Source organism: Mya arenaria, chromosome 14 (genome assembly GCF_026914265.1).
Source record: "Mya arenaria isolate MELC-2E11 chromosome 14, ASM2691426v1".
NCBI classification, from domain to species: domain Eukaryota; kingdom Metazoa; phylum Mollusca; class Bivalvia; order Myida; family Myidae; genus Mya; species Mya arenaria.
The window spans coordinates 38,406,803-38,478,891 of NC_069135.1; the positions used below are offsets into that span (position 1 = coordinate 38,406,803).

Consider the following 72,089-nt stretch of genomic DNA (forward strand, 5'->3'; position numbering starts at 1 on the left):
AATAATGCACATGTCATTTACAATACCTAAACAGAAATAACAAGTGTTGCGTATTGCACATGACACATCTGGGTGCCAGATGGAATTTTCAGCATGGCTAAATTCACCTTAAATACCTAACCGGTGTGTTATAAATTCCCATCTGGCCATGCCAGATGAGTCACGTGCATCAACGTTTGAACTCAAATTACTTCGCTTCATGGTAAAAAACGTCGCATACGTTTTATTTTTGTGAAATGAACAAAAAAACTTTTCCTACGACAATGTTCAAGAAGTTGGTAATTTTCGATATGCAAAAACAATTTCAATCATGTTTCCGTGGTTAGGATAAAACACCGACCCTCGTGCTTGCGCGACAAGTCTCGTTACCGACTTACGCGTGTGTCCTCGTGTCGGCTTTTTATAACCGGATATATATTATCAAGCTATACAGCCAAAGAGCACACACAACTTATTCACATTTTTAATAAGCGACTATGATCTTGAAAAGTTGAGCGGGAAAATACGTGAAGCATAGTGTTTTCCTCTAGTGAGAGATCTAAACCTTTCTATTCTTTGAAATCCGCCATATTGTCCTCTTAATAGTATTCCGAACAATTATTGGTTGATAGAAACATTTCTCTTAATCGGTTTCAACCCAAATCTATGTGATGATTTGATTAAAGCATCTACTTGAAGTTTTCTTCAATAAACAAAAAATATGATTGAAATGAAGTTGCTGCAAGATGATGACATACAACTGAAACAAAACGATGAATTTCAATATAATTTAATCAGTAGCATAGATAAATGCTTTCTATTATAACCATCAAGAATTAACTAAATTGTTCAACATAATTGTTCTTTCAGCAATATCATAAACAAAAGCATAAACATGATTTATACACGTAATACGCAATACACGTGGATTGTCGGTATTTTATTTTCTTTCTGGTTTGTGAAGTATGCATACGCACATACTGCAGTTTCTCAGTTCACTTAGAACTCTGTCCCTCATATATAACACGCCCCTCGAATTCTTCATAAATATTTAGCAATTTCCTTATCAGCGCAGCTTGTTGAGCGTGTGTTTTCGGATCCGGCAACCAGTTTTCTGCCGATCCAGCAATGCCAAATATACTTCTTTTAGGATCGAAGTATGACGGCATAAAATATTTTTGAATCCTTTTCTCCAAGTGGTCGATTATTCTATACGCCCATTGCATCGATATCTTTCTAGAATCATCTTGTGTAAGAAACTCCTCGTCAATTTCTTGTTTATTTTCAAGCTGATCGACCTCCAATTCAAACAGGAAGGCGGTCTTCAGCTGATAGCTTGTGATGAAACTTGGCACTCGTTTCATATCATCATGATCAACACACGTTGGGCAATACCTGGACGCTTGGAGAGATTTCAGGATCATGTAGCCCTTTCTTACACAGTTGGAAACACGTTTCAGAATGGACTGTTCTAGTAACGCAAACGATTATCTATAATACAACGTAAAGTCCTTGACGAAAACTCGGGATGGTGTTTTGAAAACAACAGAACAGGTATCCCCTTATTCTTGCAGAAGAACTCGGTCATTTTCCTGGAAACCTTCGGGTTTCCAGTCTCCTAGATCTATCGTCGTAACAATATCTACATATATTAACAAACACTTCGCGTGCCTTCCTTGATATACAAACAAAACGCTGCTGATGGAGTACGACAGTTCGTTTAAATGTTCTATACAAATCAGGGGTTCAAATATTTCGGCATTGTCAGACAATAACGCTCTGGCCCCGTCAAAACAGTGGATATGGTCAATAGTTATGGTTTCTGATCAACATCATTACTATATTACGCATGGAATGCCCATCGGCAATTTAACTGTGATGCGGTCATAGTATATGTAAGGTGTGAAGTCATATGGCGGTCTATCGTGCTTCTCCGTTTTTTTTTATTTGAGGATGGTTACATGTTAGAACAGTTTTTTCATGCATAATCTAAAATTATATTTATATATAAATGAGAAGCCCTGCAGCACTATGTGTTGTCCACCACGCTCGAGCAGATTAGGTATCTCCTGAGTAGTGTCAAGAGCATCGCTTAATGTTTTTGACTGTCACACAGCGTCACCAAAAATAGGTTTAACATGTGCATATAACAATATGCGTACATATCTCTAGGTTCTCTGTCCCTTATAGGTGTAGCAACGCATTTCTTCATCCTTTCATTCATTGATCGAACGTTCGTTCATTCAGAGTCGCCGGATCAGATTGTCATTGGAGCGGCAGAGGGAAGTTAAGGAAAGTTTTGGGGTTACCAATGCTAAATAGCGCTTTCTAGTTATTTTTTTTTCAAATACAGGCAGTATGTTATTATGTTACACATTATTTTGCCTTTAAGCATCGTATTTGGTAAGAGTTCATATTTGTACGACTTGACACAAACGTTCCTAAGCAATATGTTAGTTTGAAAACATGTATATTCTTACCGAATGTAGGGTTTTACCTGTTACCTTGACACCTTACAAATATAATTATTTCGTCTATTGATTGCCTAGTTTTCATGATCCTTAAATTCAGACATTACAATATCAAAACATATAAATCCATAAAACACAATCCTTACAATTATACCTTATACCTTATAAAACTAGAATTCCAAGATTGAGATTCAAAAAAGTAGTCAAAAGATATTGTGCGTAAACTGAAGTGTGACCCCGAAGATGAAGGACAAAGGGATCACCATAAAACATTTGGGAAAATTTTGCCTTATTAAAGTATATATAGTGGTTCAGTGGCTTATCATGCAAAATGATCAATCACCTGATCTCCCGGTATATGGGCGGGCAGTAAACAACTATTTTATTCAACATAATTATCAATACAAAGTAAATTGTACATAGAAATGGCATTGCTAAACCTGGGTTGATGTGGAAACCACTTCAAATCTAAAAAAAATGTGATTATGTCAGTTTTATGAAACAATTCATATCATACGAGTATAATCCCAATTAAGTTAACATGTTCTTGTTCCAAGATTTTTATTCAGAGCAAAAGGCTGATTTGCCATGATAATTAAATGAACATATTAACATGTTTAAAAAAATCATTACACTGTGGCAGCTATAGTTAGTTTTAAAATGAAAAATGTTGGTGATGTAAACCATTATAAATAAAACTTAAACATAATTCAGTGAATTGAATGTGGAACAAGTCAGGAGAGCTCATGTGTTCATGACATATGTTGACCTACTGGCCCCAAAATACTTAAGGGTCATCTAGTTTGAAGGCTCTGCACCAAACAAGTTATCAGAAACAAAAGTTTGACGCCGACAGTTCCGATGGCGACAATGCGTACAAAGCAATCACTATACCTGTCATATTTTTAGTTGACACAAAATGGGATGGTTTACATCAGAGTACACACCTGCTGTAAAAAAAAAAAATGAGCAACAACTGAAAATATGTTTGTAACACTACTGTCTTAGATGGTTTAATATGGATCTGGTGCAAGAAAACAAGAGGATAATTGTTTGTTTCAGAGTAAGATTTCGAAGAATTTCACAGAGTGAGCACGAAATATTTCACGGATGGCGTAGCAACGTGTGGCATCTTTACTTTTTGACATCAGAATGGACCACATAGCTTGTTGGCTAATCAATTTGCATTTGCATAGATCATTTGTTTAAATGTTATATTTGTTGTTTATCCTACATTGCTATATGCTAGTTTTCAATGCTTATCTTATACCGTATAAAAATGAACAACCTGAATTTTCGAATTGGACCAATACCATGATGTTACTTTGTACACTGAGATAACATGATACACATGAGAGGACTTAGTGTTCAGGAGGTTACCTGATGTACATGAGGTCACATGGTACACATGTGGTCACTTTGATTCCCTTGATGTTACTTGGTACACATGAGGTCACTTTGATTCCCTTGATGTTACTTGGTACATAAGAGGTTACTGCGCATATGTGTGAATGACGCTTCTTGGTGTACATGAGGTTTCTGGGTGTACATGAGGTTACTTAGTGTACATAAGATTACTTGGTACAGTTAATAAAGTTAGTTGGTGTATATGAGGTCATTAGGTTCACATGAGGTAACATAGTACAAATGTGGTTGATTGGTACACATGAGGTTACTTGGTACAGATGAGGATACTGCACATGCATGTGTATATGAGGTAACTTTTAGTACGTGATGTTTCGTGTCCATGTGGTATCTTTGTGTATAAGGAACACTTAGTACACATAAGGTTAGATATTGTATATGAGATTCCTTGTAGTACATGATGTAACTTGTAGGACATGAGGTTACTAGGTTAACATAAAGTTACTTGGTGTTTATGATTTACAGGGTGAACATGAGGTTACTTGTTTATGTGGTTATTTGGTGAATATGAGGTTACTTTGTATACACAAGGTTACTTGGTGTGCATGACGTTACTTGGTGTACATAAAGTTACTGTGTGTTTTAAAGGTTACTTGATGTTATTGATGTCACCTGGTTTAAATGAGGTAACTTGGTACACAGTCATAAGGGTATTGCTATACGTGCGGTTACCAGAGTTTACTGAGTGTGCATGAGGTAAATTGCTACACATGAGGCTACTTGGTATAAATGAAGTTACTTGGTGTACATGAGGTAACTGGCTGTACATGAGGTTACATACTATACAAGAGGTTACTTACTGTACACGAGGTTACTTGGTCTACGTAATGTTACTTGGTACACATGGGTCTACTGGGTGTACATGAGGCTACTGGGTGTACACGAAGTTACTTGGCGTACTTGAGGTTACTGGGTGTACATGAGGTAACTTGGTGTTGATGAGTTTACTTGGTGTACATGAGGTAGCTTGGTGTACATGAGGCTACTTGGTGTACATGAGGTTACTTGGTGTACATGTTACTTTGTATACATTAACTTACTTGGTAAGCATGAGGTAAATTAGTACGCTTATGTTGTTAAAGATTAGTACACACGTGGAACTAATCCGAAATACTTATGTTTGGGGTCGTGAAACCACTACAACTGAGTGTTATTTGTCGTGCAAATCGGCCAATTCACAATATAATTTATGAAACAAAAATATTGAGTGTTGTGTGACCCTAACTTCTCGGTGTCATTTTGAACATCCGGCCATTTTCTATCGAAAACAACCTCGGATGTTTATGGACGGTTTACATTGTTTAGAAATATTTTGTATTTAACAACATTTTAATATGCTGCAAGTAGATCGCGTAGTAATTTTAATTGAGCAGAAAACCTAAATGACTTAACTCTTGGAATCCAAGTTATTAATGCCACTAGCGGATCCAAGACCCCCCCCCCCTTCGGCCCTTTAAATCGTCCAAATTTACTATTTATTTCGATATAGGAGAACAAAATAATGTAATACGCTCAAAAGCACCATTCCGGGCGAGAATTTGTTAAAATGTTAGCAGCGTACCCTCAAACACCCCTCCCAACACTTAAAATCAAATAAATTTCGGTTCTGAGGGAGGGTGCAAAGTCAAAAGGTTATGCCCCTAAGTTACGCACGCTCAGACATCGAATATTGGAACCGCCCCTGAATGTCATAATACACTTTACGCCCGACAATCAATTTGAACTTACAAAATGGATATTAAAACACTACACTTGATACCATTATTTAAAACTTCACAAACTGTTCTACGGATAGACCGGCATACACCCAAGGTTGATTTCGATGGAAAATGGCCGAGGAATTCCGAATGGCTTTGGATGAGCAATCGTGACATTTCGGCAGTCTTCGGCAAGCTCGGGATATACGTATTTCGTTGCGCATTCAGAGTGTAGAAACGCCTACTAAACCCGTTGTTAACTTCTATTGAAATAGATTTGGAAAAAAAATATTGTTAATCAAGCACGGTTGTAACAAAGCTCAACATTTGGATATTGTGTAATATGTCAGTGTGATTTTGATAGTAATTTGTGGTTTCTTCGTATCAGTACAAAACAATTTACTTCCTTGTAACAAAATAAACAGACGTGGCTGAATGAACATATATTTGATTTAGTTCGTGAATTTTTTGAAACTCAAGAGAGAAAATGCAAAATATTTTTGGATCATCACTTTCTTCCCATACATGGTGTTGAGGTTCGAGAAGAACTAGAACTCAGTGCTATTGTTCGTTGAAATGGGTCAATTCGCTATAAAATATACAGGAAAAGTACTTCCTACAACTATTCGACAATCTCCGGTAAGCTCGGAATAGACAATCGTTACAACTCGGCAGTCTTCGGCAAACCTCGTTGGAAGGCCCACTGGACAGTCGATAATCGAAGAGTTTACACAGGAATAAAATACGGCATGTTTAAAATCATTTTTGTATTTAAAAAATGATTGTAAATTTAGTACGGTTGAGACTACGCTTATCATTTTGATATCGTGTTATATATCAGTGTGGATTTGATCGAAATATTGGTTTTCTTCGTATCAGCTCAGTGCAAAATAATTAACTTCCTAGTTACAAAATAAACAGAAACTGACTGTGTGAACTAGTTTGTGAGTCATTTTTAATCTCAAAAGCGAAAATGGCTTCTAAGTTTGAATCATCCATTCAGAGGGGCTGTGACTTCATCCATGATTTTTCCTGCTCTCCGTGTGAAGAGAACGGATTTAACACAGAAGCTGACCATTATTGTACTCAATGCACGAAATATTACTGCCAAAATTGTGTTCTGAAACATGACGTATTATATCAGAAGCACGCAGTTCTCGGCCGGAAGGACGTGAAGAAATGGGAGGCAGCCCCAGGGGCGGTGGACGCCCTGGAGAGATGCGGGATGCATCCCGGGGAGGCACTGAAGTTGGTATGTGCCGACCATGACCAGCTGTGCTGCCATGTGTGTGTCGCCGTGGACCACAGGTATGTAAGAAATATGACAATTTAAAAGTGCATTAAATGGGTATATGCATTATTATTATTATTATTATTATTATTATTATTATTATTATTATTATTATTATTATTATTATTTATGCATTATAAGGTTAAACTCATTTGACTTTTAAACAAAACAAAGCTAACGATTTGTGAAAATTAAAGAAATATCAGCCTTTATATATAATATATTTTATTTAATAGCTACTTGGTCACAAATTCCCAAGATAAAAAAGTACAAAATATAGTTTATATTTTTTTAATCCGTATACACATCATATGCCTTTTTTGCTAAGATCGTTTAAATATTTATTTTTTTCGCGCCAACCTATATTATGCGCAATTGCTGTTTTGTGTGTGTCGCCGTGGACCACAGGTTAGAAGGAAGAAAACGTCAATATAATGGCGCACGACATAGGTTGAGGCAAAAATAGTTTATTGTTTTTATTTATTATTATTTTTAACTTATTCTTCTGTTCATGATTAAAACAAAAAAGGCTTATTTTTGAGTACATTTTACAAAAATATAAGTCTTTGAACATGCAAATGGTGATTTCAATTAATAGCTACGTGGCCACAAATTCCCCAGTTTATAAAGAAAAACCCACTGAATCTGTACACAAATATTTCTTTTCGGTTTTGATCAATCACATCAAATCAATTAAGCATTATAATGCATTAAAAATTAAAAGAAAATCATTTTTGCATCAACCTATATGGTGCGCCTTTAAGACACAAAACGGTAACTAATCTATATGTTATTACGACAAATTTTTAATCATATTCTTCAACATTTTCCCACATAACAAGGTCATTTTCAGTTTATGCATATCTGATTACAAATGTTTCAAAACTTCTATGTTTCAGACAATGTTCCAAAATCCATCCCATTCCAGATGTAGCAAAAGGTATTCAGAGAAATATTGAGTTTCAACAAATTCCAAAGAAGATAGCTGAACTTGAAAAGCAATTCGAGCTGATGAAAGAAGCAAGAATGAAGAATACGACATCTCTAAAAAAGACGCGGGCAGCCATTTCTGATGAATTAAAAACCATACGTAAAAAGATCAACGACATCATTGACAAGATTGAGAGGGCAACTTTACAGGACGTGGACGGAATAATAGCTAAACTTGAAAAAAATATTAAGAAAGATATCGAAACTTGTGATAAAATGACTATCGAACTGCAAGACATGATTGCCGCTGTTCAAACAAAATCAAAATCAAGCGAGTCAAAATCATATATTGCGTACAGAAAGAGCCAGGATATGATTTCACGGGCAAACGATCATCTTCGTGGCATATCAGCCATTGAGTGTTACAATGTAACATTTCAAGCCAATAACCTTATAGAAGAACTTTTATCTGCAGTAAAGACGTTTGGAGCGATTGAAGAACAAACTGTAATGACCAAACAGCGAAAAGATCCCCTTTCCGATCCAAACCACGTCTTCAGTGTTGCAGAGTACAAGGAGTATAACGTGAAGATGAGTGATGACAAATATCCATGTTATATCTATGGCGTATGTGAGATGCCTAGTGGAGAGTTTGTAATAGCAGACATGAATAATCGTAAAGTGAAACTCCTGGACAAGGAGTACAGGGTGATCGACCACTGTGATGTCCGGGGGAATCCATATGACGTGTGCCACATTGACGGAAATGAAGTGGCCGTTTGTGTTGACAGTGGTTATGCTGATAGACGAGGACTTTATTTCATTAATGCTACGAAAGGGAAATTAGTATATACGAGCAAGTTAAGCTTCACCCATGAATGTTTTGCCGCAGCTCATCATGGTGGCCAACTTTACATATCCTCCGGTAACGCCCTGTACGTCTACACGATGTCGGGACAGAAGGTGAAGATGCTGTACGAGGACAAGTTTGGGGGTATGACGGTGCGGAAATGTGGTATCAGTAACGACGGGAAGACAATCTACATTACAAACTCCGGTAAACATAAACTGATCACCCTGGACAACAAGGGTAACAAGCTGGACTTACTCACTGACCCTGACATGAAACATCCTACCGGAGTACACGTGACACTTGCTGGACACGTGTTCGTCTGCTGCGAAGGCTCCAGCACAGTGCTGCAGGTTGACAAAGACGGCAAGAAGACGTTGGCCACCCTGGCAAGGAAAGAAGACGGACTGAACTTACCCCAGGAATTATTTTTCAGCAGCCGCACTTCCTCTCTGATTGTTGGTGGATGGAACGGCACACTTCTTGTTATCAAGTTAATTTAAAACTAAAAACGTTCAATGTTTGATTTGGTACTATCGAACAGGAATCTTCCCTATTGTTGTTGCAAAGTATATTGTAGTATTGTCATACATGTATATAATTGTTTTGTTTAGACCGCATGCTATAAGTAATATGATATGAATCCAAAAGCGTTTTGAGAATACTTATATTTTATCATATTTTGGACAATTTATATCCCACAAACTACAAACGAAATATTATATATATATGTTCTGTTTGATGAATGTAGACTGTTCAATTTTCGTATATATATATATATATATATATATATATATATATATATATATATATATATATATATAACACCGTCATATTGACTCTTTCAATTTAAATATAATGATGATTTACTTGCATAATATACACAGGTGAATTGCAATAAAAAATAATAAAACAATCTCTTTATTCAATGTCGGAGATATGGTTCACGTGAACGATCAGAAAATCATCTTTTGAAAAATGCATACTAGATTTTAAACGTATACTGAAATTAATGTTGATGGACATATTCTCAAGAACACAAACCAAAAGCAAAACATACATATCACGTGTAACATCTCGGTTAGATTGAGATTTACATCTCACGTAAAACATCGGCAGACAAGGTAAGATTGAGAGTTACATCTCACGTATAACATCGACAGTGTCGGTTAGATTTAGGCATACATCTCACGTATAACATCGGCAGACAAGGTTAGTTTGAGACTTACATCTCACGTAAAACATTGGCAGACAAGGTTAGAGTGACACTTACATCTCACGTATAACATCGAAAGTTTTGGTAATATTGAGACTGACATCTCACGTGTAACATCGACAGTCACGGTTAAATTGAGTCTTAAATATCTTTAATTACATCGACAGTCTCGGTTTGATTGGCACATCTCACATTTTCCATCAACAGTCTCAATTGGAATGAGACTTTCATATCAGGTTAAACATGAACAGTCTCAATTAGAATGATACCTACATCTCACATACTAGTATAATATGACCGACCGGTTTGATTGAGACTATCTAACTACAACTAACGTGTTACATCGACAGCCTCCGTTAAATTGAGACTTACATCCCAAGTTTACCATCACCAATCTCAGTTAGATTGAGACGTACACCATACGTGTTACATCGAGAGTCTCGGTCAGTTTGAGACGTATTGCCCAAGTTTAACACCGACAGTCTCGGTTAGATTGAGACTTAAATCACACATGTAGCATCGAAAATCTCGTTTAGTTTGAGACATATTGCCCGCGTTTATTATTGTAAGATTGGTTTTATTGAGACGTACATCACACGTGATACATCGACAGTCTCGTTTTGTTAAAGACTTACACCCCACGGTTAACATCGACAGTTTCGGTTAGTTTGAGACTTACATCACACGTGGTACATGGACATTCTCGGCTAGTTTAAGACTTATTGCCCACGTTTAATATCGACAATCTCGGTTAGATTGATGATTACATCCCACGGTTAACATCGACATTCTCCGTTGGATTGGGACTTAAATCACACGTATTATATCGACAGTCTCGGTTAGATTGAGACTTTCATCACATATGTAGCATCGACAGTCTCGGTAAGTTTGAGACTTACATTACACGTGGTACATGGACAGTCTCGGTTACTTATTGCCCAAGTTTAATATCGAGAGTCTCGGCTAGTTTGAGGTTTTCATCACATGTGTAGCATCGACAATCTCGGTTTGTTTGAGACTTACATCCAACGATTAACATCGACAATCTGCTGTATTGGGACTTAAATCACACGTGTTACATCGACAGTCTCGGTAAGAATGAGACTTTCATCACAATTTCTGTTAGCTTGAGACTTACATCTCACGTGTTACATCGCCTGACTCCGTTGGACTGGGACTTACATCTCACGTGTTACATCGCCAGTCTCCGTTGGACTGGGACTTACATTTCACTTGTTACATTGACAGTCTCGGTTGGACTTGGACTTACATCTCACGTGTTACATTGACAGTCTCGTTTGGACTGGGACTTACATCTCACGTGTTACATGGACAGTCTCGGTAAGATTGAGACCTTCATCCCACATATAAAGTCGTCAGTTTCAGCTGGACTGCGACTGCTGATACACTTGAATGGTAGGTGCATCTCAGTCCAGTATGAACTCCGCAGGTAGTTTTGTTTAACAAAACGAGTGAAATGGTGAGAACTCAAACATCACGATATGACAGTTACAAACATAATATGTCTAGAATAATAGTGTTGTTAAAAATGAAACTTTACTGAAGATAGATCATTCTTTTTTTAGAAGTGTAGTGTTTATTTAAAGCGAAAAGGAATTGAACAACTTACAAGAAACAATTCCTTTACAGAAGATAGATAATTTATTGTTAAATTATGTAGAGTTAATTAAAGCTTCTTGTGATTGAACAACTCAAAGAAACGATTCATTTACTGAATATAGTTACTTCAATTATGTTTTTTTTTTATTTACTTCAGCTGAAACCGTACACAAGCTTAATATAATTTTAACATATTACAACATTATATTTATCATTCTCGTTGGCGAGATGTTACACGAGAGTTTGGTCTTGTGTTGTGGGGGAAACCGGCTTACGCGGAGGAAGCCTACTTGTCCGTATTAGTGACCACACGCCAAACTCACATGCACCCAGGCTGGGAATCGAGCCCGGGTCGCTCCGATGAGAAGGGCTAACATAGGCTAACCACTGCGCTAACCGAACAACCTAAAACAGAAGCTGGCCAGTGTTTCTATAATTTATAATTATTTTTAACATCCAAAAAGCTTAGTTGTAATATTATGTTTGATACGTCTTATGCTTATATATAATTGTGTACACTGAAAAACTTCACTTGAAATGATACCTACATAATACGCGGGTACCTGGCTGTGATATCATGTAGAGAGACCTGATTTCAGGGATGGACAGATGCTTTTAGTAAGATATATCTTATTCAATAGGGGACTTATAGTTTATTGAAGGACACCTGATTTCAGGAGGAAATATTTGCTTTCAGGAAGGGGCACATGCTTTCAGGAAGGGACACCTGCTTCCAGGAACGGATATATTATTTCAGGAAAGGACATATGGTTCAAGGTAGAGACACATGATTTCGGGAAGGGACAAATGATTTTAGGAGGGGACACATGATTTCAGGAAGGGACACTTGATTACATGAAGGGACACATGATTTCAGGAAGGGACAACTGATTTCAGGAAGAGACACATGATTTCAGGAAGGGACACCTAATTCCAGGAAGGGACAATTAATTTCTGGAAAAGATAGATGATTTCAGGAAAGGACACATGATTTCAGGAAGAGCCACATGATTTTAGAAACGGACACATGATTTCAGGAAGGGACAGATGATTTCAGAAACAGAAACAAGATTTCAGGAAGAGACACATGATTTCAGAAACGTACACATAATTTCAGGAAGAGACAGATGATTTCAGAAACAGAAACAAGATTTCAGGAAGAGACACATGATTTCAGGAAGGGACACCTGCTTTCAGGAGGGGACAGATGCTTTCAGGAAGAGATACCTGCTTTCAGGAACAGACACATAATTACAGGAAGGGATACATGCTTTCAGGATAGGACACATGCTTTGAGTAAGGGAAGCATTATGACAGGAGGGAAGTCATAGTTTCTAAAAGTAACAAATGCTTTTAGGAAGAAACATTTGATTTTAGAAAGGGACACATGGGACATGATTTCAGGAAGGAACACTTGATTTCAGACAAAGAAAAATGACTTTAGGAGGGGACACATGATTTCAGGAAGGGACACATGATTTCAGGAGGAGACACATGATTTCGGGAAGAGACACATGATTTCAGTAGGGGACACATGATTTCAGGAAGAGGCACATACTTTTAGGAGAGGATACATGATTTCAGGAGGAAACTTATGATATCAGGAATGGACAGATGATTTCAGGAGGGGACACGTGGTTTCAGGAAGAGACACATGATTTCAGGAGAGGGCACATGATGATTTTAGGAGGGAACTCATGGTTTCAGGAAGGGACAAATGATTTCAGGAGGGGACACATGAATTCATGAATAGACATATGATTTCAGGAGGGGCACATGATTTCAGGAAGAGACACATGATTACAGGAGGGAATACATGATTTCAGGAAAGGACACGTGATTTCAGGAGTGAATTCATGATAACAGGAGGGGACACAGGATTTCAGTAGAGGAAACATGCTTTCAGGAGGGTACACATGCTTTCAAGAGAGGACATATGATTTCAGGAGGGGACACATGATTCCAGGAGGGGACACATGATTTCAGGAACGGATACATTATGACAGGAGGGAAGTCATAGTTTTTGAAAGTAACAAATGCTTTTAGGAAGAAACATTTGATTTTAGAAAGGGACACATGGGAGATGATTTCAGGAAAGAACACTTGATTTTGTAGGAATAGTAAAATGATTTTAGGAGAAGACACATGCTTTCAGGAATGGACACATGATTACATGAGGGGCACACGATTTCAGGAAGAGACACAGGATTTCAAGAAGAGACACATGATTTCAAGAAGAGACACATGATTTCAAGAAGAGACATATGATTTCAAGAAGAGACATATGCTTTCTGGAGGGGACACATGATTTCAGGAAGAGACACATGATTTCAAGAAGAGACACATGATTTCAAGAAGAGACACATGATTTCAAGAAGAGACATATGCTTTCTGGAGGGGACACATGATTTCAGGAAGAGACACATGATTTCAAGAAGAGACACATGATTTCAAGAAGAGACATATGCTTTCTGGAGGGGACACATGATTTCAGGAAGAGATACATGATTTCAAGAAGAGACACATGATTTCAAGAAGAGACACATGATTTCAAGAAGAGACATATGCTTTTTGGAGGGGACACATGATTTCAGGAAGAGACACATGATTTCAAGAAGAGACACATGATTTCAAGAAGAGACATATGCTTTCTGGAGGGGACACACGATTTCAGGAAGAGACACATGATTTCAGGAAGAGACACATGATTTCACGAAGAGACACATGATTTCAAGAAGAGACATATGCTTTCTGGAGGGGACACATGATTTCAGGAAGAGACACATGAGTTCAGGAGGGGACTTAAGATTTCAGGAAGAGGCACATGATTTCAGGAGGGGACACATGATTTCAGTAGGGGACTCATTATTTTAGGAAGAGACACATGATTTCAGGAGGGGACACATGACTTAAGTAGGGGACTCATTATTTCAGAAAGAGACAAATGATTTCAGGAAGAGACAGATGATTTCAGGAGGGGACACTCGATTTCAGGAAGAGACACATGATTTTAGGCAGTATGTTGGACTATACCGTTTTAATGTATAATTATTTTATTTTTATCAAGATTGATTCTTGATAAATTCAAGCTTTAATTTCATTTATGTTATTTTAACTTTATATATATATATATATATATATATATATATATATATATATATATCTACTTAGGGCATTAAGGAGACCGTATGTATTTTACGGCATTAAGGAGACAATTTGTATATTTTTTGTTTTATACTTTATTTTGCTTTTTTGTTGATAATTTAGTATTGAAATGATCATTTATTATGTGTACAAGATTTAGGCTTCTTAAATTAATTAACAAAAAATACACGTAATTTGCGGTCTCCTTAATAATTTGTAAGTATGTTGCAGGTTTTAAGGGGACCGGTATATATGTCGAAGGGTTTATGGAGACCAGTGTATATATAATATTATTTTTGAGGCATTAAGGGGACCATCCATATTTTATGGCATTAGGGGGACAAATTATATATATCTTACTTTTGACAGTGAAGGCTCCCGTAACCTTAAGAGACAACTTTGTAATAGTATTTTTATATAATTGTGTGTAATAAATCCACAAACATTGACCGGTCGAAACGGGAGGACTGCAAATTTCATAGGATATTCATCAGAAATCTTTTACAGACCATCTCATTCATTAAATGAAATTCAGCTTCAGTCACTTGGTATGTGTACCGTTTGATCAACAAAAAATATAATGGCCAGGGGCGGATCCAGGAATTGTCGTTAGAAGGAGGCGTTACTAAGGGGCGTTTGCAGGAGGATTGAGGGTTACTCAATCAAGAAATTTTTAACAATTTGTAGTCGGAAATGATGCATTATGTGCGTATTTATTTTCTTCTCATATATTGACACAAAAAGTAAACTTGGACGATTTTAAAGGCAGCGCACGCCGATTGCGCCCCATTCTCAATCCGCTAGTGAATGGTGACTTAATATTTGATATATTATGGTTAAATAGAACTTTCAGTTGAATTATATAGAAACTGTAAATTCTAAATACAAGTTTTGTGCTTGTAAAAACAATAAAAGTTTTATCTGCACAGGAATGTGTCTGTTGACGCTTGAACAGTTAGCTCATGATTAAAGAACATTGTTCATTGGGTTCATTGTGACCCATGGAAGTTTTTTTTTATTAAATTCCAACTTCCCCTTAAATTTTACTTGCCTAAAACTTTAACCTAAGTCAATCAGGGGCCATAACTTGTATTATGGAGTTATGTAACCTCATTGGCTGATGGTCCTGAACAATTGTGTGAAGTATTAAGTCAATTGAATGAAGGGTATAGAACGCCTTAACCAATAGGCTACGGAGACGGTTTTAATCCATGTACTCAATTGCAGATTCAGGGGTGGGGTCGGTCCCAGCGCGCGCGCCGTCCCCCACCCCTTTGAATCGTCCGTTTATAATACGTTCTCAGTCAATATCGGGAAAAAATACAATATTAAGATAAAAATGCACTTTTTCGGACTATAAATTAGGGGAGTCTAACCCCCACCCCGGTCCAACATTTTAATCCATTCAATTTCTGTTCTGAGGGAGGGGCGGATGTGGAAAGATTAAGCCCATGAGTTTCACGTACCCCTTCTTAAGTCAATTCCTGGATCTGCCACTGATATCTGTAATCAGATTTGTTGTTTCATAATGTTATAGTTCCTTTAAACAGTTTAAACCTTTTATGGCATCAAAATAAACAGACGCATGTTCAGTAAAAACATACTCTGTATACAACGTTCTCGTACTCCAGAGCGATGATGCTATGCATTATATTTATCATCATCTGACTGACTGAGTAACTGCCAAAACTTTTCCGTTTAAAGAGACTCTCTCATGTTTTGGCACCAAACATATTTTTCCTCGTAATGCATCTGAAAACACTTACATGTATATTTATTTTACTCCTTGGTACTGAAATTGCAGAAATAATAGTAACCAGGTTGATTTTCTTTTATACTTCAATTGCATTTTTAAAAAAACCGATTAAAGTATTAAAAATTTATCTTGTTCAAGTTGGGAGCAAGCACATGGGGGTGCAGATAACACATAGAATAAAAAACGGATCGCTTATCCACTCGCCCACAGGGACTCATACTAAGATGTTGAATATTTTAACCTTAATGGAAGTTATTGGTTTATCACGTGATTATGTCAATCAACTGATTGTGCAACAGCCTTTTGTTGAATCGGGTTAGTAACGCATGTCAAAATTTTGGACTTCAAAGACTATATTTTAGCACATATCAACATTTATTGAAGGGTTTCAGCCATCAATAGCTTGGCTTTAACACTTCGTTTGATTCGCCATACTTTATTTCGTAATAACAATCTATAAAATCCAAGTAAAAGATGCAATTTCAAAACACTTAACGCTTCGCTTATATTCACTCAGAAACTCATGTTCGAAAGATTTAAAAAAAAGTATGTCATAATCATATGCTCTTTAGCGGCTGAGTTTCTTAATATTTAAATCTCTTATAAATTTGCCAAATAAAATTCAACATGGGTAAACAATTATAACAAATAACGTATTTTATGTATTGCAACATATTTATAAAAAGATAAAGTCAATTAAATCAAATGACCATTTTCAATGTACTTTCTTTCTCGCGGAAAGTGGACATTTCATCTTACTCCAACAAGTGTGGGGTATGGTTGATTCCCTTCGTGACTGAAATCAACTTTTTTAAACACTGGTGCATTTCAAATCTAGTCCATATAAACAGCCCCTTCAGATTCTTTGACGATTGCATTTCCATGGGAGATCACTGCGTATGATAAACATACAAGTGTTGTTTAGCCACACTGTGGTTTCAATTATGTCAGGGGCGTAGCTACCCCTCTATTCATGTGAATTCATGTGCTGGGGGGTTCAGGGGCGTGCCCCCTCAGAAAATTTTGAAAACCATGGTGCAATCTAGTGCATTATTTAGTACTGGAAAATAACCAGTTTTAGATTCATGTAGTCAAGTTCGCATACTGCAACTTTGGTTGATTTTTTTGTCAGAATCATGTGGATTCAGCCGCGTATTCACGTATAGGCGGCTACACGCCTGTATGATGTGCATATGAATGTATAATTTGGTTTAAATGATGCATAATTAATGTAACACCTCCTTGCTGCTACACCAATAGAAACTTCATGGGATGTTAATAGTAAAAGAACTAGCACTGACGTTCCCATTTTTGTCTGAGTTATTTAAATAACAGATAACAAATTACGAGGTAAACAAATTTGTTTTGACTTCTTTAATGAATTATATAAACACATTGTATAAAGATATCATGACATATTTTAAACAATAAGTATGGTTGTCAATTAAACAGTATGCTAGCTTTAAAGATTTAGGCAAACCATTGGAATTTTACGGCGGTCTTAAAAGGTGTATTTAAAGCTGCAATCTCACCGAATGATCGTTTTGACTACCGGTACTCTTTTATTGTTTGTCAATAAATGGAGTATTTTTTGCAGAAATGTCTAGACCCAATTTTAAGTGATATAAGACTGCTGAAAAAAGATCAGATTGCAGTTCATCATATTTATGTTAAAAAAATGATGTTTTATGACTAAAAGCATTACAAACAATGACTAAAAGCATACAAACAATTTAATGTAAATTACTTTTTCGGCAGTTTTACCAAACATTTTTGATTGGTTCTATTGTGAATTATCTAATATGACTGAATTAAAGGAATGATAACCAAATCAGCCGATTTTGAGACAATTTTGTGTCTAAACTGACAATCTGTGAAAGTGCAGCTTTAAGTTTTGATCTAAAGCTTCATATACAAATTGTTATATTGTCAATAACTGTTTAAAAGGTCTCATGTACAAAATAAGATAATAATTTTCATAATATCTAAAATTGATTAAAATAAATAAAGTACCATTATACCTATTTCTTAATAGTGCCGTTTCTCATCTGACAATATCATTCAAAGCCATCATTTCAACTATGAATTTATTTTTAACTTTCAACTTTTCTATAGCATATGCAACAAAATATACCAAAAATACAAGCCATGAACAATATGATTGTTCAACTTGCATTATCTTTGACCTTTTGATATGACCATTTTCCAGTTTTGTTTATTTGTAAGTTGTGCCCTGAAGTATAAAGTATGACTGTATGAATCAAAAACAAGCAATAAAAACACTAAAAATATACCCCAATCCCTGTAATTTCTAATACAGTAGTAAAATCAAGCAATTAAACATTTAGAGCTGCAGCCTCACAGATATACCATTTCCACAACTTTTTTTGTGTTCGAATGAGCAAGTTTTTGCGTATTTATCTGCAAACCAATGATAAAAGATTGCTGACAAAAGATCAGATCGCAGATTTCATATTTCCGTTCGAAAATTAATGTTACTAACGGTTTAAGAAAAGTGCATAAAAATATCAATGTTTTAACTTAAATAGAAAAATCTGGGATTTAATTGTTCGCAAAAATTGGATGGTTCCAATCCAAGACATAAAATGAAAAAAGTTGTCAAAACATCCAAAGTGTGAGAGTGCAGCTTTATTGTTTGAAAGTAACTCTGTTTGCCTTGTGCCCCTAAACAGGGTTTAATTATATTATATGCCCAGTGGGCTTGTCCCTGTATATTTGATTGTATGATTGCAGTAATGGATACTGGTCTAATTATCTTCTGAAAATTTTTCACCAATTTTAAAGAATGAGAAAACATATTAACCTCATATAACGCTGTACAATTTAATCTCATTCATTAGGTTGAGAAAAATTCCCTAAAAATATTAATTGTGGAGACATATCTTATTTAAATACATACAGGAAATGGCGACATCATTTACCCTTTAGTATGAAAAAGGCAGTTTCCTGATATTTGAATAGCGGTTTTTTATTTAAGCATCTCAATTCATAGTATGTATGAAGTTTCAAAGGAAACCAAATCATTGTAACGATTGTTTTCAAAATAGATTCACACTCTTGATAAACTTCTTTTCCTAGTTTCAACTTTTGAGACTTTTTGATGAGCCTGCACCTTCCCCCTCTTATGCAGTGGCTTTAAGCAATAAAGCTACCAGCTCAAGTTGCACAGCTGGTGAACAAGACTGCTGATAGTCGGCAAACTGCACACTTGATGCCATAATAAATCATGTCCATCGACTTCCAGAATGAAGAAATGACAGCAGCACAGAATTGATTTCAATTGGACCTCTGTACTTTCATCACCTTGTTGTAGTCAAAGACTATGTTTTAGTGTGCAGTGCGGGATCTTGAGAAGCTTTCTGCTCGTCTGATGAAGTAAGTTTGGCAGAGTGTGACACTCCTATCTACTCATATGGCTAGACACCTGTGATCTATGTCTTCTTGTGTGTGCCCAACCATCACCTGAAGAGAATTTAGAGGAAGTTAGTGCTTGATTACAAGTCAATGTGACAAAACAAGGTCTTTCATTTATGCCACCAAGAACTAGTATTCCAAGTTTCATAACTCGTATGTTAACTCAAAGCAATTGAGCAGAAACTGTTTGGTAATTAATTTTAAGTCACTGCTTCCACTTATACTGCAAGTAATATTGAACGTGAACCGACTGACCCAAATGCAATTCTAAATAATTTTTATGTGCAGAAACCTTAATCCTATTGACACAAAAGTAATCCAATTGTATGTCTTCACAAAACATTCTACAACAATATTTGTCAATTTAACTCAAAGATTGATTACTGTTTATTAGTCAGACAAACACAGAGATGGCCCTATATCGCTCACTTGATTTGAGAAAGGATTCTAACTTAGTTATTGTTTGGACACTTACTGAACACTTTTGGTCTGACTTTATTATGCAGCTGGTGAAAATATTAAAAGTCCCTTAATAATGGGCTTACAAAAACATAAAAAATGTATTTGTTTAAAAAATTACAAAGGGCCATAACTCTTACAATATTTAAGTTTGTATTGAGCAGAATAAAAGGCTTTGCCTAAAATACAACCTTAAAACTATATTTACAAGTAAAACAAAAAAATCTACAAATATGTTTTTAGTATCTGGTTTTTGAGAGTGAATGATCAGAAGAAAACATCACACATTCACAATCATATTAAATAATAATTTAGTTTTTTTTAAATTATATTATATTTCAAAAACACTGCAAAAGACAAGACACTTACGTTTCAATTTCTTGATTTAATACAGTGATGATTATCAATTCTTATGAAGGCAGATGGGTCTTACACTCTAACCAGTGCAACTTGCATGTTCTTAGTCACTCAGTTATTACCTTTCTTAAAATTCTCCTCTTGATCTGAGCCACGCCAAAATGATGGGAGATGCTTTTGTTTTTCCATCAGAATGTATAGCACCTCTGTGTTTCTGTTTGTCTCCTGAAATAGTAAAAGTTTATTATTAATAATAATAACAATAATAATAATCAGTGACTTTTATTGAAATTATTTTCACCGATTGTGCCTTGCACATTGGGGAACAAAGTTGACTTCTGAGGAGAAGATTTTTCCATATAGACATATAGCAAAAAATAGCTCCGCACCCTGGAGCAATGTTTTTTATAAATCAATATCCAGTGAAGAAAATTCATACAGGATATTGAAACATATTTTGCTTCAAATGAAGACTTTTAACAAAAATAACTTAACTAGCTCTTCATCATATTAAATAAAAATTAACACAGTCTATGCCGCACACGGAGCCCCGCATTTGATCTTTTACCAAAGTTTGATTGAGAGTTTAGTTTCACATCGACAAGTCTTTACAGGTCTATTAAAGCTGCACTCTCACAGATTAAACATTTTGAAAACGGTTATATTTTTTATCTTAGAATGAACCAATGTAAATGATGAATTCTTTGAATTCCCGTCAAACATGTCCGAACCAAATTCAAACTATGGATAATCACTGTCATTCACGATGAAATTCAGCACTTCTTGCCCAGTATATATACCCTTACCTTAAGCAGAAGGCAAATTAAAACAAACACATTTGTCCGAAATTTAATCAAACTTTAAATGGTAGTAGGATTGTCATTTGTTCACGTAATTTTCAAGAATCAGGAAGTGGAGAACATTATAAAGCCATTTAACAATACAAACAAGACGATTTTCTATTGAATGTACAATAGTAGTACCGGGGTAATATGCAAATAGTTATTATCTCAAGAAAAGGACATCAAGACCAGTTCATTTACCAGTAGCATCTGACAAGTCAATAATGGTTCTGAGTTTAAAGAGCATAATTTTCATTTTACTGTTTGTTTAATCATTATATATTTAACACCAGTTGTGAAGAAGGAGTTATCATTATATAAGATTATATTATCTGGCAGTGGTTGAAAATGTAAAGTGAGACCAGTTTTTTACCTGTTATTGAACAAACTGTTATGTTGGCAGGACTGTCCTCCTCAGCAATGCAAGAACAGCAATGACTGGCTGGCACTCTGTAAAATGGCGATTAAAACATTTTGTCCAATTAAAACTGTCCCTTTCTAAACAATCCATCAGCAATATATATAAATGAGCTGCCCCATGTGGAAATGTATCTTGAGAAGTTTCCATTCCATGTAATGATGTCATAAAGATGAGCAGAAGACATTACTTACTATGCAGTAAAAGTTCTTACTTTAACAGTAAAGATATCTTTTTTTGAGAAAATTTATCAAAGTGAGCTCTTTTATGTCATGTTTCTAAGTCTTGTACACATCTATGTTACATATATAAATAATAAACAGGAATAAAATGAGGAGTTGTGTACACACTTATTCCTCCTTATGTACTGTGTAACTCAAGAAAAACAATCCATAATTCTAGTAAATCTCTAGAATTCCCTTACTTTTCTCGCTGTACAAAAATGAATGAGGAGTTGCAAACAAGCAGGGCCATAAAACTTTTGCTATTTAAACTGTACCGCAACAGCAATTTAAAGACAGTGATACTCATTGATGGAATAGGCACTTAGACAGCTACATTTTCTGAGAAATGGAGATCAGACTAAATTCTCCAGAGATAATTTATAGATTTATTTGAAATAAAGAACATGTTACAGTGTTTGTGTTAAACTTGTTACTTAACCCTGATTTAACAAAATCATTACCTTCAAACTGGTGATAAAATAAAAACAAATATACCTTATTAAACACTGTTTACTATCACATCTGTACCCCCCCCCCCTTCTTACATACTTAAGCGGCTGTTACCAAAGTAAAGAATGAAAGGTCCACAAGACCAATTATAAACCATGAACCATGAGAATCCTGTTTACTAATTTGATTTTAAATCACCCAAAAGGCTTTCTACACATAATGGTTCCTTAATTAAAATCTAGTCTCCAAAGGTGTCACAGTTGTGATTTCATTGAAAGACTTGAGATACGTTATTTAAAAAAATGACGACAGGAAAGATTATACGCAGAAGTCTGGCCGGGTATATAAGCCTGGAAATAAATACGCAAAAGCTCACCATGCTGCTAAGGAGTCTTATATAATTCCCGGCCCCAGTTCAGCTGGAGATTCCACACGGCTGGAAAACCGGCCCGGTGCACCCAAGCTTCACCATCGGCAGTATCTGCAAGAGGAGGGTGTAAATCTGGGAAAACGCATTTATAATCAATTTGCGAAAGTTCTTATCCGTCATAAGTAGTGAACATGTATGTGGCTTATAGAACATCTGAAATTAAGTTTAATGAAGGAGACAAAGTTCGGTCTGGGATCTAAACCTGGATTTTGATGCTGAAATTGTAAGGGCCGAATTCAGAACATCCACTCTCACTCACACTCCAACCACATTCCCGTAAGGGACACTCAAATGATCACTTGAGTGGAATATGGGCAGTGACACTCAAGTGATCTGTTCGTATTCACACGCCTCGCTAACACTCCACTTCATCAAGTGAGCAATACAGTATATAATTATACACGTATGTTTACATGATCATATCGGATTATCTGTTTGACTATGGTGATGTTTACATTATACATTGTAAACATATGTTTATTTGAGATTTGAGTACCTTATTGTTAGTTATGGCAACAAACAAATGATAATAAGTGTTATTCTAAAACTGATATTTTCATTTTAAAACAATTGGCTAATAAAAATAAACGTTTTGGGTTGTAAATAACTGTTGCAAAATACGTTTAAATGCATGTTTTTTGTTGTCATTGTTGTTGCTGTTTTAAATATGTAGCCGTTTTCCATTATATCACTTAATATGTATTCATATATAATCTTGTTTTTGTATTCTACATAAAGCGGTCTTGGGCGTTTGAAAATAATATATGGAAGTTGAAAAAATGGAAGTTGAAAAAATAGCAGATGGATAGAATTAGCGAATGAATCTACTTCTTATGGGGAAATAACACCTCGGAGTGAAAAACAACTCAAGAAATGTAGGGGAAAATGGATGAAGATGACGATAATAATAATAATAATGATGATGTTGATGATGATATGGTGGTGTTGGTGTTGGTGGTGCTGCTGCTGGTGTTGGTGGTGCTGCTGCTGATGATGATGAAAATAATAATAATAATAATAATCATAATAATAATAATAATAATAATAATAATAATAATAATAATAGTAATAGCAATAATAGTAATAATAATCCAGCTGAATGTAGGCTGGAAAATACATATCAATTCCCTTACCACGCTATGAAATGGCCTAGCGGCGTCAAGTTAGCGGCCTGGCGGCCTAGCCGCCTCATGTGACTAGCGGCCTAAAATTGTTTTCTATTCCAAAGCATTTTATATGCGTTCTTTTCTAAAACAATGATAAATTAAATGTCCTTTTCATAAATCAACATCCTTTAGTGAATATCAGCATTTCCCCCTTTTCATGGGCTGCTGGATGAGTTTTGGGGATTTTTAGGCCGCTAGGCCACCAGGCCGCCAAGTTCACGCCGCAAGACCGCTCAAGCGTGATGTATTTTGCATAGGAAAACAATTATTTTAGCATTGTTTTAGAAGAAAACTCATATAAAAATGCGCTGAAGTAGAAAACAATTTAAGGCCGCTAATGTACGACTAAAAACATTGATTTATCTTATTTTCCATTTAAACCATTGAACCTTGAAATAGATAACAAATTTAGGCCGCTAGTCCGTCAACCTCACGCCGCTAGGCCGCTAACTTCATGCCGCTAGAATGCTAACTTCACGTACCTTTAGCTGCCTGTCTTTGCAGCCATTGATGAATTGCAAACATCAACATTGCTGGGGGTTCAAGATCATTGCGAGACAAAACAAATATATGATAGGCGCATCCTTTTGAATTTGTTTTGTTTATAGATGGCCACATTATTGAATGAACATGTACTTCAATGGATTATCCCGGTCTCTTAAATATTGTCTGGGAACGAGCATGTCCCTTATTTGTTCCAAATATTTGATATATTTCATCTTTTCTACTTGCCATGTACTTTTTTCACATACACTCATTCAATTCCTATTCACAACCAATCCTCGAGGGCGGTTCATGTGGCCTAGCCGAGCACTCACAAATGTCCCACTCACGCAAAACACTTGAGTCTCACTCACACCTGTGAATACGGATATACCTTTCACTCGAAAATATCTCGACCGTTATGTGATTACAGAGGATTAACTCATTGAGTGTGAGTGAGAGTGATTGTTCTGAATTCGGCCCTATGTTTTGTTCAAATGAAGTATAAACTTACAGTGAGTACAGAGATATCTTGAAATCCAGATTTATCGCTTACCTTAAGTTCGTAGGGCTACAATTGAGAACTTTACTGTAAATTGCAGGAACTGTCCCCATGAGCCTATTGTCTGTTAGGGGAATGGTGGCTTAGGTGATTGGTGGTACCACTCTGCATTTCTTATCCACACAAAACACAGTGTATCTGAAAATGACATAGAATGGCCATGCACTTATGAAAGCTATGCTAGAAATACGCCGTTATGAGTGTATCAGATGACATTTCCACACAGAAATTGTGAGGCCTCCAATACAGCAGTACTGACATCAATGACGAAAACATATATATCTGTCATGGAGCTATGCTGGTTCTGTGGCGTCAAAACCACTGCAACTGGGCAATTCACTAGAAACATCTTTTCAGAAAAAAGAAACAACCAATACTGTGTAGCCTTTGTCACCCAGTGAACACCCAGAGCATCCAGTTACTTTGAGCATCTATTTACTTAGAAGTAGCCACATTAAGATCTCAAATTAACAAAAAAGTGTATCCATAAGCTTTCAAATACTGAACGAAGTGCAACTTTAAGGGGGGCTGCGAGCAAATATTGTCAAGGGCAGAAATCTTGCAGAAGTTTGAAAAAGATTATGCAAAGCTCTAGCTTGATGATTTTGGCCCAATTTCAAATTGTTACTCAGTAACACGGCGGCGTAAATTTAATCTAACATCAATATAGTTACACAGGAAAATAAGAAATAGCTTTAAACTCTCTAACATTCATGGCAGAGTGTCTGATGACGGTCCAGTATGCCAAAAGGATGGAGAATATGTGAAACATGCACATACACACCTTTACAGCCCAACATTTGGTTATGGTTTCACAGTTATTCATTTACACAAACTCACAATCAATCAATCAATCAATCAATGCACACCCACCTAGAAAGGTACGACATCCTTTGGAAGAGATGAATCTTGCAGTCTGGTAGACGGTTGCTGACTTAACTTTATTGTCCCAAGCAGCAACTGCAATTAGATAAACATGTTGATGTTCGCACTAAAACAAAGCTTAGTATTGAGTTAAATTAAACATGCAGCCTGTTGGCTGGGGTAACATATCTAAATCCCCAAATGGATGATCTGATCCCAGCCAACAGATCAGCGAAACACGAATTGTATTGCGTGTCCAGGGGGGGGGGGGTCCCAAGGATATATCTTGACGCAACTTACCATAGCCGCCTTGCGTTTTTGTTCACAAAGCCGGCACACACAGTTCATTCTCAGTTTGCATGTTGTGTACTGAAAAGTTCCAGCTTTCCATGACACTCGCAATAAACCTATCCATGAATTAAAACAAATTAACAAATAACTACCAGGTAATTATGGAAAAATAAATGTCATTTTTTACTTGATTGATAAATACAACTTATATTGCAGTCAAACTGGATAAAATATCAGAAAAATGTGTCCTGTTCCAAAAAGTGTGTTTTGAAGTTGCAGACAATAGTCCAAAGACCAAGAATTTAAGTGTTTAGACAGGGGCAGGCAAATCTTAAAAAAAATGTCAAAATTTTAAAATTTAAATAAAACTAAAATTGTACAAACCTTATATAAATCATGTGTACACTTGAAAATACATACAAGGATACAATGTACACATAATCAAACGCTACCTGAGAGAATCATTTTTTTTCAAGAACTAATTGAAGGAGTTCTATGACCCGCAAGCATTTTGTTGTGGGCGGACACCTTTAAACCTCTTTCCCGCACATTAATTAAACACATCTTATGTTTTGTCAGTGCCGGTTTTGATGACCAGTATAAATCTAAAAGCAGTTTTTCTGCCAATATTTACCCAAATGATTTGGATGAATGCTTAACAAGAAAGTGCAGTGTACACAATCAAATAAAGTATTTAGTGTTCCAGAAATAATGAGCAATCTGAAATCTGACCCCTTACATTCCTTAAATATTCACAAAGAGTTAAGTTCAAATTTAAGCAACATAAATCACATTCAAGCAGAATAATATTAAGCAAAAATGAGCATGAAAATAGAAACCAACTGAATTGTATTTTCAAATGTTCCATCCGTGTTTGTTTGTTATCTTTTTATGATTCAAATAGTAAAAAAATGGTGCAAATGTGAGAAGCTCTGAAGAAGAAAACTGATATTTTAATAGAAATAGTGATGAAATCACTGACATTATGTTTACTTAGCATCTAAAGCAACAGACCAACCAGACCTACCAGTATGCTAATCTATATTTAACTGCTAAATTTTAAAAACCCTAAACATACAGATAAGATCTGTGGCGCAGTTGTTTACATTGTGTGATTAAAATTAAATTTTTGGTGGTGATTAGTATAAATCCAAGATTTGTTTTCAGAAGATCAGCAATAGTGTTTTTTCTTTGTCTCAATGAAAAATGTAATGTTCAAGTTCATAAGCGCTGTTTAATCTGAGAATTTCCCTTGGTGTGAACCGCTTACTGTGTCCAAGTTATCCAAGCTGGATCTAAGACATTACTACAATATGGGCAATTCGCTCTGCCATTTTTATAGATATTTGTGTATTCCAAAGGTATTCTTTTGGTACATTGAACTCACAACAATATTTGAACTCCTGACGTCCAGCACCGCTGTCAGATTATCTAATCCAACCACTATGCCATTGCATGCTCTTTACTGAATGAAATAATGTAAGGCATTTGTATCATTTCGTCTTTTATTTATTAAAATCTGAGATGTTAAGGGAGCAAATCCCTTTTTAGATTGGAACATACCAAATAATAATAAGCGACGATGTAGTGGTAAACCAAGTTTGCTAGAAATCAATCGAGTTTCTCCAAAATACAAGCAAAAATTACACCGGATGTTGATACTAGTGATTTAGTTTCGGATGAACAAAATCCGGATAAATCATTTGCTTTTCATCCAAAGGGTGGACGATTTATACTACTGTACAAAAGTCATAAAAATAAACGAAAAAAAACGTTGAATATGTATATTAAACACTTACCAAGTTACCATTCTCTCTCCGTAAGAGATGAACGCCATACTGCATAATTGCACGGAGATGGTACCACGGAGATACCCGAAAATTTCCGTTATATTCCGGAAAGTTAAATTTCTGTATACTTGAAAATTTGGATGCTGATGGTACACGAAATATCGAATTTCCTTATTTCTGTTTTTTATGGAATGAAACTTCGGGATAATATACAATAGGCTTTAAATAAAGTAAAACAAATAAAAAATGCTTAGTATATAGCTATTTTTGACCAAAATTATGATTTTTTCCCTGGTCGCCTTAATAGCTATTTTTATGGATACACAAATATACACACACAAAAGTTTAAGAATATTTTTTTTGATATTAAAAGATAATAAGATTTAAAACAATGAAATGATCTCGTAAATAAACATTCAAGCTTATCAACTTACTATCAATGGACATTTTTATTGACATTTGATACATCAAATCTGGACTGAAAATATTAAGGAGACCATTTTTTGTCGCCTTAATCCAGCGGTCCCCATAATGCCTAGATTAATATATATATGGTCACCTTAATATCTGTAGTAGATATATATATATATATATATATATATATATATATATATATATATATATATATATTATATTATATTTTAAAGCTTCACTCTCGCAGATTGGCCGTTTTGACATTTTTTTGTACTGGAATGAACCAATGCTTGCGTTAATATCCGATCAACGGTACTAAAAGACTTCTGGCAGAAGATATATTTACACTTTTCTTGTTTACGTTAAAAAATGATGTCTTATGCCGAAAATTTATAATTCTTAAAGCGTTAGTAACGCTTTTAGCCATACAATATACATTTTTTAACGAACACGTAATGCGATGGTATTCAATATGCATTTTAACCATCTCTGTGCCAAGGGCCTATTTTTATATACTACGTTGAGTGCCGCGGGCCTATTATGTGCCTATTTTGGGTGGGTCATTAAAGTTGCAAATATTATATAAACGGCAACAATTACCATGGAAAACGTCACTGTATATAAGTTGTTTATTGTCCCTTACGTCATATCCGCCCGTGCTGAACCGCTCCAAGACGCACGCGACGTCATTCCGTTTCCCGCGTTTTTCGTTTCCCGCGTTTTTCGTCATTACTATTTTTTGTCTTGCTTTTAAGTACCTTTAAACATATATATAAACTACATGTTATGCTACATATCAATATAAATAATTTTATAAACTGTACGACGTCATTTAGGCACTTATAAAGCACAAATACGCACACAGCAATCTCTTCGTAATAATAATAATAATAATAATAATAATAATAATAATAATAATAATAACAGTTATAATATAATAATAATAATAAAAATGATAAGAAAACAAGGATATCATAATTTAATGCAAAACTTTTTTCCTATTGAGCTATTTCGACATTGTTACTAGTAATCAGATATAAAAAGACATAGTTGGATAATGGATTACTTGAGTTGCAGGTGTGGAAAAAATGGTACTCAACAAAGTATTTCGAATGGCGCTGAATGCTTATACACTGTTTCATCAAACAGTTCCGAGACCAGTAGACAGGCAGCGTTTTTTGGAATCATTAGTGGAAGAACTTGCGTATGCCCAAAAGGTCCGAGTGGTGCTTCTTGGTGGGTAAATCAAACGTTATCATGATTCGCCATTATAAATAAGAATGTGTATACGATATAAACTAGCTAAGTCAGTACAAAAAACTACAGTTCGTAGAAATTCACTTTAAATTTGAAATCAGGGGATAGTAAAACTAATATGTAAAGCAGATTAAAATATATATCAAATGTTCGATATAATTTCAGACCGGAAACGACATGAGTGTTGTGTATGCAGCAATAGGAGAGCGGACAGGCGGCGGTCGCGCTTTGTATGTGGCACATGTAGACGGGGTTGCCACAAACAGTGTTTCCATGCATGTTTGCCAAGAAGTGACCGCTCATTCGTTCGTTCGTTCGTTCGTTCGTTCGTTCGTTCGTTCGTTCGTTTTTTCGTTCATTCATTCATTCATTCATTCATTCATTCATTCATTCATCCATTCATTCATTCTTCATAAAAAACTCTTATTAAATTGTTGAACACGTCACCCTTTGTTGTTGACAAGTAACTAATCAGTATAATTTATGGCGTTTCTAGTGGTCTATATATATATATATATATATATATATATATATATATATATGAATGGGGATGGGAATATGATCATTCTGGCCCAAAAAAGACATTTTGAGATATTATAATCTTTGTGATGCCAAGTATTTCTATAACAGAAGTCCAAACTTTCGAGTTAAAATTCACAAAACGTAAAAAATACAGTACTTTTCGTAAAAGAGGTGTAGAAATCAAAATGAACAGAATGTCTGGTCAAATGTGTTTATTTGGAATGAAATATCCATGACAGATGAGTACCATGTCTAGAGTGATTAACATGTAACATATAAGTTTTAGCATAGGCCAAAGCTTCGTCTCACAAAATACAGTAGTAATACATGACCCTGAGGTAAAGACGGAATAAGGCTACAAACAAACAATTTACATAGTTCCACAGGCAATGATTTTTCCAATTTTGCTCTGAAACTATCAGTTTTTGCAATACAGTGTCAAATTATGTTAAGCTCTCTGCAAAAGGCCACCAGAATCTTCTCTTTTATTCAACTTAAAAAAAATATTGATACTTGAACACAAACACTATTTTTTCTGTATTCACATCCAGATCTTGGGCAACGGTGGGAGATGGGTTCAACGGGGTGCAGATTATTGTGGTCTTGAGCCATCGACTACATCACTGATACTAACTGAGATGAATATATAATGAGTTCACTATGCATTGAAAGAGGTAAACCAAATGACTCAACACTGAGTATACAGTGCTCTATAAGGTCGTTCGACTGAGTGCACTTATCAGGGATATTGGAAAGACTTCAAGCATATTCGCTAAAATCATATCAATAACTTATAATTTCATGAATGGCGTTGTGTGAATTATTTAAATGATGTTTTCTGCATCATATGATTATTATATTTTAAATGCCATCTTGCAGGCTTCATGAGCTGTATTTAGTCCCCAATATGTCCACGCTTTTCGCATTGGGTAGAACGTTCATAAGTGTAACTTGTATGTTTTTTCCATGCTTTGGTAGACACAATTACTTTCAAAATGCTATCCCAAAGATTTATCACAATTAATACAATTGTTTTAATATACCAAAAACAATGAATAAATGTCGAAAAAAATAGTTCTTATGATGGATACCGAGTTTATTTGGAAAGAAAAGTGCAGAAAACATGGTCTTTCTACCTTACGAGACCACAGTAGATCACAGTAAATCTTTTAGCACTCACCGATTGTTTTCGGCGTTTTCACCTATTAAAGCTGCTCTCTCAAAGATTTACCATTTTTACAACTCTTTTTTGCGTTAATATCTGCAAACCAGTGATATAAGATTGCTGACAAAAACTCAGATTGTAGTTTTTCATATTTCCAATCGAACATTAATGTTTAAAGGCATAAGAAAAATACATACAACTACAATTTTGAGCATAAAAATCTGCGATCTAAGTTTTTGTCTAAACTGGTTTCCATGGTTTTTAGTAAAAATTAGCTCGTTCCTAGACAAAAAAAAGTTGTCAAAACGTTCAATCTGTGAGAGTGCAGCTTTAGATGAACGGTTACAATCTTGTTATCAGTTACTTATAGTTTCCATAAATGCATATTTAGTAAGTCGTTAAAGGTTTATCAGTCAAAATTAATGATGGTTATACATGTGTATTTTGAGAGTGCCACTACGATGTCCATATCGGCTTTCTTAAAATGAGGTAACTTTCCTTGCTAGATAGTGGTTGCACGCAAACATCTCTCCTTAAGGGTAACGAATTCACATTTTGTACCTTACTCAATACCTTAACTGGGTTTTCCCCAAAACTGAAATATTAGTTCAAAGAATTAAACATAACGAAAAAATAATTTTAATATTTATTGCGTTCAATAAAAATCAATATAGTTTGATACTATACAATACTGTAAAAGATAGTCTAAACGTCCCTGCGCACAAAAGACAAACACATGTTTAAATGGGGCAAGAGTTCGATATTTATTTTGGCACATGTTAGAGAAGTGTGGCACACACAAACAATTTTCTTTTAAAGTAAATTTTCTACATAAATACTTTAACACTGAAAAGCTCGAATATACTGTTTCATTCTGTCTAAATGTTGCCGAACCTCCGGCACATGCCCTGATCAAACCTGTATACTACCAGTCGTCCAAAAAATAATTACAAAGTATCAAAGAGTCCTAATTGCGCCTCTTAATGCTTACTAATGGTGATACAGATTTGATCATATATCCTTCATAGGAATGACAGCCACCCACGAAAAACACCCGGTGGATGAAACGTGTTACCGTAGCGATGCACGCAGGGCTTAAAGGCCTAGTTTAAACCTTATATAAAGCATCCTCCCCCCTCCCCCTTAAAAAAACGTGTATTTGTACACAACCTCTGTTAGTTGATCTTAATCTTATTGCCTTATTGTCTTATCAGCTCTCCAATCTGAGTATCCTGCAGTGCAGTTTTCGATGTTTCATTATAAAAATGGACCCTAAATTGCCCGGAGCCAATAAACGAATATACAGGAAATTGGCCCCTACTGCGACACCAGTACAAAAAGCAGGAGCTGCACAGCAGGGAATTATCATGCAAAACATTCCTAAAACTATGCCTTTAATTTAAACAGATAACCCTTAATTCATTCCTCAGAATATAGGAACTACGGAATCCATCCGGACACACATGCATATATAAACACATATCAATCATATGTATACAAACATCTTTTTTTCCTATTTGAATGAAATCGAAGTTCGCTGTTAAAAGGCAAGACTAGAACTGATTTGCCCGCCATTATAACCTACTACCCTAGCTCGAATATCACGTGACCTTCACGCTCAAATGACCCGCGCATTTGCGCCCATAACACGTTAAGATACACGTTCTGCCCTATGCTTCGTAACAGCCAACTATCAATTTCAATTAGGTTTTAAGTTGTTAAGTCGGGTCTCATTTGCTGAACAACTTGATAAAAACAATGCACAATATCATAAATTAGGGTGAAGTTGAATGACAACATAATAATTTACACCTGTTTCTTAAAGAACTCGCGCAATAACTTACTGTTAAACTGACAATGGAAAAACGTCACATCACAATTAGAAGGTTACATTATTGTATGGCTGAACCATCATCACTAGAACGTCACATCGATATAAGAATGTCTCATCAAAATGAGAATGTCACGTCGATATAAGAATATCACATCGACACATTAATGTCACATCAATATAAGAATGTCACATCAATATACTAATGTCACATAAATATTGAAATGTCACATCAATATACTAATGTCACATAAATATTGAAATATCACATTATTTTAAGAATTCACATAACATTAAAATGTAACATTAACATAAGAACGTCAAATCAACATATATAAAATAGTTCAGTCACTTCTGTATAAGAATGTAACATAACCATTATAGTGTCACATAAATATAAGCTGGTCACATATATGTAAAAGTCTTATCGATCAGCACAAGGCCCAAAATAGAGCGTCAATGTATTGAATATTTCATTTTCCATTGAGAGTCCCGTGGAAAGGCCAGATCCAGTTTAGCAACCAAGCCATTGTGTCATCAGTGAGGTGTTATCCATGGTGGCATCACTAAGTTGTCACACAGGGCCAAAAGTGCTTAATGGAAGACAGGTATGTATAAACACACACTTAGATGATTATGCATTGCGTAGTGTGTTTAATGCTTCTCTTTCTGTTGACGTTATCGCAAAATTATTTAAAAAGAGTTGCACTAATTATAAATGAAAACATTGAATCGTTTCAATAATATCATATGTGAAGGGTTGATATATTTCACACACACACATACACGCACACGCACCGCACACGCACATGAACGTACGTTTACGCTGAAACATACGTACGCACACACGCACACACACACGCACATGAACGTACGTTAACGCAGAAAGATACGTAAGCACACACGCACACACACACGCACAGGAAAGTACGTTTACGCTGAAAGATACGTACGCACACACGCACACACACACGCACATGAACGTACGTTTACGCTGAAAGATACGTATGCACACACGCACAAGCACGCGTTCACACTAAAGCTGTACTCTCACAGTTAAACAAATTTTACCACTTTTTTATTTGTTTGTCTTTGAAAGAACATTTTTTTGCGTAAATATCTGCAAACCAATGACAAAGATTGTTGACAAAAAATAAGATCGTAGATTTATCTATTTCCGTTCGAAAATTAATTTTTATGGCTAACGGTTTAAGAAAAATGCATAAAACATCAATTTTTGAACTTAATTAATATAAAAATCTGCGCTCTCCTTTTCAGTCAGCAGTCTTATATGATTGGTTTCCATTGATATTCGCAAGAATGGCTCGTTCCAAGACAACAAAAGTTGCCATAACGTTCAATCTGTGAGAGTGCAGCTTTAACATAAATTATTAACTATATATTTCAAATGATTAGAATGATGATATACAAGTTTATGTTATTAGTGCAGAAAAATTATGTTTAATTGATGAACAACGCATTGTGTGTTGCCACTCTTACCTTGTTATTCTGTTTTCCAGACCTTACCATGCACTCAAAGTCTCTGTTGCGTGTAAAGGCAATACTGGAAACATTATAGCAACGTTAAATGTCCCACCAACGCAAAATATCGCACTTAACGTTATATGTCGCTAAACCGACTGACGTTGTATTCCGCATCTGTAACGCCAAATGTCGCAAAACCGACTGACGTTGTTTGCCGCATTTGTAACGCCAAATGTCGCAAAACCGACTGACGTTATATGTCACAAGGCTGACGCTAAATGTCGCAACCAATGCTAAATGTCGCAAAGCCGACTGACGTTATATGTCACATCTGTAACGCCAAATGTCGCAAAACCGACTGACGTTATATGTCACAAGGCTGACGCTAAATGTCGCAACCAACGCTAAATGTCGCAAAACCGACTGACGTTGTTTGCCGCATTTGTAACGCCAAATGTCGCAATACCGATTGACGTTATATGTCACAAGGCTGACGCTAAATGTCGCAACCAACGCTAAATGTCGCAAAACCGACTGACGTTTATGCCGCATTTGTAACGCCAAATGTCGCAAAACCGACTGACGTTATATGTCACAAGGCTGACGCTAAATGTCGCAACCAACGCTAAATGTCGCAAAACCGACTGACGTTATATGCCACATCTGTAACGCCAAATATCGCAAAACCGACTGACGTTGTATGCCGCATTTGTAACGCCAAATGTCGCAAAACCGACTGACGTTATATGTCACAAGGCTGACGCTAAATGTCGCAACCAACGCTAATTGTCGCAAAACCGACTGACGTTATATGCCACATCTGTAACGCCAAATATCGCAAAACCGACTGACGTTGTATGCCGAATCTGTAACGCTAAATGTCTATATTGTTGACGGTATGATCATGTGTAATGTTGATGGTATGATGATTTATATTGCTTAGTGAGGGTATGCTTGTTTGTATTGTTGAGGTTATGTTTATGTGTATTGTTGAGGGTATTCTTATTTGTATTGATTAGGGTATGATGATATGTATTGTTGAGGGTATGCTTATGTGTATTGTTGATGGTATGCTTATGTGTATTGTTCCGAGGGTATGATGATATCTATTGTTGAGGGTATGCTTATGTATATTGTTGAGGGTATGGTTGGCCGTGCTTAGTTTTTTGAAAAAAACAATACACACAGCAACTTCATTTGCATGCATATGATTTACCTGGTCTAAAATAATATACGTATTATACGGGATTCTTCCAATCCCTAACATTTGCTTTATCAAAATCGTAAAAAATATCCGTCAACGTACAATAATTTGGACTACTGATTAACCCTTTAATTACTTGATATTAAAACATAATTTGCTTCTAAATGTTTTTTTTTTTCATTTATTTTTTTATTCATAACGTTTTAAAGCTGCACTCTCACAGATTGAACGTTTTGACAACTTTTTTATTTTTTGTCTTGAAACGAGCCAATTTTTGCGAAAATCCATGGAAACCAGTTATATGAGACTGCTGACAAAAAATTCGATCGCAGATTTTTCTATTGAAGTTAAAAAAATGATGTTGTATGTATTTTTCTTAAACTGTTAGTAACGGTTTAAGCCATAAAACATTAATTTTCGAATGAAAATCTGCGTTCTGATCTTTTGTCAGCAATCATTTGTCACTGGTTTGCAGATATTTACGCAATAATTCAATCTTTCCAAGACAAAAATAAAAAAAGCTGTCAAAACGGTAAATCTGTGAGAGTGCAGCTTTAATGGCATCCAATTAGAGTTGAATGAACGACATCTAAATATAAGCTTATACATGTATTAATCTTTGGGAACAACACTAGTAAACCCACACGTATTCATGAAATTATTCCAGTTAACTAAGATCTGTCTAAAATAAACCATTTAAATAGATATATGATGAGTATATAAATTAGATAAATTATACATGTATATATAAATTTGAGTGCGCCAAAAAGATAGAATTAAACGGCCAAAGCAACTATTTGTCTGCTAACAACTATGGAACCCGATTTATTATATTCTTCAAATTCATATTCTAAATGGTAGTACAAAGGGTGATATTCCAGGTAAAGCAACATGTGCAGGAATCAGTACTGTTGACTATTTTCCGTGCAACACTCACTTGTTTAAGTGTATATTATATCGACATAAACATGGGTTTTGTCCTCTGTATCGTTCACGTGCAGTTTCAATTTGTCTAACTGTAAATTAAAACGAGGAAAAAAAGCCAATATTAAAATAATGGGATGAGACAAAAAATGAATTGATACAAACTTTTAAATGAATAAAACGATGTATTAAAACACTTGATAGTCATGATCTGTCTAATTTATACACGCAAGAAGATGTTATTTAAATTGAGAATATTATTGCCGATATATGCTTGTATTTTTGCCCGTTTCAAAACGTCTTCTGGCTTCAAAATTGTTTGTAAGGGCACTGCTAGCGAATACAAAAAGGCAAAACAGTTTTTTATAGAGCACGAGATATTCATGTAATCTTAAAAACCGAAAGATATAGAATTAACCTAAACGAAAATAAATTAAATGTTCAAGATACACATATCTTTTCTCATAATAAACATAGAAATAAAATGACTAAACGTAACGGTGTCATATGAACTCGTAAATATTGGAGATTTTAAAATTGATGGGCCAGAGCAAACGTGAAGCAGGTATAAAAGACTTGTTTAATTTCTTAAAGGGACTATACCAGATTTGTACCAAAAAAGTTTTTTTCTGTAACGAATCTCAGAACAATTATTTAATAAAATATTTTACTCTTTGATATCATAATTGTAAAAAAATACCAAAATGTAAAAAAGAAGTCGGGTCGGAGACCGTGTTCGAACCGGTGTCGCCAAATACTAGCAACAGTAAATTTTATCAAATCTTCAAAACGTCATTTGGGTAAGAAGAGTAAAGATAGATTTATTCGTGCATATATATATATATATATTTAGGGGGGGGGCGTAACTTTTAATCACTCTAAAGGTTGCACTAGCAGATCCAGGGGCATACCTATAGTTCTAATATCATAACGAGGTTTCTATTAGGACGACTAAGTGGCTTATATAATTTGTATATTTTCGTTAAGCGGGAAAAATGAGGGAAGATACATGTATAATTGTGAACCCATGTTCAGATACTTTTACTATTCAACATATTCTAAGTGCATAGCTATCTATGTGTATCTATTCGCACAATGGATCTATCAGTAGCATGCGCCTAGGATATATCTGATATATAAACTGATGTGTTTGTTTGTATGGGTTTTACGGCGCATCAACATGATCATGTTATATAGTGCCGAATTATTACAGTAAGGGAAGGCGGGAACGTTTAAATTGCGTGCACTCTGTGTTGTGTACGAGTACATCTCAAAAGGCAATGTTGTATAAATGTTGTATAAAGATACGCGAGCGAAGCGAGCGAAGAAAAAATAGGAAAATATACTAGTAGTATATTTTATTGTTTCCATTGTTTCCATAACAAAGAACATGTAAGCTCCGGGAATTTTAGGGGGGGGGGCGTGCGCCGGGTGCGCCCCCCCCTGGATCCGCTAGTGATAACTGCATTGTCCAGCCAGGACTCTGAAAACGCTATGGCTGCAATTCTATACTTTGATATTAAATGTCTCACTTCTGGCAACTTTGGTAATAGTGATCGTATGTTGAAATGAATAAAATGAAGTCATTCAAGTTCAAAGCAGTTAGAATTACTACACGATTCAGTAAAACTCCCTATTGTCATGTTAATCTTACAGAATTATATCATGAATATCGTGTAAGTCATCACAAAGATAAATAAAAAGGTAATAATTTAAAAGTACATATCCGACAAGTGAAATAAAGAGATCCATTGGATTTGCATACGTTTGACTTCGAACAGTTACACCTTTTCTACAAACTGAACAAGGATATCTAGGTTGTCTCCCTTTCTTCATATATGAGGATTTTGAGTTATCCGCATACTTGTCCTGTTCAATAGGTCCAGGGCGCGGGTGCACGTCACCACTTAGAAGAAGGAACACGAGAAAAATATATCTTGGAGTAACCTTGGCAGAATACTTCTGAAGGTTTTTGATAGTTCTCATTGACAAAATGGCTGGGTGTCACTTCAACCACTGGGGGCGAAAGGTACGAAATAATTTCAAATGTGAAAATACTATTTTCTGATGAGTCGAAACAGTTGACAAGTGGGTTTTTTTTCGGCTGGAGAATACTTATGTTTTGTTTTAGGCTGGTTGGTATCGTTGTATTCCACTGCTTTTAAATACATTTGAATTAAAAAATCAACACTCTTACTTTTATTAGGCTGGTAATTCCCTCTTCGGTAATTTCTACGCCGGGTTCCGAACACTATTAAGCGATAACATTATATCTCATGTGGTATTGTTGTTCGACTTTGTTGAATTTGTCATAAACGGTATGGTGGTTGGCAAATGATGTGTTCACTGATGGTTTCCCATCTTTTAAGTTAAAGTTCCGTCTTTCTCATATTTGTTACTCGATTTCTTGCGCCGACGTCAGAGCAATTTGAAGTTTTCTGAAGTTCCCACAAACCATCTTGATGAAAATTGTACCATGAGACTCGAAATTTAATTTGGCATCGTTTGATAATATTTTTTGAATATTGCTTAATAAATAACGTTAAAATAATTTACTTTTTGTTAAAATATATAAGAGCGTCATTTTTTAAAACTTGTTATAACGACGTCATTTCCGCATTTTATCTTCATTCAACACCAACATCATTATTATATCCACTTATCAAGTTTAGAACAAGGAACCACAGACTACCAATTGGGCAATTGGATTAGAATACCAGTCAATGAAAGAAAATGCCATAATGGAGCAAACTCGGGGATGAATTCTATTTTTTTATTCGAGTGTAACATTTTGATAACGAGCGTAAGCAGTATATAAAACCATATTTTAACAGACATCCAAACACATATAAACTTGAACAGTTGGTAAACACATCTAATAAAAAGGATTTTTTGAATATTTTTAAAATGGTATCTGCTATTCTTAAATAAATTCGTTAAAACATTACTGTTCTTAATTATCTAAGATATTATTGCGTATATTAGTTGACTCTCCCATTGTACTTAATCCTTTTTATAATTCGTAAACTAAACACTGCTTGAATCCAATGATACATATTTATTCTGTTAAATAGGACTATCTGGTCTTTAACTATTTGATACACTTGAATGTATGTTATGTCTTTGAATACTCAATTTGAGCCTCTGAATTGTATTATCTATATCAATTACTTCAATTTTATCATGTTGTGCATTATTTTGAGTAAATAAATGTGTTGACTTGACTTGACATACCTAGTAATCTTTTTAATGGAAAAATACAAATACACAACTGCGAAAAATAAATTTATTGTAATCTATGTGGTACTTCAGTTAGTAAGTTTCAATGCATTGTACACATCGATACCAAGTTTATGTCAGTTTTCGACAAAAAAAAAATGCTATTTCATCATACGGAGTGTAGCCCTTTAATATCTGATGAACCATGTGCTAACAAGGTGTTTTACCTCGATCATGGGCTGTTGGAGTAATTAATCGTGCTTTTTTAAATAAGGGTGACCCAGAAAAACCTGGAAACTATCGAACTATTACTGTGCTTGGTTGTATGGGGTTATTGTTAAATTACGTAAACAATAACAGACTTAAATATTTTGTCGAAACCAATAATAATATACATGAAAGTCAAGTAGGTTTAGGAGATCACATGATACAATTCTAGTCATCCGTTAGAATTATTACATTGATGTCCACACGTATATTTGAATCAGTTTTCAACTTGTGTTGATACTCTTGCAGGATACATACTTTACATGAAGACGTATCTCGGTAAAACCTTTGATCTCCTGCAGGCCGGTCGTCAGGGTACTGCTGTTGCGAAATCTCTGATGTCCGTGTGTCACTTCCTGCATCGTGGCTATCATGTGGTAGTGGGTAGCTTTAACTGTAGTCTTGATCTAGCTAAGCAGCTTATGCAGCGCTATACGTATGTTACAAGTGAGATATCTCGTTTTATCCAAGATATAAAACATTGAAGCGAAAACGTCTGATGTTCAAATAGCTGCACATACTTGATGTATACTTACATCGAAATTAACTTTTTTATATTTTACGTTATATATTGTTTATCAATGCACTGTTTGCATTTATACACGCTCATGAGATTTTTGTTCAAACACAAAAGTTTATCTCGACTTTTTCCCAAACAGTCATTTATCAATAAATCACTCGATCGATGTGCGTATTATCCATATGCAAATTTGTCAGGTTGTCTAAGTGTATTGCATGTACATGTTCTTATATCAGGAACTCTGAGAAGCAATTGACCAATGCCTAAAATGGTGAAAAATGCAAAACCGGCCCCATGGACCACATTATATGCCAAGCAGGGCTCTTTACTCGTGGCCGCATTCCGAGACCACGACAGACAGAAGCCGGCTTTTGACTATAGCAGTGACGACCAGAGATGATGGCAACGGCAAGCCAGTTGTGGTCCGGCATTACAATACACACATGGGCGGCGTAGATCAGGGAGACATGCTCATGAGTTTTTACAACGCTGGACAAAAACAATTAAGGTATGAATAATTGTCCTTGTTAAAAAACAAACAAACATACTTTAATGCAAAACATTTTTTCTTTGACCGTTTGAAAGTTATCTGAAATATGGACTGTTGTGGATTATTACTTTGTTGCAAAAATAAGCCGCATAGGTGATATTCACGGTTGGCTGTTAAGACTCAATGCATTTCATTAAGCTATTTCGACAATGTTACTAATAATCAGATATAAAAACGACATACACGTAGTTGAATAATGGTTTATTACTTGAGTTTCAGGTGTGAAAAATTGGTACTCAATATAGTACTTTGGATGGCGCTGGATGCTTACTGTGTCATCAAACAGTTCCGAGATCAGTAGACTGGGAGCGTTTTTGGAATAACGTGGAAGAACTTGCGTATGCCCAAAAGGTCCACCAACACCAACATGGTGACGCGCATGTGAACAGAGTGGTGCTTCTTGGGGGGAAGGGGGGAAGTAAATCAAACGTTATCACGATACTCCATTCATTAATACATTCATTTATTCATTCATTCACTCATTCAATCATTCATTCCATCATTTATTCATGAATTTATTTTTACATTCATTCATTAATCATTCATTCATTCATTCATTCATTCATTCATTCATTCATTCATTCATTCATTCATTCATTCATTCATTCATTCATTCATTCATTCATTCATTCATTCATTCATTCATTTATTCATTCACTCATTCCATCATTTATTCATTAATTCATTAATTCATTCATTCATTCGTTCGTTCGTTCGTTCGTTCGTTCGTTCGTTCGTTCATTCGTTCGTTCGTTCGTTCGTTCGTTCATTCATTAATTCATTCATTCATTCGAACGTTCTTTTGTTATTTCGTTATTTTGTTCGTTCGCTCGTTTGTTCATTCATCCATTCATCCATTCATGCATTTTTTCATTTATGCCCTAATTAAATTGTTAAACACGTCAACCTTTTGTTGTTAACAAGTGACTAATCAGTATAATTTATGGCTTTTCTAGTGTATAGGCCTTGAAGAAGAGTAACATAAGGATAAAACATGATATAATAAAACAGGTAAATAATGACTCATTACTACACCGGTACTACATAAGTTTCCCTTTCATTCAATTAAAAAATCAGTAAACTTCTATCCTTTTTTTAAAAAAAACCACAGTGGTTACAATCGCTTAAGAGAAGCGAAAACGAAGATTATTGAACGTATGTCATACTGATTACGTTTATTTCCTAATTTGCGAAGTTCTTGAAATGCGCTAAATTACACGTTTGGCACAGGCGATGTCATTTGGTAATTTCAGCGTTGGCAGTGAAAGGGTTAAGCCAGAAAATGACCAGTACAGTTATCTGTTACTTAAGTTGATTTCTAAAAAAATCAAAGTCAAATTCAAACATATTTATTAGTATTTTTGAAATCAAAGTATATTTGTTTCCAATAAGTTCAATAAAAAATGATTTTTGGAAAATTCGTTTTTATTACCTATGACTAAAGAGATTCTAAAATAAGGAGAGTGACTTAAGTTAGGAAATGACTGATGAAGTTTTATGAATACCGCCCCAGGGGTGATATTCATACTGGTCTTAAATAGATCTAAGAACGATGTAGCTTATCGAATTGCTCGGTTTAAATAACGAACATATACATATATACACATATACAGTTAAAATAACATAAATGAAATTAAAGCTTGAATTTATCAAGAATCAATCTTGAAATAAAATAAAATAATTATACATTGAAATGGTATAATCCAACATACTTCCTAAAATCATGTGTCTCTTCCTGAAATCATTTGTCTCTTCCTGAAATAATGAGTCCCCTATTTTAATCATGTGTCTCCTCCTGAAAGCATGTGTCTCTTCCTGAAATAATGAGTCCTCTACTGGAATCATGTGTCCCCTAATGAAATCATGTGTCTCTTCCTGAAATCTAAAGTCCCCTCCTGAAATCATGTGTCCCCTTCTGAAATAATGTGTCTCTTCCTGAAATCATGTGTCCCCTCCAGAAAGCATATGTCTCTTCTTGAAATCATGTGTCCTCTCCTGAAATGGTGTGCCCCCTAATTTAATCATGTGTCCATTCCTGAAAGCATGTGTCTTGTCAAAAAATCATTTCTTTATTCCTGAGATCAAGTGTTCCTTCCTGAAATCATGTACCATGTGTCCCTTTCTAAAATCAAATGTTTCTTCCTAAAAGCATTTGTTACTTTCAAAAACTATGACTTCCCTCCTGTCATAATATGTCCCTTCCTGAAATCATGTGTCCCCTCCTATATTCATGTGTCCCCTTCTGAAATCATATGTCCTCTCCTGAAAGCAGGTGTACGCTCCTGAAATCATGTTTCCTCTACTGAAATCCTGTGTCCCCTCCTGTAATCACGTGTCCCTTTCTGAAATCATGTATCCCCTCCTGTAATCATGTGTCTCTTCCTGAAATCATGTGCCCCTCCGTGAAATCATATGTCTATTCCTGAAATCATGTGTCCCCTCCTAAAATCATTTGTCCCTTCCTGAAACCATGAGTTCCCTCCTGAAATCACGTGTCCTCTCCTGAAATCACTTTTCTCTTCCTGAAACCACGTGTCCCCTCCTGAAATCACATCTGTCCATTCCTGATATCATAAGTTTCCTCCTGAAATCATGTATCCTCTCCTAAAAGTATGTGCCTTTTCCTGAAATCATGTGTCCCCTACTGAAATCATGTGTCTCTTCCTGAAATCACGTGTCTCCTCCTGAAATCATATGTCACCTCCTGAAATCATGTGTCTCTTCCTGAAATCATGTGTCCCCTACCGAAATCATGTGTCTCTTCCTGAAATCATGTTTCTCCTCCTGAAATCATGTGTCCCTTCCTGAAATCATGTGTCCCCTCCTAAAGTCATTTTTCTTTGTCTGAAATCAAGTGTTCCTTTCTGAAATTATGTCCCATGTGACCCTTTCTAAAATCAAGTGTTTATTCCTAAAAGCATTTGTTACTTTTAGAAACTATGACTTCCCTTCTGTCATACTGGTTCTCTTACTGAAAGCATGTGCCTTTTCCTGAAAGCATGTGTCCCTTCTTGAAATCATGTGTCTGTTTCTGAAAGCAGGTATCTTTTCCTGAAAGCATGTGTCCCCTCCTGAAAGCAGGTGTCCCTTCCTGAAATCATGTGTCTCTTCCTGAAATCTTGTTTCTGTTTCTGAAATCATCTGTCGCTTCCTGAAATTATGTGTACGTTTCTGTAATCATCTGCCTTTTCCTGAAATCATGAGTCCGTTTCTAAAATCATGAGTCTCTTCCTGAAATCATGAGTCCTTTCCTGAAATCATCTGTCTTTTTCTGAAATTAATTGTCCCTTCCTGAAATTAGGTGTTCCTTCCTGAAATCATGTATCTCTTCCTGAAATCAGGTGTCCCTTCCTGAAATCATGTGTCCTCTCCTGAAATCATGTGTCCCTTCCCGAAATCATGTCTCTCTACCTTGAACCATATGTCCTTTCCTGAAATAATATATCCCTTCCTGAAAGCAGGTGTCCCTTCCTGAAAGCATGTGCCCCTTCCTGAAAGCAAATATTTCTTCCTGAAATCAGGTGTCCTTCATTTAACTATTATTCCCCTATTGAATAAGATTTATCTTACTAAAATCATATGCCCCTCCCTGAAATCAGGTCTCCCTACCTGATATCACGGCCAGGAAACAGCGTTTTATGTAGGTATCATTTCAAGTGAAGCTTTACAGTGTATAGAAAGAATTATATATAAGCATAAGACGTATCAAACATAATATTACAACTAAGCATTTTGGATGTTAAAAATAATTATAAATTATAGAAACACTGGCCAGCTTCTGTTTTAGGTTGTTCGGTTAGCGCAGTGGTTAGCCTATGTTAGCCTTTCTCAACCGGAGCGACCTGGGCTCGATTCTCGGCCTGGGCGCATGTCAGTTTAGCATGTGGTCACAAAGCCGGACAAGTAGGTTTCCTCCGAGTAAGCCGGTATCCCCCACAACACAAGACCACACCCTCGTGTAACACTGTGCCAACGAGAATGATAAATATAATGTTGTAATATGTTAAATTTAAATTAAGCTTGTGGACGGTTTCAGCTGAAGTAAATAAAAAAAACATAACTAATAACAAGAAGCTGTAAGTAAACTCTACATAACTTAACAATAAATTATCTATCTTCAATAAAGGAATAATTTCTTGTAAGTTGTTCAATTACTTTTCGCTTTAAATAAACACTACACTTTCTTAAAAAATAAAAGAATGATCCATCTTCAGTAAAGGAAAAGTTTCACTTTTAACAACACTATTATTCTAAACATATTATGTTTGTAACTGTCATATCTTGATGTTTGAGTTCTCACCATTTTACTTGTTTTGTTTAACAAAACTACTTGCGTGGTTCATACTGGACTGAGATGCACCTACCATTCAAGTGTATAAGCAGTCGCAGTCCAGCTGAAACTGACGATTTTATATGTGGGATGAAAGTCTCAATCTAACCGAGACTGTCAATGTAACACGTGAGATATAAGTCCCATTCAAACGGAGACTGTAGATGATAACCGTGGGATGTAAGTCCTAGTGTAACGGAGACTGGCGATGTAACACGTGAGATGTAAGTCCTAGGATAACGGAGTCTGTAGATGATATACGTGGGATGTAAGTCCTAGTGCAACGGAGACTGTAGATGTAACATGTGAGATGTAAGTCATAGTGCAACGGAGACTGGCGATGTAACACGTGAGATGTAAGTCCCAGTCAAACGGAGACTGTCGATGTAAAACGTGAAATGAAATGTTAGTCCCAGTCGAACGGAGACTGGCGATGTAACACGTGAGATGTTAGTCCCAGTCCAAAAGAGACTGTCGATGTAACACGTGAAATGTAAGTCCTAGTGTAACGGAGTCTGTAGATGATAACCGTGGGATGTAAGTCCCAGTGCAACGGAGACTTGCGATGTAACATGTGAGATGTAAGTCATAGTGCAACGGAGACTGGCGATGTAACACGTGAAATGTAAGTCCCAGTCCAACGGAGACTGGCGATGTAACACGTGAGATGTCAGTCTAAATATTACCAAAACTTTCGATGTTATATGTGAGATGTAAGTGTCAATCTAACCTTGTCTGCCGATGTTTTACGTGAAATGTAAGTCTCAATCTAACCGAGACTGTCGATGTTATACGTGGTATGTATGTTGTGCTTTTGGTTTGTGTTCTTGAGAATATGTCCTTCAAAATTAATTTCAGTATACGTTTGAAATTTAGTATGCATTTTTCAAAAGATGATTTTCTGATCGTTCACGTGAACCATTTCTCCGACATTGAATACAGAGATTGTTTTATTATTTTTTATTGCAATTCACCTATGTGTATATTATGCAAGTAAATCTTCATTATATTTAAATTGAATAAGTCAATATGACGGTGTTATATATAAATACACGAACATTGAACAGTCTACATTCATCAAATAGAACATATACATATATATAATATTTCACATAGTTTGTGGGATATAAATTGTCCAAAATATGATAAAATATAAGTATTCACAAGATGCTTTTGGATTCATATCATATTACTTATACCATGCGGTCTAAACAAAACAATTATATACATGTTTGACAATACTACAATATACTTTGCAACAACAATAAGGAAGATCCCAAGTCGATAGTACCAAATGCAACATTGAACGTTTTGAGTTTTAATTTAACTTGATAACAAGAGGAGTGTTTTTATATCCACCAACAATCAGAGATGAAGTTCGGCTGCTGAAAAATAGATCGTATAGTTCGTTTTCTCTGCTTGCCAGGGTGGCCAACTTTTTCTTCCCGTCTTTGTCAACCTGCAGCACTGTATCGGAGTCACAGCAGCAGACGAACACGTGTCCAGCAGATGTCACGTGTACTCCGTTAGGATGTTTCATGTCAGGGTCAGTGAGTAAGGCAAGCTTGTTGCCCTTGTTGTCCAGGGTGATCAGTTGGTGTTGACTGAAATTTATGATGTAGATTGTCTTCCCGTCGTTACTGATGGCACATTTCCACACCGTCCAATACCCAGACTTGTCCTCGTACAGCATCTTCACCTTCTTTCCCGACATCGTGTAGACGTACAGTGCGTTACCGGAGGAGATGTAAAGCTGGCCGCCATAGTGAGTTGCGGAAAAACATAAATGCGTGAAGCTTAACGTCCTCCTAGTAACGAAGTTCCCTTTCGTAGCATTAATGAAATAAAGTCAACACTGAAGAGGTGGTTTGGATCGAAAAGGGGAACTTCTCGCTGTTTGGTCGTAACAGTTTGTTCTTCAATCGCTCCAAACGTCTTTATTGAAGATAAAAGTTCTTCGATAAGGTTATTGGCTTGAAATGTTACATTGTAACACTCAATGGTGGATATGCCACGAAGATGATCGTTTGCTTGTGAAATCATATCCTGGCTCTTTCTGTACGCAATATATGATTTTGACTCGCTTGATTTTGATTTTGTTTGAAAAGCGGCAATCATGTTTTGCAGTTCAATAGTCATTTTATCACAAGTTTCGATATCTTTCTTTATATTTTTTTCAAGTTCACCTATTATTCCGTCCAAGTCCTGTAAAGTTGCCTTCTCAATCTTGTCAAGGATTTCGTTGATCTTTTTACGAATGGTTTTTAATTCATCAGAAATGGTTGCCCGCGTCTTTTTCAGAGATGTCGTATTCTTCATTCTTGCTTCTTTCATCAGCTCGAATTGCTTTTCAAGTTCAGCTATCTTCTTTGGAATTTGTTGAAACTCAGTATTTCTCTGAATACCTTTTGCTACATCTGGAATGGGATGGATTTTGGAACATAGTCTGGAACAAAGAAGTGAAACAATTGTTATCAGTTCTGCATAAACTGAATATGACCTTGCTTACGTCGGACAATGTTTAAGAAAATGATTTAAATTTGACGCAATTACGTATAGATAAGTTACCGTTTTGTGTTTTAAAGGCGCACAGCATAGGTGGATGCAAAAAATGATTTTCTTTTAATTTTTAATTAACTATTATGGTTCATTAATTTGACTTGATTGATCAAAACCGAAAAAAACTGATTTGTGTACAGATTCAGTGATTGTTAACTGGGGAATTTGCGGCCACGTAGCTATTAATTGAAATCACCATTTGTATGTTGAAAGACTAATATTTTTGTAAAATGTACACAATAATAAGCCTTTTTTGTTTTAATCATGAACAGTCGAATAAGTTAAAAATAATAATATATAAAAACAATAAAATATTTTCATAACCCTATGTTGTGCACCTTTAAAATTATTGAAGTTTTCTTCCTTCAAACCTGTGGTCCAGGGCGGCACACGAATAACAGCAAAGGCTCATAATAAAGGTTGACGCGAAAAATGCGATAATTAGTAATAATAATAATAATAAAATTTTGCATGAACCTATGTTGTGCACCTTAAACTTGTCATATTTCCAACATACCTGTGGTCCACAGCGACACACACAGGACAACACAACTGGTCATGGTCACCGCATACCAGCTTCAGTGCCTCCCCCGGGTGCATCCCGCATCTCTCCAGGGCGTCCACCACTCCTGGGGCAGCCTCCCATTTCTTCACGTCCTTCCGGCCGAGCACCGCGTGCTTCTTATATAATACGTTATGTTTTGAAACACAGTTTTGGCAGTAATATATTGTGCATTTAGTACAATAATGGTGAGCTTCGGTGTTAAATCCGTTCTCTTCACACGGAGAGCAAGAAAAATCATGGATGAAATCACCGCCCCTCTGAATGGATGAATCAAAATTAGAAGCCATTTCATACATAGATTTTAAAAATGACTCACAAACTATCTTAGACAGTCATTTTCTGTTTATTTTGTAACTAGGAAGTAAATTGTTTTGTACTCCGTTGATACAAGAAAACCAACAGATCGATCAATTTCAAACTGATATTTAACACGATATCTTAAAGTTAAGCACTGTTACGACCTTGCTTATTAAAAATCCTTCTATTTTCACATATAACCATATTTTTAAACATGTAGAGATGTATTCCCGTATCAACTTTAAAAGAAATAAAATATTGTCAGTTGGCAGGCATTCGTAAATCTGGAGTGCGTAACAAAATAGGTTTATCCCGAGCTTACCATAGACTGCCGAATAGTCACAATGGCATTTCCGTTGCTCAATCGTTACACTCGGCCTTCTCCGGCAAGCTTCAATTCAATTGGATAATGGCCGAGGTGTTCCGATTGATTCCGAGCTCATTCGGAGCTCCTCGGCCGTTTTTATCGAAAACTACCTCGGATGTATATGTTAACCTTTGTCAGAAATCTGTAAATAAAACACGTACTAATTTTAATCCGGCAGTTAAACTTGATGACACTACTCTTGGGAGTCTAAATCATTTATGCAATAAAATTCTTCATTGGCAATTTATTAAAATTTAGTAATACAAAATTCAAGTTAAAACTCTATAATATTTTAATACTATTATTTAATTTTTTACGAACTACTTATACTGATGTAACGGCATACATTCGATGTTGTTTTCTATGGACAATGGCCGAGGTGTTCTGAGGGGAGCTTGCCGTGTAGATTGGGTCACACAACACTAAATAATTTTCATATGTATTATATCGTGAATTGGCCGATTTGCAAGACAAATGGCAGGTGTAGTTCCACTTACCACTTGTGTTAAAATCATTAACAACACTAATACATCAATTAACAACGAAACCACATGTACACCCGGTTATCTCATTTACATCAAATAACCTCATGTGTATCATGTAACCTCATGTACACCAAGGCACCACATGTACATCAAGTTACCGCATGTACAACAAATAACCTCATGTGTATCATATAACCTCATGTACACCAAGGCACCACATGTACATCAAGTTACCGCATGTACAACAAATAACCTCATGTGTATCATGTAACCTCATGTACACCAAGGCACCACATGTACATCAAGTTACCGCATGTACAACAAATAACCTCATGTGTATCATGTAACCTCATGTACACCAAGGCACCACATGTACATCAAGTTACCACATGTACACCAAATAACCTCATGTGTATCATATAACCTCATGTACACCAAGGCACCACATGTACATCAAGTTACCGCATGTACAACAAATAACCTCATGTGTATCATATAACCTCATGTACACCAAGGCACCAAATGTGCATCAAGTTACCGCATGTACACCAAATAACCTCATGTGTATCAGATAACCCCATGTACACATCAAGTTTCCTTACGTGTACCAAGTTAAATCATGTACACCAAGTAACCTCATGTACACCAAGTAACCTCATGTACACCAAATAACCTCATGTGTATCAGATAACCCCATGTACACATCAAGTTTCCTTATGTGTACCAAGTTAAATCATGTACACCAAGGAACCACATGTACATCCTGTTACCTCATGTATACCAAATAAACTCATGTCTACATGTAACCTCATGTACGCATCAAGTTACCTTATGTGTACCAAGTTAAATAATGTAAATCAAGTATCATTATGTACACCCAGTTACCTTATGTACACCAAGTAACCTCATATGCAATAAGTAACCTCATGTACACCAAGTAACCTCATGTACACCAAGTAACCTCATGTACACCAAGTAACCTCATGTACACCCAGTAACCTCGTGTATCCCAAATTACCAACACATATACACCAAGTTACCTCATGTACACAAAGTAGCCTCAATTTCACAAAGTCATGTAATTCTGTTACGTCCAATTTGCAATATGAAAAACGAATTAACAGTGACGTTTCTTTGTCTGCTTCTTTAGACTCTGATTGGGAAACAACATCGCTATTCATTGGTCATACACGTGTTGAACTAGCTTTACACACACACTTTTTAGATGATATGTCTTCAGTAACCATGTCTGAATGTTTATCGACCAGCTCTCACTAAACCAATTCTGTTTGTATTGACCATAGCAGTAATTGTTAATGTTTTAGCTCAGTCCTTTCAACGTTTTACATCTTTCTGTATTAAATACATATCTGGTTTATACTTGGACAGATTTATATATACCATTTCAGAAAATGAACAATAGTAATCAGACTAAGACTGCCGATTTTTATATGTAATGTGTAAGTGTGTCTACCCGAGATGTCGATGTTATATGTGAGATGAAAGTCATAATCCAACTGAGACTGCCGATGTTATAACGTGAGATGAAAGTCATAATCGAGCTGAGCCTGCCGATGTTATAACGTGAGATGAAAGTCATAATCCAACTGAAACTGCCAATGTTATAACGTGAGATGAAAGTCATAATCCAGTTGAGACTGCCGATGTTATAACGTGAGATGAAAGTCATAATCCAACTGAGACTGCCGTTGTTATTTCGTGAGATGAAAGTCATAATCCAACTGAGACTGCCGATATTATAACGTGAGATGAAAGTCATAATCCAGTTGAGACTGCCGATATTATAACGTGAGATGAAAGTCATAATCCAGTTGAGACTGCCGATGTTATAACAAGAGATGAAAGTCATAATCCAACTGAAACTGCCGATATTATAACGTGGGATGAAAGTCATAATCCAGTTGAGACTGCCCATGTTATAACGTGAGGTGAAAGTCATAATCCAGCTGAGACTGCCGATATTATAACGTGAGATGAAAGTCATAATCCAGTTGAGACTGTCGATGTTATAACGTGAGATGAAAGTCATAATCCAACTGAGACTACCGTTGTTATACGTGAGAGGAAAGTCATTACGTGTAATAAAAATCATTATCAAACTACGACTGCCGTTGTAATACGTCAGAGGAAAGTCATAATCCAACTGAGACTGCCGTTGTTATACGTAAGATAAAATTATAATCCAACTGACACTGCCGTTGTAATACGCGAGAAGAAATTCATAATCCAACTGAGACTGCCGTTGTTATACGTGAGAAAAAGGTGATTATCCAACTGAGACTGCCGTTGTTATACGTGAAAGGAAACTCATAATCCAACAAAGACAGCCGTTGTTATACGTGAGATGAAATTTAAAATCCAACTGAGACTGCTGTTGTTATTCGTGAGATGAAATTTATAATCCAACTGAGACTTCTGTTGTTATTAGTGAGAAGAAAGTCATAATCCAACTGAGACAGCCGTTGTTTTTAAGTGAGTTAAAACTCACAAACCAACCGAGACTGTCGTTGTTTTTACGTGAGTTAAAAGACACAATCCAACTAAGACAGCCGTTGTTTTTACGTGAGTTAAAAGTCATAATCCAACTGAGACACCCGTCGTTAAACGTGAGAAAAAAGTCATTATCCAACTGAGACTGCCGTTGTTAAACGTGAGAAAAAAGTCATTATCAAACTGAGACTGCCATTGTTATACGTGAGATGAAATTTATTATCCAACTGAGACTTTCGCTGTTATTAGTGAGAAGAAAGTCATAATAGAACTGAGACTGCCGTTGTTATAACGTGAGATGAAAGTCATAATCCAACTGAGACAGCCGTTGTTTTAACGTGAGTAAAAAGTCATAATCCAACCGAGACTGTCGTTGTTTTTTTCGTGGAATGATAGTCATAACCATGTTGAGACTGCCGTTGTTATACATAAGATGGAAGTCACAATCTAGCTGAGACTGCCGATTTTATCATGTAAGATGAAAGTCATAATCCAGCAAAGACTGCCGATGTTATAACGAGAGATTAAAGTCATAATCCGACTGAAACTTCCGATGTTATAACGTGAGATGAAAGTCATTATCCAACTAAGACTGCCGATGTTGATACGTGAGATGAAAGTCACAATCCAATTGAGACTGTCGATGTTATTACGTGGGATGGAAGTCACAATCCGACTGAGACTGCCAATGTTACTTCGTGGGATGAAAGTCATAATCCAGTTGAGACTGCCGATGTTATAACAAGAGATGAAAGTCATAATCCAACTGAAACTGCCGATATTATAACGTGGGATGAAAGTCATAATCCAGTTGAGACTGCCCATGTTATAACGTGAGGTGAAAGTCATAATCCAGCTGAGACTGCCGATATTATAACGTGAGATGAAAGTCATAATCCAGTTGAGACTGTCGATGTTATAACGTGAGATGAAAGTCATAATCCAACTGAGACTACCGTTGTTATACGTGAGATGAAAGTCATAATCCAACTGAGACTGCCGATATTATAACGTGAGATGAAAGTCATAATCCAGTTGAGACTGCCGATGTTATAACAAGAGATGAAAGTCATAATCCAACTGGGACTGCCGATATTATAACATGAGATGAAAGTCATAATCCAGTTGAGACTGCCGATGTTAAAACGTGAGATGAAAGTCATAATCCAACTGAGACTGCCGATATTTTAACGTGAGATGAAAGTCATAATCCAGTTGAGACTGCCGATGTTATAACAAGAGATGAAAGTCATAATCCAACTGGGACTGCCGATATTATAACATGAGATGAAAGTCATAATCCAGTTGAGACTGCCGATGTTATAACAAGAGATGAAAGTCATAATCCAACTGGGACTGCCGAGATTATAACGTGGGATGAAAGTCATAATCCTGCTGAGACTGTCGATATTATAACGTGGGATGAAAGTCATAATCCTACTGGGACTGCCGATATTATAACGTGGGATGAAAGTCATAATCCTACTGGGACTGCCGATATTATAACGTGGGATGAAAGTCATAATCCAACTGGGACTGCCGATATTATAACATGAGATGAAAGTCATAATCCAGTTGAGACTGCCGATGTTATAACAAGAGATGAAAGTCATAATCCAACTGAGACTGCCGATGTTATAACAAGAGATGAAAGTCATAATCCAACTGAGACTGCCGATGTTATAACGTGAGATGAAAGTCATAATCCAACTGAGACTGCCGATGTTATAACGTGAGATGAAAGTCATAATCCAGTTGAGACTGCCGATGTTATAACATGAGATGAAAGTCATAATCCAACTGAGACTGCCGATGTTATAACAAGAGATGATAGTCATAATCCAACTGAGACTGCCGATGTTATACATGAGATGATAGTCATAATCCAACTGAGACTGCCGATGTTATAACGTGAGATGAAAGTCATCATCCGACTGAGACTGACGATATTATAACGAGAGATGAAAGTCATAATCCAACTGAGACTGCCGATGTTATAACGTGAGATGAAAGTCATCATCCGACTGAGACTGCCGATATTATAACGTGAGATGAAAGTCATAATCCAACTGAGACTGCCGATGTTATAACGTGAGATGAAAGTCATCATCCGACTGAGACTGCCGATATTATAACGTGAGATGAAAGTCATAATCCAGTTGAGACTGCCGATGTTATAACAAGAGATGAAAGTCATAATCCTACTGAGACTGCCTATGTTATAACGTGAGATGAAAGTCATCATCCGACTGAGACTGCCGATATTATAACGAGAGATGAAAGTCATAATCAAACTGAGACTGCCGATTATATAACATGGGAAGAAATTTATAATTCAACAGAAACTGCCAATGTTTTTACGTTAGATTTAGCTCTAAATCTTACAAAGATCGTGATTTTAACTGGAGTTATCTAACGGAGATTGTCCTTGTTATAATTTGGGACTTTAATCTCATTCTTACCAAGATTGTCGTTGTTAAATCGTGGGATGTCAGGTTAAACTTAACCGAGATTGTCGAGAGATAGCAGTCTTTATGCAACTGAGACTGTCGATGTTAAAGACGAGATGCAAGACTCAATCTTACCCATAATTTGATGTGATGATGTTTTTGAATCAATCTCGTAAATACACATAATACTTAAATTGAATAAAATCAACCTGCTTGTTTTCTGTAAATAATAAGCGCCAACCTATTATTGAGCACCAGATCTAGTTGTGATAAAGATATCAACTGTTCGTTTGTATGATCACTTATCCGCTTAATTGGTTCTTTTGTTTAAGGTTTTACAAATATGAGACAAACTTAAAACTATATCAGGCTACTGTTTAATTGTAATTGATTACGAAAAGCATGTTGAACGTTTAAATAGTCCTCAAAAGGTCCATATTGTTACAAATAGTTAAGGTCATATAAAACAGCTTAAAATTGATATCGTTGGCTTTTTGCCTCTTCATAAATTGATCGCATAATATACAGAGTTTCTTATTTCATATCAGATGTAATTCCTTTAACAAAATACATGTATGCGATACTTATCTATTCATATCATCATAAATTTTTCCTACGGTCTAAGCATACTAATGTAACCAAACTGCACAACAACAAGAAAGATCTGCTGGATAGTCCTAAAGAAAAGAACAGAACAAAACAGATATTTTATTAAGATTTACACTAACCTATATCGTCTAATCACATACTAATTCACTTAAATATGTCATGTGTATGTACAAGGCAAGTTTAAAGTTGAACAAGTATTTGTGTTACAAAAGACGGCAGTGTTAGTTTATAGTATTTAATTAACTTGATTGCAAGAAGTGTGTCTTTGTATCCGCCGACAATCAGAGAGGAAGGGCGGCTGCTGAAGCATATACCAATCGGTCATAAAGACGCATGGCTTGTTGTTGTTTATTTAGATTTGTTGTTGTTTATTAAGAAGCCATGTAAGTGCCCCGGGGCTGTTGGTTTGGACCCAGGACGCAGGTTTTGTCTTTGGTTTACTTTGATATGTTCATTGGTATCTTGCAACGGGTGTAGGAAAATGTACAATGACAAACTGTGCAGAAATGATATTCTAATAGATTATTTATTGTCATTGGCGTTTTGTTAACATGCATACAGTAATTTATATGACTCAAAACATAAACATTATATTACATTCAATATTTAAGATATAAATTCATTTTGATACACACCTTGGTCAAGGTCGCCAACCATTTATTCGCCCTTTTTCAACTCCTCTTCCATGTCGCCAGATTTCTCCGCTGTTGGCGACGGCCGACACCTAGTATTTGACAAAATAACGACAGAAACGTCATCGTTACATTGCCTCGGATCAGAAGTCATTTTGATAACTCTTTTTAAGGCAATTTTCCATATTGTCGCCAGAAATTGACTTCATTGACGAAAGTCAAGCTAAAACAAATGTCAACAAACAGTCGCTACGCGTCTTGTTTTGGAAATGACGTTGACATCAAGAAAACTGGACAATGTAATACATCGTGCTAACTGTATACCTTTGTGTGTGTGTTTCTTATTTTTTAACAATATCTTAGTCTTTTTGTTAACCCTTGTTTGTTTGTATATGTTTCTGTTTATTATGAAACGATTGGGTTGTATAATAATTGATTGATATACAATTTGCTGTATTAGATTTCATGATTCACCTTAGGTCACGTTTGACGTCATGTGACGTTTGTTTAGCTATCATGTGTTATATCTTAATAGCTTCAAAAACTAGTGCCAAGTACGTTATTTGTATAACAATTAAAACACTACATGTTTGAAAATGAACGATCTATCTTCAATGAAGGAATATTGTTATGTTAAAGACAATCTGATATATTTGCACCTTAACTTCAATATTTTAGGATATGTTTGAATCATCTCGTATTAATAAACATGTAGTTTGAAATGTGTTTATATTGTTAAATTTATATTGTACCAACAAGCCATGAAAAACTTAAATCAACATGCATCAAGTCGTCACTGCTCGCCAAGGGAGATTACTACGTGGGACGTTTATAAACCAAAAAGTGTTAACGTACCGAGTCACTCATCTTTAAGGGGAAAAGTTGGAATTGAATTCAATACTTGATACTCAAGGCCGTTCTAATATTAAACTTCGTTATCAATTAAAGTATATATGTTTTTAATAAAACACACAGTACTTCACATTGTATCGTGCAACGTGGAAACTATCAAAAGCATTCTTCTGCAATTCATGAACTGGTCCCTAAGTGGGAGCTCTATGTTTGACAATATCAAAAACAAACTAATAAAGAATTGTTGTCATAAGCGTTAAAGAGATTATTTTTCCCGCGTTATTTTGACATAAAACGATAAACTTTTTCCGGTAACGGTCGGATCGTTCGGACTGCACCTGCCATTATAGTGAATGAATAGTCGCAATAGAGCCGAAACTGATAACTCTAAACGTGGGAAGTACTAAGTCTAACAGAGACTCTCGATGTTAAACGTAACATGTACGTCTCAGTCTAACGGACACTGTCGATGTTATATGTGAGATGTAAGTCTCAATCTAACCGAGACTAACGATGTTATACGTGAGAAGTAAGTCTTATTCTTACTAAGACTGTCGATGTTATACGTTTAGTGTTTTTTTTGTGTTTTTGGTTTGTGCTCTGGAGATTCTATCTTTCAAAATTGATTTGAGTATACGTTCACAACTTCGTATGCATTATTCCAAAAACTAGTTGTCTATGGTTCATGTGCACCCTATCACCGACATTGAATAAAGAGATTGTTTTATTATTGTTCGATTGCAATTCACTTGACTGTGTGTGAAATACACAAGTAAATCTCCATCATTTTTCAATCGAATTGTCAACGAATTAATTGATGCCAAAACGAGTTTGATATAAAGCGTTCATTCGCTTCGTTTTGAATAAATTTCACAAAAAGGAAGCAATATAACAAATAAGAATACATTAATATGCTCGTCAATAAGTAATATATACACACGATTTTTTTTAATAATGTATACTCATCAAAAAGAACATAATGCTACCAGTAGTTTATGTCATATTAAATTGACCCAAATTTGATAAAATATACGTATTCACAAAAGGCTTTTAGATTCCTATCATATTACTTATAACCAGGTGTCGAAACACAACAATTTTATATAACAATACTGCAATGAACTTTGCAACAGTTAGGAAAATCCAAGTTCGATAGTACCAAATCAAACACTGATAGTTTTAAGCAAAAGAGCGGTGATGAGAAAGGTTGAAGGGATATGAGCGTTGTATGGAATATGGAACACTTAGACCCAGGAGATTCATACTTAGTATGCAGATTGATCGTGACCAGTAAATATCCCCTATTGATTCTGAGGTCAATGGTGGAGGTCGCAGTGACATTGAGCTGAAAAATGGTATCCCCTTAATAATTAAAATCCTTTGTACTAAGGACTTTATACATGGTATGCAATTGATTTTGAGATCAGCACACGTAGGTTAAAGGTGGTGACATTCAGTTTAAAAGCGCTATGTTGGCGTCGACCTTAAGATGAATCATTGTTTCCGCTCAATACCTAAAGGTCGCAGTGACCTTGAGGCAAAACAAATGAATGGCTAAAGAATGCTCCCATCCAGGAACTTCATACATAGAACCAGGAACTTCATACTAGGTATGCAGGTTAAAAATGACCAGTAGATGATCCTATATTTATTCGTCTTCAGTCCAAAAGTAGAAAAATCATGTCCATCATTAATTATTTCTCATCAACGACCAATGGGGGAGAAATGACCTTTTTCAAAGCAATATATAGTTCTCCATAATATCTTCCTGTATTTAAAATCAACAAATAAATACAATATGGTTAAATGTTTTGTGTCTTTTTGGTGTTAAAAGGTGACCGGTTGTATATCCTATATTAAGCACACGTACCTGGTATAAACGTATAAAAAGTAACTTTATGAAATCAATGATATACATGTATATTGATAACCAACTACAATTCTATATAATTTATATTTGTTCTATGCTGTATTAATTGTTTTGTTTTAGTCGGATGACATTTGTCAAATATATATGCAAAATTGAACATTTAAGTATGGGGGGGGGGGAGAAATTCTGTATTACCACCTTATATACCACTGGCAATACGTACGAAAACATTTGATGGTCAATAAATACTAGCTAGCTGTCCTCAACAGCTTGCACTTAGCTTGAATAACAAAACTTTCAGATGTTGTATTTTTGGATAAGTAAATCGGATGTCTGATAATCGATTATGATTACACTTTAGTTTCCCAGTAACTTTTTTTAAAAAGAAATGGGGAGGGAGCACTCATTTTTTTCAACTGCCTTATTTCTTTCGTATTTTAAATTAAAAACGATGATAAAGGCGTTGTTCTTAGAGAATGTATTCTACAAGGAACTCATTTTCAGTATAAGTATAGTGTCTATCTTCGTTTAAATGTGTAAAATGATTGTTAAAATTTGATTTTAATTCATATATAATCTTAATAAATGTTTAGTTCAACTTTCATCTATGATTATTTCAAACTATAATGTTTTCTAATTACTTTTGACCAACATTGTAAGAAATGTTACACAGCCATTAACGATGCCGGTAAAGTTAAAAGGTAGTTGGTGGTTGGTGGTTGGGGATTCGAATTGTTTTCTTCTTATTTCGTGGTTAAAAAGGTACACACATACAAAAACAAGCCATTTGTATGTTAATGCATCTACACACATGTTTATTCTTGACAAACACTGGCTTAATGCACCTGTATTTCGAAAATTCGCAAGTCGGATATTCAACAATTTCCAGTCGGTTATTCGCGTATTTTCAACTCCCAAACAGTTGGGGATTCAGATTTTTTTTAAGGTTAAAAGGAAAACATTTAATGTTTTGGGTCTTGTATTTATGAATACATATGCATCTTCGTAACAAACACAGTTTTGAATCACCTTTATGCGTATATTTGCCAGTCGGATATTCGACCATTTCCAATGGATTATTTGGGAATATTCAACTACTAACCAGTCAGTAGTTTGGAATTCAGATTATAGTATGGTAACATGTCCTAACAACGTTGTTTAATGCCCCAACGATATGGTAGTATGTCTTGACGACATGGTATTATGTCGTAACGACATGTTATTATGTCCTAACGACATGGTATTATGTCCTAACGACATAGTAGTATATCCTAACGACATGGTAGTATATCCTCACGACATGGTAGTATGTCTTGACGACATGGTAGTATATCCTAACGACATGGTAGTATGTCTTGACGACATGGTAGTATATCCTAACGACATGGTAGTATGTCTTGACGACATGGTAGTATATCCTAACGACATGGTAGTATGTCCTAACGACATGGTAGTATGTCCTAACGACATGGTATTATGTTCTAACGATATGTTTTTATGACCTTACAACATGTTATTATGCCCCAACAACATGGTAGTATGTCCTGACGACATGTAATTATGTTCTAATGACATTGTAATATGTCAAATTGACATGGTGTTATGTCCTTGCGACATGTTATTATGTCCTAACGACATTGTAATATGTCAAATTGACATGGTGTTATTTCCTTACGACATGGAATTATGCCCCAACAACATGGTATTATGCCCTGACGATACAGTATTATGTTCTAACGACATGGTATTATGTCCTAACGACATAGTATTATATTCTAATGACATGGTAGTATGTCCTAACGACATCGTATTATGTCCTAACGACATGGTATTATGTTCTAACGATATGTTTTTTATGACCTTACAACATGGAATTATGCCCCAACAACATGGTAGTATGTCCTAACGACATGTAATTATGTTCTAACGACATTGTAATATGTCAAATTGACATGGTGTTATGTCCATACGACATGTTATTATGTCCTAACGACATTGTAATATGTCAAATTGACCTGGTGTTATGTCCTTTCGACATGGAATTATGTCCTAACGACATTGTAATATGTCAAATTGACAAGGTGTTATGTCCTTACGACATGGAATTATGTCCTAACGATATTGTAATATGTCTAATTGACATGGTATTATGTCTTAACGACATGATATTTTGTCCATTCGACATGGTAGTATGTCCTAACGACATGGTTTTATACCCTAACGACATTGTAATATGTCAAATTGACATGGTGTTATGTCCTAACGACATGGAATTATATCCTAACGACTGAGTATTATGTCCTTACGACATGGTTTTATCTCCTAACGACATAGTAGTATGTCCTAACGACATAGTAGTATGTCCTAACGACATGGTATTATGTCCCAAAGACATGGTATTATGTCCTTACGACATGGTATTATGTCCTAACGACATGGAATTATGTCCTTACGACATGGTATTATGTCCTAACGACATTGTATTATGTCCTAAAGAGATTACATTATGTCCACATGGTATTATGTCCTTACGACATTGTTATATGTCCAATTGACATGGTATTACATCCAATAAAAAATAACAGCATTGTCAGTTTGACATAAGAACATGTCTATTCCACATATATACACTTATATATTACTAAGAAACAAGGTTGTTGATGCGGTAGAATTGAATAATTTAAATGCATAATCGTGTTTAACTCATACATTTCATTATAAACACAAAAAATATATGTTTTGTGTTCAGATAAAAACATATAAGCCTTCATAAAAAATATACCTACGTGGCCACAAAATACCCAGTAAACAGAGAGCCAACATATCGCTAATTTTATATTTGTGCCTAAATGTTTTATGGATGTTTGCATGCTATTTGTTTAATAAATGGAGTTTAAACTAAATGATATGCATGTTTTAGTCTTAATCATAACAGTCAAATGAGTAAAACACAATTATGCTGCATACTAATAAAGAAATTCTTTTTGGCATCAACACTATAGTGTGCGCCTTTAAAACTTAACGGTAAATACCGCTTGTACATTTACACCAGACTTCAAACAATCTTAGAGCAATGCTTCCTTTTTTTGACGCACCAGAATGAACTGAAATGGACACAATAAAACTGTAATTGGTATGACAAGAAATTATTATCAAGCACAACAAATACAACAGATCGAATGCTTCACATATACGTAAAGTCGAACACCGTTTACTCGAAGTCCCACGGACAGGCGAAAATACCTCGAGCCTCGGAGAATTCGAATCATGCAGGAATGTTTACCTTCAATATAAAGAAATCGGTCTTTTACATCCAGTTAGAGCCAACGAGGAAATCGAGCGAAGCAAGTTCGAGCCAAATCGAGCGAAGCAAGTTCGAGCCAACGGGTTTGGACTATACATGTAATTGATATGTCGTATCCTTAATGTTGTACATATGTTACTCTTATATCATTCATCACATTGTCTTTTTATGGAATGTTTATTTTCAACCACTTATAACAGATTAAATATTCATTCTAGGATACGCCATATAATGTTTGTATTATTTGAAAGGACATATCACAAATACATCAAATACAATATGAGTATTTACTTTGTTTAAATAAAAGCCTAGATAATAATTCTGGTTCGGGCTACCCGACCTTGAATATGAGTGCAGTGAAAATAAATAACACTGCACTACATCCATATATTAACGAGCGAAATACCCGGGGAATATCACCGTTTAAAGACTGTCATCATCATAGCCATACCTCTAGATGACTCACGCTTCATATACATAAGGAAGTATTTGATCATGACAGGTTATTTTAATCTTAATTTTGTAAAATCATTTATCCCATTATTAGCTTATAACAAGCAAGCTTGTGCAAGGTTTAATTGTAAATAATACAATAAAAATTACAGGGCCAAACCAATTGTTGAACATTCAACATTAAACCCTATTTAGAGGCACAAGTTATGTCAATTGTAGAAATGGCAACCATTTAAAGTACCTTTAAGAAGATTTACGGCAAATGTCGTAAATACATGGCACATGTTTAAAATATCATCTTAACCTACACTGCTGACATTTGGTCGTTTTCACTTGAGAAATTACAATCGATGCGTTATAGACTAGTTGTCACAACTCTTCCAAAATATACCAGACTTTTGAACTTCTTTGATTGAAACGTGTAAAATCATTGAAATCAAAAACGGAATAGTTTAAACCAATAGTTGTGATAATGATAATTTATCTTTGCGGTTTTGAATGCTATAATGATTGTTTTGATGATCATAAGCTGTATATGCTTGAACAGTCGAACCTTGATGCTTCGAACTCGCTTGGTTCGAATTCCTGGTAGGCTCGAAACGGTTTTAAGGACCGATTTCTATATATTAATGATGAGCATACCCGCTTGGATCGAATTTTCCGAGGCTCGATGTATTTTCACCAGCGCCTGGATGTTCGAGCCAACGGGGTTCGATTGTTTCTAAATAAATGTTCTGTTCTTTCCTATGATATCAAGCAGATTGTCAATCATTGACGCAATCATTTAAAAGCAAACATTCCAGAAACAGATTGAAACAAATCAAAAATAAAAAAGTGTCAAAGTTTGTCACATAAAAAGGATATCTGAAGAAAAAATATAAAAATAAAAAAAAAGTTGGATAATTGTTTGCTTCAGTGTAAGATCGTTATATATTTCACCGAGTTACCACCAACCGGTATATATTTACTTTTGGTGTTCACGAGGTGAAACATATTGCGATCTTACTCTTATTTGCCTTAAAACGATATGAAGTGACTGTTTATTGTAGGTTTTTAGAAGAGCGCCAAATTGTATGCGAACGTAACGTCATTTCGGAAATGGAAACTGAGAGCGGGCTATAATTTCATAACAGTGAAATAATATCAAATATCATACTTACTTAATTTGATTTATAAAATGTTTCAATTTCAAATTCAAATCAATTTATTAGTATTTAAAAAAAAAAAATTTTTTTTCATTAAGTTCAATAATGAATTTGGGAAAAATCGTTTACATTTCATATGACTAAAGAGATTCTAAAATTAGGAAAGACCCTTAAGTTAGGAAACGACGTAAGAAGATTTCTAGCACACCGGATACGCATTTCCGGTGAATTCAGCCGTGTTGGAAAACTCCATCTGGCATCCCCCCATGCCAGATGAGTCACGCGCTGTGACGTAATACTTTTCATTTCTTTTATCTTACGTTTAATGTAACCATAATTATGAGATATCAATAGATGAGTTCCATAACTATTAACTTTACAAAAACACACCTTCAAAACAAAACAAAATAACCCTTAAAAGACGTGATACTAAAGGAACTCCTTGACGTATGCAGTGAATAAATATTAATGCGCGTCATGACGTCAGCTAACATCATCGCACGTGCTTTTTGGTGAAATTTACAAAACTGCGTTTTCTATGCATTTTTCACAAAAAAAGTGTAATTCAAGGTATGCTAGAAAAAAATATCAATCATGTGTGTCCGTTCCGGATCGAAAAATCCGACCCTCGGGCACGCTCGGCAAGCCTCGTTACCTGGCAACGCAGGTGCCCTCGGGTCGGATTTTTTGATCCGGAACGAAAACACATGACAGATATTATAATTATGAATACCGCTCCAGGGGTGATAATTATAATGGTCTTAATTGGGTCTTAGAACGATGTAGCTACTCGGATTGCTCGGTATAAATAACGGACCTATACAGTGAATGGAGTCAATGATGTATGACCATAAGATTGACTTAAATTGCATATTGAATACCATCGCATTACGTGTTCGTTCGAAAATCAATGGTTTGTGGCTTAAAAGCGTTACTAACGCTATAAAAATATGTTTTTTTCGGCAGAAGACATAATTTTTTAACGTACACAAGAAAAGTGTCCATTGATCTTTTGTCAGTAGTGTTTTGTTAACTTTGTTCAGAAATTTACGCAAGTTAATTCCAGTACAAAAATAAAATAAAAATTGTCAAAACGGTCAATCTGTGAGAGTGAAGCTTTAAAAAAATAAAGTTAAAATAATATTATTAAAATTAAAGCATGAATTTTTCAGGAATCATTCTTGATAAAAAAAAATAGATACAATAAAATGGCATAATCCAAAATACTTCTTAAATCATGTGTCCCTTCCTGAAAAGCTAGGGCTATTTTTTCGCTGTGTCGCTGACCATATCAGATGGTCACCAAAACATTTTAAAAACTTTTAATAAAATATTTTAATTTGTCTATGAAAAGTTTAGGAAGTTGACTTGAGTTTCACTAGCGGATCCAAGGGCCTTCTAACACCGAATCCTGGATCCGCCCCTTAATAAAGAATGGACTTAGGCCTCAAAGTACTACCCTTTACGATTATTGATAATCAAGAGCTTCATTTTAATCATCGTCGGCAACCACGGTACTTTTTTCCGTTACACTTCATACATACCGTGAGACAATTGACTGACAAAGTCTCGTTTAATGAATATGCATGACGAAGGAGAGACAACTCTTCTTCCAATGAATTCGCATGTTACTCTCAAATATTGTTCAATAACTTTACAGTATCAATAGCCTCCGTGGCCGTGTGGTCTTGTCTACTGCCAAATATAATTGTACTGAGGAGGCGGACCCGGTTTAATTCCGGCAATCGCTATAATAATTTTCAACCGTAATGCATCTGGTACTTTGCGGAACCAATGAAACTGCCTGATGATTTTTTATGATTACGAGATTTTCTTAACATAATTGCCCACGGTACACAACGAAGCATAGCGTAGTGTATATCGGGGGTATCCGACGGTGATTTTTGAACACGATGGCAATAAGGTTGTTCTAAAATGCTCATACATTTTAAATTTTCATCCCTTTTCTGTTGAATGTTATTCAAGCCTTAAGTCATTATGGTTGTTGAATCTAAACATTAAGTTTCTCGTTCATCTGATCCCGTCTTGAGGAATCAATTAATACAGTTACAACATAACCTACGCAGCGCACATGTATGCTTTAGTAAGTCTATATCTTTCTTTGAATTTTCCAATTCGAACAAAAAATTATCTACCGATCAACAAACATTAAATCTACTCGAGACATGTGAGTTAAGCAAAGAATACTTTAAGCCTGTCTTAGATTTAGCTAAAAAAACATGTTTAAACTAAATCGGAGCACCTCGGCAATTTTCCTCCGGCGTATGGCGGAAATAGCCGAAGTGTTCCGATTGGTTCAAATAACAGGACACCCTGAGAGTTCAATATTGGGTACAAGTTTATTTTGATACTTTATAGAACTTTAATGCACCAGTCAATTGTAACGACGGCCCCCTAGGTTCGGGGGTATACCGGGGATAGCCGGGGAAATAGGCCTTGTTTCTACCTTCCAGGTGGCCCCCAGTGCCGGGTGAATGTGGTGGTTTTTGCAAAATATAGCGGGGAATGGGTCAAACCTAGGGTCCCTGGGGTGCGGGGGCATTTTGCGGGGATTTTACCATCTGTTCGTCCCCGCAAGGCGGGGATTTTACACGGGGTTGGCCGAACCAAAAGTCAAAGTCCCCGCTAATCCCCAGACCTGGGGGGGGGGGTGGTGGTGGTGGTTACAATTGACTTGTGCATATCTAGGACATTGACATAAGAGAACGTATATAGTTTGATTTATTTTTTAAACATTCAACAAGTTTATACGATGAAAATGTAGGCCATTGAAGAGAAAATACACCGTGGTTATTTATGCGTGCTGATCAGCGAGTCAAGATACAGGATACAAGAATCGGATATTTGATATAAAAGACACATTAGCCCATAGCTAAAGAACTTCATCGAACAGTTTATGTAGTGCTGATAGACCTGTTATGTCGCGTAAATGTCAAAAAAATAAATAGCGACTTTTATGGAAGCAAGAACTAATAAGCTCAATGAGCTATTTTCCGAAAATAACCGAAAGGAAAGAGGTTTTATCATTTGAGCACGATTTCCCATAATGCAATGCAGACGTCAATGTGAAAGTATTGGAGTCAAAAGATAATACATGTAAAAACCAAGATCTATCAAAACGTATTATATGTTCAAAAACATTCAACACTTTTTTAGATTTCCGATAAATCATAATGAGTTGTAAATTTCAATAAAAACTATACCATTCATAAACTTTTTTTAAATACAACTCGTGGACGTATCTGTGAAATATATATACCTGTACCTGAGCGTAGGGATATGATTGGCCGTTCTTTGTTATTATGCCCCATTTCGAAGAAGCGGGGGTATATTGCATTGCACATGTCGATCGGTGGGTCGATCGGTCGGCGGTAGGTCGGTCGGTCGGCGGTAGGTCGGTAGACCAAACTTTATCCGATATAATATAATTCTAATACTATAGTATTCTTATGCTTAAAGGGAATGTACACCAGATTGGCACCAAATTTTTTTTTCTGTAACGAATCCCAGGACAATTGTCTAATAGAATGTGTTACGCTTTGATATCATAATGTTAAAAACAGGTAACAAAATGTAAAAACAAATGTGTCGGGTTCGAACCCGTATCGCCAAAATTGCAGTCCAGCGTCGTATCCTCTGAGCTACGACGGCTAATTGGTATAAAGTTTGAGTTTAGTAGTTCAAAGGTGGACACAAATGACTTCTCCAATAAATAACTAGAGTACGTAGGGCCTTAATTTTCAAAGTTGGTATGGACGTTGGTTATTGCCAGCAGATGACCCGTATAGCTTTTGAGTTCAGTAAGTCTAATGGCACGGTCCCGTTGACATTGAACTCAAAAGTTTATCTGATTGGTAACCAATGTCGTACGAACTTCATACTAAGCAAGAAAGTTGACCAGGACCTGCAGATGACCCATATTGATTTTGAGTTCAATAGGTGAAAGGTCACGGTCGCGGTGACCTTGGACACGAAAAAGCTTGTCCGATTGATAACTAGAGTATGCTCGTTTCTTCGGTCCATAAAATTGGTTGGTCATGACCAGCAGATGACCCCTATCGTTTTTTAGAAGGTCAAAGCTCATGGTCGCGGTGACCCTCGACACAAAAAGTTTGTCCAATTAATAACTAGAGTATAAATGAAGGCACTGATGCAAAAATGAGCTGATTATGAGACATAAAATAAAAAGACCCACGCCGTCAATTTGTGAGAGTGCAGCTTTGAATAATCGCAGTTTAGGCTGATGCAACCTTCTTTTTTGTAATTTTAAAGTATTATTGAGTTAAACCTAATTGACTTGATGATAAAAACCCAGATGATAAGTAAATAGATTAAAACATATTTGCCTTTGAAGATGCTGGTTTTAATTACATTAATAGCTACGTGGCCATGAACTCCCAAGTTAAGAAAGCGCCAAAATTTCGCTTAATTTTTTTATTTGGTACACAAATCATATGCCTTATTTTGGTTTTGGTCTTTTAAAGTCAAATGAGCGAAAGATTATAATGCATTCAAATGTAAGAAAAATATTTTATCGTGTCTCTTTGAAGCTCAATTCCTTAATCGCAATTCCGTGCGGAATAGGTTGACGGGTTGTTCTGATTTTCGTACCTACTTCCATCATAATGTTCTCTGATTGTGATTTAACCTTAACCAAAATTGGCAAAAATAGCCTATATATTAGTAGTAGTCAATTAATTGCAATCAGTGCGGTATTGGATTAAGGTATGTTCTGATTATTTATTATTTTATTTTCCGATGCTTAGATCCGCTTTATGCGGACTACAAAAACAAGACTACTGTCGAACCCCGTTGGCTCGATATCGCTTGGCTCGATATCCTCGTTGGCTCGAATGGGATGTAAGGGACCGATTTGTTTTGCTGTGTGTAAGCACTCTCGCTTGGCTCGATACTCGCGAGGCTCGAAGTATTTTGGCCGATCCCTTGGATATCGAGCCAACGGGTTTCGACTGTATATAGAAATACGGATTTGAATCACGTAGTACAAGGGAAAACAGCTACATATTCACAACAACAACAACAACAACCACAACAACAACAACAAGTGTTATTGTTTGTCACATGAATAAAGGATATCCGAAAACTATGATAAGAAAACAAAATATAGAGGATAATTGTTTGCTTCAGTGTAAGACCGAAATAATTATATTTTAACGAGTATGCACCATAATGAATAAGGTAATATTTACTTTTGGTGTTCATGAGATGAAATATATTGCGATCTCACTCTTAAGACACCATTGTTTTATATGCCTTTAAACGATATGAAATGACTGTTTATTGTATTTTTTTTCAGAAAAAACGCGACAAATTGTATGCGAACCTCTTTCGGAAATGGAAACGGAGAGCGGACTAAAATTTCAAATTAATATTTTGACTCCTTGAAACAGTGTAATATCAATTGTATTTTACTGATAAATCTCTCTAGACTAGTGGAAACTATATAGTAAGATTGAATGTCTTTGACTGAAATTTATCATACATCTGTGCCTTTAAACTGCAAATTCTTTTGTATAATAAAAACAAATTGTTATGGTAAGCAGATAATATTGCTTGTTCATTTGTAGAAGAAACATTGATTGAATTGAATGCAAATAGGCAAACAGGAAGAACGAAGTTCAAAGTAAACATTTCACGTAAAACTTTATTCACCTATGAAAAGGAAATCCACAAAAATACAAACAAAATCCACCTTCCAAATTATGTGTCTCTTCCTGAAATCATGTGTCCCTTCCTGAAATCATCTGTCCCTTCCTGAAATAATGTGTCCCTTCCTGAAATCATCTGTCCCTTCCTGAAATAATGTGTCCCTTCCTGAAATCATCTGTCCCTTTCTGAAATCATGTGTCTCTTCCTAAAAGAAAGTGCCCCTTCCTGAAATCATCTGTCCCTTCCTGAAATAATGTGTCCCTTCCTGAAATCATCTGTCCCTTTCTGAAATCATGTGTCTCTTCCTAAAAGAAAGTGCCCCTTCCTAAAATCATGTGTCCCTTCCTAAAATCATGTGTCACTTCCTGAAATCATGTGTCCTTTCCTAAAATCATGTGTCACTTCCTGAAATCATGTGTCCCTTCCTAAAATCATGTGTCCCTTCCTAAAATCATGTGTCCCTTCCTGAAATCATGTGTCCCTTCCTGAAATCATGTGTCCATTCCTAAAATCATGTGTCTCTTCCTAAAATCATGTGTCCCTTCCTAAAATCATGTGTCCCTTCCTGAAATCATGTGTCCCTTCCTGAAATCATGTGTCTCTTCCTAAAATCATGTGTCTCTTCCTGAAATCATGTGTCTCTTCCTGAAATCATGTGTCTCTTCCTAAAATCATGTGTCCCTTCCTGAAATCATCTGTCCCTTCCTGAAATCATGTGTCCCTTCCTAAAATCATGTGTCCCTTCCTGAAATCATGAGTCTCTTCCTAAAATCATGAGTCTCTTCCTGAAATCATGTGTCCCTTCCTGAAATCATGAGTCTCTTCCTAAAATCATGAGTCTCTTCCTGAAATCATGTGTCTCTTCCTAAAATCATGTGTCTCTTCCTGAAATCATGTGTCCCTTCCTAAAATCATGTATCTCTTCCTGAAATCATGTGTCCCTTCCTGAAATCATGAGTCTCTTCCTGAAATCATCTGTCCCTTCCTGAAATCATGTGTCCCTTCCTGAAATCATTAGTCTCTTCCTAAAATCATGAGTCTCTTCCTGAAATCATGTGTCCCTTCCTGAAATCATGTGTCTCTTCCTGAAATCATGTGTCCCTTCCTGAAATCATGTGTCTCTTCCTAAAATCATCTGTCCCTTCCTGAAATCATGTGTCTCTTCTTAAAAGCAGGTGTTCCTTCCTGAAATCATGTGTTTCTTCCTGAATTCAAGTGTCCCTTTCTGAAATATGTGCGTGAAGTTAGCACCGTAGCACCGCAACACTGCAGCACCGCGATGCTATCACCGCAACCACGATGCTAGCACCGAATCACCGGAATTTTACCAAAGTATATTAATAAATGTTATTTTAGTATAGCATTGGAGCTGCTCTTGGTCATGGCATAGGTCATTGAACTGCGAACCTAGGTCACGGCATCGGTCAATTGGCTGCGATTTTAGGCAGGCTCTGGGTTTTTTATATGTTAAGGCTAACATCATAGGTATTTTCTATCAAAGTTTCAATGATGTTTAGTGGAGATACCTTAAAAATGAGAAAGGGGACCACTGACACCTATACCACAGTGTAGCCTAGGCCTTAACCTAGGTCATGGCATAGGTCAACTGGCTGCGATTTTAGGCAGGCTCAGGGTTTTTGATACTAATAGGTTAATACCCTAGGCATTTTCCATGATGATTTCAATTATGCGTAGCGGTGATACCTTAAAAATGAGAAAGGGGACTACTGACACCTATACCACAGTGTAGCCTAGGCCTCATCTTAGGTCATGGCATAGGTAAATGGGCTGCGATTTAAGGCAGGCTTTGGGTTTTTGGGTACATTTAGGCTTAAACAATAATAATTTTACATCAATTTTTCAATATTTGTTGCGGTGATACCTTAAAAATGAGAAAGGGGACCAGTGACAACTATACCACAGTTTAGCCTAGGCCTTAACCTAGGTCATGGCATAGATCAATTGGCTGCGATTTTAGGCAGGCTTTGGGTTTTTGATACTTTTAAGTTAATACTCTAGGCATTTTCCATTATAATTTCAATTATGTTTAGCGGTGATACCTTAAAATGAGAAAGGGGACCACTGACACCTATACCACAGTGTATCTTAGGCCTTAACCTAGGCCATGGCATAGGTCAAGTGGCTGCGATTTTAGGAAGGCTTTGTGACCTATGCCATGACCTGCCTAAAATCGCACACCAGTGACCTCTATCATGACCTAGGTTCATGCGAAGGCTACACTCTGGAATTGGTGAGAGTGGTCCCCTTTCTCATTTTAAGGTATCACCGCTACAGATATTTGAAATTATCATGGAAAATTCCTATGGTGTTAAAAAGTATCAAAAACCCAAAGCCTGCCTAAAATCGCAGTCAATTGACCTATGCTATGACATAGATTAATGCCTAGGCTACATTGTGATATAGGTGTCACTGTTCCCCTTTCTCATTTTTAAGGTATCAC

At 35.8% G+C, this 72,089-nt stretch overlaps 2 protein-coding genes and 1 long non-coding RNA gene across 5 annotated transcripts; 1 reads left to right on the forward strand and 2 right to left on the reverse strand.

Annotated features, from left to right (window-relative positions):
* The first annotated feature begins 5,588 nt into the window (after window positions 1-5,588).
* LOC128218555 (uncharacterized) lies at window positions 5,589-9,403 on the forward strand. The gene is made up of 2 exons (XM_052926247.1): window positions 5,589-6,880; window positions 7,763-9,403. Exons 1-2 carry the CDS (start codon window positions 6,546-6,548, stop codon window positions 9,144-9,146), a joined length of 1,719 nt encoding a protein of 572 aa, XP_052782207.1. The 5' UTR covers window positions 5,589-6,545; the 3' UTR covers window positions 9,147-9,403.
* An 8,366-nt stretch (window positions 9,404-17,769) lies between these two features.
* LOC128218562 (uncharacterized) lies at window positions 17,770-28,129 on the reverse strand. Of its 2 annotated transcripts, XR_008258396.1 has the most exons (7): window positions 27,924-28,129; window positions 26,079-26,165; window positions 25,200-25,343; window positions 22,941-23,045; window positions 21,846-21,922; window positions 20,753-20,855; window positions 17,770-19,862 (listed from the first exon to the last, which is right to left on the reverse strand). It is a non-coding gene; the product is annotated as an uncharacterized LOC128218562 (long non-coding RNA). The 2 variants fall into 2 exon arrangements; XR_008258397.1 differs by lacking the exon at window positions 26,079-26,165.
* A 19,473-nt stretch (window positions 28,130-47,602) lies between these two features.
* On the reverse strand, window positions 47,603-55,277 carry LOC128218558 (uncharacterized). 2 transcript variants are annotated; one of them, XM_052926251.1, is made up of 4 exons: window positions 55,208-55,277; window positions 49,582-49,768; window positions 48,915-49,078; window positions 47,603-48,284 (listed from the first exon to the last, which is right to left on the reverse strand). In XM_052926251.1, the coding sequence occupies exons 2-4, from the start codon at window positions 49,582-49,584 to the stop codon at window positions 47,636-47,638; spliced, it is 816 nt and encodes a 271-aa protein (XP_052782211.1). In that variant the 5' UTR covers window positions 49,585-49,768; window positions 55,208-55,277; the 3' UTR covers window positions 47,603-47,635. The 2 variants fall into 2 exon arrangements, with proteins under 2 accessions (XP_052782211.1, XP_052782210.1); XM_052926250.1 differs by lacking the exons at window positions 49,582-49,768; window positions 55,208-55,277 and having other exon boundaries at window positions 48,915-49,559.
* Window positions 55,278-72,089: the final 16,812 nt, after the last annotated feature.

Bases quoted from the DNA above. Each gene is read 5' to 3' on its own strand.
- LOC128218555 (XM_052926247.1), top strand. From the start codon at position 6,546: ATGGCTTCTAAGTTTGAATCATCCATTCAGAGGGGCTGTGACTTCATC. The intron at 6,881-7,762 runs GTATGTAAGAAA...TCTATGTTTCAG, and splicing joins TGTGTCGCCGTGGACCACAG to ACAATGTTCCAAAATCCATC.
- LOC128218558 (XM_052926250.1), bottom strand. From the start codon at position 49,258: ATGTATGAAATGGCTTCTAATTTTGATTCATCCATTCAGAGGGGCGGT. The intron at 48,285-48,914 runs GTATGTTGGAAA...TCTTTGTTCCAG, and splicing joins TGTGTCGCTGTGGACCACAG to ACTATGTTCCAAAATCCATC.